This window comes from Gopherus flavomarginatus, chromosome 11, assembly GCF_025201925.1.
Source record: "Gopherus flavomarginatus isolate rGopFla2 chromosome 11, rGopFla2.mat.asm, whole genome shotgun sequence".
Taxonomy (NCBI): domain Eukaryota; kingdom Metazoa; phylum Chordata; order Testudines; family Testudinidae; genus Gopherus; species Gopherus flavomarginatus.
In genome coordinates, this window is record NC_066627.1 from 19,793,378 (window position 1) to 19,861,696 (window position 68,319).

General features: G+C 54.6%; 4 protein-coding genes across 6 annotated transcripts in view; 2 read left to right on the forward strand and 2 right to left on the reverse strand.

Moving 5' to 3' along the window:
* Positions 1–2,958: 2,958 nt before the first annotated feature.
* LOC127031278 (von Willebrand factor A domain-containing protein 5A-like) lies at positions 2,959–10,803 on the reverse strand. Its single transcript, XM_050918026.1, has 6 exons — positions 10,674–10,803; positions 10,226–10,434; positions 8,813–9,070; positions 7,942–8,078; positions 7,224–7,350; positions 2,959–6,753 (listed from the first exon to the last, which is right to left on the reverse strand). Exons 1-6 carry the CDS (start codon positions 10,718–10,720, stop codon positions 6,674–6,676), a joined length of 858 nt encoding a protein of 285 aa, XP_050773983.1. The 5' UTR covers positions 10,721–10,803; the 3' UTR covers positions 2,959–6,673.
* A 406-nt stretch (positions 10,804–11,209) lies between these two features.
* On the reverse strand, positions 11,210–20,826 carry LOC127031118 (von Willebrand factor A domain-containing protein 5A-like). 2 transcript variants are annotated; one of them, XM_050917886.1, is made up of 11 exons: positions 20,765–20,826; positions 18,303–18,364; positions 17,970–18,172; positions 15,629–15,851; positions 15,007–15,179; positions 14,406–14,520; positions 13,542–13,714; positions 13,352–13,440; positions 11,749–11,828; positions 11,510–11,624; positions 11,210–11,309 (listed from the first exon to the last, which is right to left on the reverse strand). In XM_050917886.1, the coding sequence occupies exons 2-11, from the start codon at positions 18,340–18,342 to the stop codon at positions 11,294–11,296; spliced, it is 1,227 nt and encodes a 408-aa protein (XP_050773843.1). In that variant the 5' UTR covers positions 18,343–18,364; positions 20,765–20,826; the 3' UTR covers positions 11,210–11,293. The 2 variants fall into 2 exon arrangements, with proteins under 2 accessions (XP_050773843.1, XP_050773842.1); XM_050917885.1 differs by lacking the exons at positions 11,210–11,309; positions 11,510–11,624 and adding an exon at positions 12,975–13,119 and having other exon boundaries at positions 11,745–11,828.
* Positions 20,827–47,424: 26,598 nt separating this feature from the next.
* Positions 47,425–63,706, forward strand: LOC127031114 (von Willebrand factor A domain-containing protein 5A-like). 2 transcript variants are annotated; one of them, XM_050917878.1, is made up of 10 exons: positions 47,425–47,520; positions 49,278–49,337; positions 49,491–49,693; positions 50,943–51,246; positions 55,602–55,774; positions 56,406–56,520; positions 61,957–62,045; positions 62,181–62,325; positions 62,922–63,001; positions 63,609–63,706. In XM_050917878.1, the coding sequence occupies exons 2-9, from the start codon at positions 49,301–49,303 to the stop codon at positions 62,972–62,974; spliced, it is 1,119 nt and encodes a 372-aa protein (XP_050773835.1). In that variant the 5' UTR covers positions 47,425–47,520; positions 49,278–49,300; the 3' UTR covers positions 62,975–63,001; positions 63,609–63,706. The 2 variants fall into 2 exon arrangements, with proteins under 2 accessions (XP_050773835.1, XP_050773834.1); XM_050917877.1 differs by lacking the exon at positions 63,609–63,706 and adding an exon at positions 61,683–61,855 and having other exon boundaries at positions 62,922–63,005.
* Positions 63,707–67,266: 3,560 nt separating this feature from the next.
* The window catches only part of LOC127031284 (von Willebrand factor A domain-containing protein 5A-like), a 4,659-nt gene continuing 3,606 nt past the window's right edge, over positions 67,267–68,319 (forward strand). The window contains exons 1-2 of the mRNA XM_050918033.1: positions 67,267–67,396; positions 67,747–67,955. Coding sequence (XP_050773990.1) covers positions 67,350–67,396; positions 67,747–67,955 — 256 coding nt within the window. The 5' untranslated portion in view covers positions 67,267–67,349. The remainder of the gene's footprint in view (positions 67,397–67,746; positions 67,956–68,319) is intronic.

The following is a 68,319-nucleotide window of genomic DNA, read 5'->3' on the forward strand; positions in this document are numbered from 1 at the left end:
GGGCACTAATCAAGTTAGACAGAGGATGGGACAGGTCTGTTTCTATGCAAACAAACCTGATGTGTAAAGTGCCAGGAGTCAAGCCGTTTGCTGCCAGGGCCTGGGACAGGTGATATGGCCCTTAACATTCCAGCAGGCTCCCAGGGAGCAAGGGAACATTAGCAGTGGGGAATGCAGTGAAACAGACACATGAACAAGCCTCAGTTTCCCATGCAGTCAGAAAAGGCAGCACTGCCCAGTGAGCAAAAGACAATTCTGGGTTTCCGGGCCAGAGTGACTGATGGGCATTGCTGTCCTGCCCACAGCCCACAGCCTTGCCCGTGTCGGTCCTAACCCACAGCCCCCTTCTCCCCCACCCCCTTCCATCCCAGGGCTCACATACGCTCACAGCTCTGCTGCTGCCCCTCAGTCCTGCCCTAAGTTCCTGTAAGCTGCACGGCCGCCTATTTAGCCATGTCCAGGGACTGGTTTTTAAAGGGTCGGTGGAGGTTCCCACCTCAGGGAACCTGCCCCACCTAGCCCGGTCATCACTCCCCCAGGCCCAACTCAGCCTGCGGCCCAGACCTGCTGCAGCCGGGGCGACAAGACCAGAGCAGCCCAGACCCAGGCACGGCCCTCCCTTGGACCAGACCCAGGCACAGCCGGGGCAGCCCTCCCCAAGCCCCACCTGCTGGGGACAGGGGAGGGGTGCTTATCGTGTAGCCCCAGCCCCAGAGCTCCCGTGGCAGTGAGAGATGCATCTTCCCCCCCCACAGTCCAGGTGCTGCTGCAGGGAGAGAGCACTGGGGGAGTCCTCTCTCACCGCCACAGCCCCGGAGCACCCTTCTGCACCTCAAACCCCTCATCCCTGGCCCACCCCAGAGCCTGCACCCCCAGAGCCTTCACCCCCTGCACCCAACCTTCTGCCCCAGCCCTGAGCCCCTCATCCCCCGCCCCACCCCAGAGCATCCTGAGCGTGCTGGTATTTCTGCTGAGTTCTGCGCTCCAGCAGCCCCTGGCTGGCCAGTCCCAGGCAGAACTGAGTGGTCTCCATGCATCACCCCCGCCCCCACCTTTGCAAACACAAAGACCAAGCACCTTTCTTTTCAAAGGGTGCACAGAAGGGAAATACACACACCCACACACACCGAGCAGCAGCCAAGGACACAGGGATGCACCTACACACTGAGCAGGTCTCGTTCCCTCCTGCCAAGGACCCCACACACATACACCAGATCCGATAGCCTCCAGCAGGGGGAACAGCCTCACATACTATCCAGGATCCCCAGGATCAGTGCTACATCCCAGCTTTGAAGCAGCCCCTTGCTGAACCCCCAGGGAATCCAACTCTCCCTTCAGAGGAGGCCACACAGCCTCACTGGCTCTTGGACTGACCCTCAGGGGCTCCAGCCCTCCTGCCTCCCCCCCGTGAGCTCCATGAGGTGAGGCCAGCGGAGCCAGACCCCAGGGAGAGCCACGGCCATTTGGCAGGGACCGAAGCGCCTCCCTCGTGATTTGCAGCGACACTCAAGCAGCGCATACGAAACAGCCGGGTTTATTAGACACTCGGACACAGCATTGGCACTTCGCACGTTGGCACAGAGAAATGAAAGTGAAAGCAGCGTGGGTTCGGGTCAGCCCAGCGCCCACTCCAGCTGGAGTAGCACCCTGTGTTCTGGCTGTGTCTGTCTGATCTCCATAGTCCATTCCCAGGAGAGAGAGATCCCAGAAGCCACCTCTTCCCCTCAGCTCCCAGCTCCCCAGTCCTTCCTTCTCCAGCTGGGGCCTTTGCTCTGCTTCACTGCTGAGACAGTGGGGGAGATCCAGTGGCAGCAGCCCTGGCATCAGGTGGCTGGGCACCTTGTTCACATGGGTTGGTTCTAGCCTGTTCCTTAATAACTCTTCATTCCCCCTGGGCAGGGAGGTCTCACCAATGCCTGTGTCTTCTAGCCTTTCCTGAAAACACAGAGTCCTTTGCCCCTGCTGGGCAACCACGCTACATATGGGGAAACTGAGGCACACAGCAGGGTCACAATAATAACACCCCAAAATCCCCCCTTCCTCCCATACACACACAGTTATATAGCATCAAAAACATTTACACTTCTATCTTCACAGTATAAATCAGACTTAACCGGGGCTGATGCTGCTATACATCAGGGCATGTGAGACCGGCTTTGTCTCCAGAGGTCAGTTTCTAACCTTGCTCTCGCTGGCATAAGTTTGGCAAAGGAGAAGAATTCATAATAACGACAGTTTGGAGCACCTGATGGGGATCCAGAGACCTTCACTGTGATCCCAGAGCTGCCCAGGCTTCCTTTGCGTCCTCAGCCCAATCCCTTCCACAAAAGTTTTCAAACTCAGGTGCCTCAAGGCAGCCAGGAAAAAATCCCTGGCCAGACATCTCAGGCCTGCCCAGCAAGCCTGAAAAAAACTAGCTAAAACCGAGACATTAAGGCAAAGGTTTCCAAACTGCCTAAGAGGTTTAGATGCCCAGGTTCTAGTCCTCTCTAGGGGAGTTAGGCCAGAGGAACAGGAAGCCACCTGCTAAACGATCGCTTTGAACAGCCCTGCAACAGTTTCACTAGGAGAGTTGCAGATTCCCAGCTGCTCTAAGGCCAGAAGGGAGCATTGCTATGTAGCCTCGTCTGTGCATGGCACATGACAGAGACCCCAGCAGGGAGATGACGGCTGGGCATGTGTTTGAGGCATCAGACAGGCCGTTGGAACTTAGAGCTCTGTTCCTGGCCTTGCTGCAGGCTCCCTGGCAGGGGCGGCTCTAGGGATTTTGCCGCCCCAGGCATATCAGGCAGGCTGCCTCCGGTAGTTTCCCTGCGGAGGGTCCGCTGGTCCCCCGGCTTGGTGGACCTGCCGCAAGCATGCCTGCGGGAGGTCCTCCAAAGCCATGGGACCAGTGGACCCTCCGCAGACACGCCTGCGGGAGGTCCACCAAAGCGCGGGACCAGCGGACCCTCCACAGGCAAACCGCCAGAGGCAGCCTGCCTGCCACCCTCAAGGCACCAGCAGAGCGTTCCCCATGACTTGCCACCCCAAGCACATGCTTGGCGTGCTGGGGCCTGGAGCCGCTCCTGCTCCCTGGGTGCCTCTGAGCGGGTCACTTAGGTTGAGGTTTTCAGACTAAATTTCATGGGAATTGTGTGTCCAAATCCCCTAGTCAGAACTGGAAAATCTCAACTTAAGCTCTGTGGGACAGATCCTCATCTGGTGTCCATCAGTCGTCGTGCCATTGGGGTCACTGGGCCAGATCCTCAGTTGACGTGATTTGGTTGTAGCTCCATTGGAATCACATCATCCCTGCTCAACTCTTACAGTGATCAGAAGCATTTACCTTCCTAGATAGACAGCGGTTGCAAAACCTGTCCCCGCTGAGATCAAAGGCCAAACTCCTATGGGCCCCCATCTCACTAGGACTGGCACCTACGTGCATTACCTGCTGGTGAATTAACAATACAAAGGCAAATCTGTGCGGGTGCCTGGCACCCTGCGAACCGATCCAACCAGCCCTTGGTGTGTAGCCGTTTGGACTGACAAATGGGAGAGAAGCGTTTGGAAGCGAACCGGTAATGAGCAAAGATGGAGAACAAGGCTGATGGTGGTGGAATTCTGGTTCCTTCATGTGGTCACCAGAGGGCAGCAATGGCTAAGGAATGAGATAGAAGCTGCATTACAGGTACTGGACAGGAGGAGATGACTGACTGGGCTCTCCTGGCCTTGATCAACGTGACCATCTCCTCTGCCCCTCCTGTGTAACACAGGCCTAGCAACACTAATCTCACTCTGGGCTGTATTAACGGGAGGGTCGTAGATAGGACACGGCAGGGAATTGTCCTGCTCCACTCGGCGCTGGTGAGGCCCCAGCTGCAGTTCTGGGCGCCGCATTTTAGGCAAGACGTGGATAAATTGGAGGAGTCTAGAGGAGAGCAGAAAAAGTGAGCAAAGGTTTAGAAAACCTGACCTAGGAAGAAAGATTAAAAAACAAACAAACCAGGGCCTGTTTAGTCTTGAGAACAGAAGACTTGGGGGTGACCTGATAGTCTGCAAATACCTTATGGCTGGTTCTAAAGAGGACGGGAATCAGTTGTTCCCCTTGTCCCCTGAAGGTAGGACAAGCCGTAATGAACTGAATCTGCAGCAAGGCAGATTGAGGCGACATATCAGGAAACACTTTCTAACTCTCAGGGGAGTGAAGCTCTGCAACAGGCTGCCCAGGGAGGTGGCGGAGTCCCTGTCACTGGAGGATTTTAAGAACAGGCCGGACAAACACCTCTCAGGCTAACCTAGGTTCCCCCTGCCCGACTCACCGCAAGAGGAGACGTGAACTAGCTATTTGATATGAGCCGTTTCTTGTTCAGAACCATTTCTGGGTCAGTAATTGACTCAGCACCGCCAGCACTCAGGGCCCTACGCTGCAGTGAAGGGGGGTGGGGCAGAGCCCAAATCCAGCTGAGACATGGGTCCGAGCCTTGTTGTTTCCAGAGTCTGTGCAGCGCAGTGTGGATGTATAAGCACAGCCATGAGAGCCAGGTCCAGCAAGCACACACACCCAGGCTTCCCATGCAGTGCAGACGCTCAAGCACTTGGAAGCCCCTTGTCTCCAAGCCTGGGTTTCTGATGCCATCCAGACATGCTGCTAGAGACAGGGCTCCAGAGAAGTTCCACGCCCTCGGGGCGGGTCACACAGACTAGGCCAGGCTGACTTTCCAGAACCGAGGAACTAAAGAAAGGCCTTTGGCTCTGAAAGGATGAGCAGGAACTCACACAGACCCATCACATAGCCAGGACCTTCTAGCCATGGGGCCTGCATCCTGGCAGAAGGGTGGGAAAGACTCTGGCCCACTAAGGCCCTGTAAGACTGAGGGTGACTCCTGCTCTACTCAGTGTGTTTACATCTGTTTAGTGTCTGTGACGCTTTTACCACAGGAGAAGCCAGGATTCCTGAGTCCCAGCCCCCCCGCTCGACCCCCGAGGCCATCTCTGACTCCAGGAACCAGAGCAGAACCCAGGAACGCCATGGGTCAGGCCCCTGTTCTAGTCCCTATCACCCAAAGCCAACCCAGGGCCAAGCGGAGCAGCTAGGAACCGGGGACCAGATGGGCACAGACAGAGCATTACATGTTGGACTGTTCAGACATTACTGGCTGTGCTACACCACGTGAGGCCACGGACGTGTGAGTACAGACAGTCGTATGACTTGATGGTGTTATTCTGCATTTGGATCTTCTCTCTCTCTCTCTAAAGGCTCAGGTATATAGACAGGGCCTGCCTCGGAGGCCACTGAAGTCAGCTGCTAACTGGGCTTTCCAAAGGAGCCTATGGGAACTAGGCAACCAGCTTCTGTCGATGGAGTTTATCTAAAGGCCACTGAAAAGACTCGGGCTGAAATTCTGCACTTGCTGGAGTGGAAGACAAAAGACCATTTGGTTTCATTGGAGCCAGGATGTCACCAATGGCATCTAAGTCCCACTGTTCACAATGGGTCGTGAGAATTAGGATCTCTGAGTTCCATCTGCCCCTTGGGGGGAATCTCAGCCAAAGGGCTGCGTTCCTTCCCAGTGCTGGCTCAAGGCAATCGATCAAACACCTGGTCTCCTGATCCTTCCCCAGAGCCTCCGTGCAATGAGGGGCACGGGGCGGCGATGGGATCTGGGGACTGTGCATTACATTGGCTGAGCTGCCTTCTCAGACACGGAAAGGCTGAACTAGGGACACGACCCAGCATAGAGGCACGTGGTGAGAGCAGTTCGAGGGGGGTCGACGCTGGTTAACGCGAAGAGGGAAAACTGTTTGCTGCTTTGCTATTTTCGGGCAGTTCCTTGATAAACGTAACACTTTCTCCCTGGGGAATTAAAGAGCTGAGCTCTTCCAGTGTTTGCTTGAGCCCCAGGACGTCCTGAGAAGAGCCTGCCACTGCGCAAGGTGGGCCGTCAGGATGGATGGCCAGGTTTTAAGCATTTCTTCCTTTGGTAGAGAATTCAGCAGCTGGTGAATGGGGACAGATTCAGAACACACAGCATCCTCTCTCTGATGCCCACTTCCACCTGTCAGCCTTTCCCACTGAATCTCAGCTGCCAACTGAACACTGTTCAGCTGGAAAACGTCAGACCAGCTCTGCTCTGGACATAGAGCAAATCAATAATGTGTGCAAATCCCTGAGCTACGGTTCACGTTCCGGACGGTCTATCAAAGAGATATCTGCCATTATGACCAAATGAAGTCGTGTTTGGACACGCCAAGATCCTGTCAGTCTGTCTGTCAAATAGCTGAACTCCATGTAGATGGGACTAGGTTTACACTCGATGGCTCATGTAGGGCGAGGTCAGTGCAGCCACCAATGGAGGGTCATTTGGAAAAAGCGAATAAATGTGCGACATTGACATGGGCGATCCAGAGGACTCCCCCACAAAATCCTGAGAGGAGGTGGCAGCTGTGAGCTGTGTGGGGGTTACTGAACACTGGGTCAGCATGGGGTGGAGCCAGGGGACAGCCATGGAGCCTCTTCAGCCAGCAGAAGCCAAATTGGTGGCAGTGGTGGGATCTCAGCGGGGGCTTAGCTCCGGGCTGGGCACAGGCCGGTCAGGTGGGTCTACACCCAGTGCCCCCTTCTGACCTTTGGGGCTTCCCAGCTGGAGTTAGGGTAGCTTAGGGGGTGGGAACGCGGATCCTGCAGGGGGGCTCAGAGCCTGAAGATGGCAGAGCCAACAGTGCATCCCAGCAGGGTGTTGGCAGCTTCCAGGCATTCGCTCAGCTGGGGCCCTGAAACAAGAAGGGGGCGTCAGGGGGGAAACATCAGCCAGGAAAAGGGGTGGGGGGAGGGAACGGACACCAGTCGAGGAATGGGGTAGCGAGGGCCGGGGAGGTTGGGGAGACACCAGCCTGGGAAGTGAGGAGGGGGACATTTCAGGTGGTTGTGGGGGGAAATAGGCTGGGAAATGGGGTAGTGAGAAACAGGGGTGGACCTAGGAACAAAGGGCAGAGAGCTCACAGAGTGTGGGGGACTGGCATGGGGGGGCAGGGCAGTAAAGGCACTGGGGGGCTGGGCAAGGAGACCCTGGACGGGTGCTGAGATCGGGACAGGGAGCCGCTGGGCATAGGGGCTCTTGAGGGCTGGGCTATGGGGCCCTGGGAGGCAGGGCTAGGGCTCTGGGCTGTGGGGTTTCCATGGGGCCCAGGGTTCTCCAGTTGAGGCCCTGGGCCCTGCCCCCAACCCCCCACTTCCATCTCACCTGCTTGGCCCCGCACCCAGCCCACAGCCTTGGCCTCCAGCAGCTCCCACTCGTCGCGCTGCCCCGCGGCCCGGCCATGCAGCCAGACCACGGCCAGCACCGTGGCCCAGACGTTGGGGGGCACGTCCTGGGGGGGGGGAAGAGAGAGAGAGAGAAAGAGCCTGAGACAGCACCTGCCCTGAGGACCCCTCCTGCCCCCCCGAGCGCTGCCCCCTCCCCCTGCCCTGTGGACCCCCCCCCCGATATCCCTGAGTGGTAACACCCCATCCCCCCACCCTGGGAACCCCACCAGCGCTGCCCCCATCCCCCTACCCTGGGAACCCCCCAATCCAGCGCTCCCTCCTCAGACTCAGAAGGTTCCCAGCTTTAGCACCGTGGACTCCCTACCCAGATATCCAGTGCCGTGCCCAGGGGATGGGAGACAGCCTCAGAGGGGGCCCAGCCTGGGCCTCCCCATGTCCCCTCCTCCTTCAGCCCTAGGACCTCTTGATCCAATGCTCCAACCCATTTGGGGGTTCTCAGCCCTCTGCTCTGGGCCCGTCTCACCCACTGGGCTCCAGCCAGGTTCAAGGGTCTTTTGTTCCAGTTGCCCTCAGACCTGCCCCCAGCCTGGGTCACCCCCAGTCTTACCTGGGAGCAAGCGAACAGGCTCAACTCATGGCACCTGAGCCCCATCTCTCCCCACCTCTCCTTTGTCCCTGTCCCCTCCTGCACTCACCTTACTGGGCATCCTCCCCCTGGCGTCGGTCTCGCTCACTCCCAGTGCAGCAGCCAGCCGGGAGTCCAGGTCCCACGAGCCATCAGCATTCTGAAGAGACACCAGCCTCAGCAGGAGATACTCCTCCGGTGCCCCCTCTAGGGAGAGATGTGGGGAGATGGGGCTGGGACATGGTTACACAACAGTGACATGGCCTGTCCAGGCTAAGGGACAGCCTACAACCTTAACTGTGCCCCTCCATGAGTGTCCTTAACCCTGCCCCATCCATGGGTGTCCTTTACCTGCTTCTCAGCACCGTTAAGCCCTTCGTAGGCACCCTGAACTCTGCCCCTTTCTGCACCCATGGGATGACAATTAGCTTTAGTTAGGCACCCAACTCCCTTGGGCCCCTGTGAATGTCCCGGCCCCTGCCATTAATCCCACAACTCCAGGGTGCTTCTCAAACACAATCTGATCCCAGGACCATCCCACACTACAATTTGTGATACAAACCTATGTCTGGGGAAACACACAGTCATCTAAGAGTATAGGGGAAATGGGATGTTACAGAGGCTAAACGATACTATAGCTATGCCTGTTCCAGCGTTGTGGGGCAGAGTTTTTTGCCTGTGAGTTTCCTCATTTTTTATTTATTTTGTTGCAAGATAATTTGCATCACGACACTTAAAAAAAAAAAAACAGCTGCGGATTTCCCCTTCCTCCAACATCACACTGCTGTTTTGCTCAGGAAGTTCCTTCACTTTCTATGTAGCTGTTAAACACTTGCCCACTCTGGGACTGTCAGGGCACGTCTGTCTCTGACCCGAGAAAGCGTCATCCTGGCGTTTGCTGCCCACCTTGAGTCCTGACTCCCAGCCCCTGCCCCCCTCACCTTCCTGGGGCGCGGTCTCCGGAGGGGCGCCGTGTTTGCAGGACTTGCTGCCCTCATGTCGGGAGCTCCTCCGGATGAACTCTGAGAGGCGATAGAGCCAGGACAGACACTTCGGAGGGGGGAGCTGCTTGTAGAAGTGGTGCACGTCCTCCACAGCCACCATCCTGGTGGAGCGTTGGTTGCCTTTGTCCAGGCGAATGACTCCTGCAAAGGTGTATGGTGCATTGTACTGCAAATGGCCTGACATCAAATCAAACCCTAGGGAGCAGATGGTCAGAGAGAGGGACAGACAGATGGACATGCAGACAGAGACAAGCTAAGGGATGGAAGCAAAATCCTCCCCCACCTGGCACCCAGAGCCAACACGCCAGTAGGACCCCTCCTCCCTGCCCCCCAGCTGGGACCCCCACACACACCCAGCCCCATCCTCCTCTCCCCTTAGCTCCCTCAGAGTCAGGATCCCCTCCCAGCCTCTGGGCTGGGACCGCCCCAGATTCAGCCCCTCCCTTGCAACTTCCCCCCAGCTGGGACCCCTCTTCCAACCCCAAGGGATGCGGTGGGCGGGGGATGCTGTGCCCCATGGATGAGGGCAGGACACTGGGGCACGAGAGGCCCCCACTAGCCAAGCCTGCTCATGCCAGCAATGCACCTGCCCCTCTGGTCCCTGCCTTTGTCTGGGTCGGCCTGCCTGTCTCATGGTGTCTGTTTGTCCGTCTCCATCTCCCCGTCTGGGTCTATTTATCTGATTCTCGGTCTCTGCCCCCATCTGTTTGGGTCTCCGGTTCTGGGTCCGTCCGTATGGCCACCTGTCCACCCCACAGGCCCCACTCTCCCAGCTTGGAATGGCCAGGCCCCGCAGGCTGCTCCCCTGTCTCACCTGCCCAGCGCCGGGGAGACTGGGGTCACCCTAGGGGGCAGTGTGGGGCCAGCAGAGCCACATGATAGCTGGGGCAAGGAGAGGGGCAAAGGGACATTAGCCTATATCCATGATGCCTCCCCAGGCATCCAGGTGCCCCCCCACCAACTGGGATTCCCCGTGCTGGGATCCCTCCTGGATTTCCTCTGCTAGTGGCAGGTTCCACCCTCACCCCACTCCACCCAGCCCCAGGTTCCCCCTCCCATCTGAGCCCTCCACCCACATGCTTCCCCCCCCGGCCCCAGGTTCCCCCTCCCACTCGAAGCCCCCACCCACATGCTGCCCCCCCGGCCCCAGGTTCCCCCTCCCACCCGAACCCCCCACCCACATGCTGCCCCCCCGGCCCCAGGTTCCCCCTCCCACCCGAACCCCCCACCCACATGCTGCCCCCCCGGCCCCAGGTTCCCCCTCCCACTCGAGCCCCCCACCCACATGCTGCCCCCCTGCCCCAGGTTCCCCCTCCCATCCGAGGGCCCCCCCAACCTTTCCAGGGTTACCTGGGAGCGGGATGTCCCATCTCACCAGCGGCCCCTGCACCGGCTGCCCCCGCTCTGTGTCCACCCCCACATAGGCCGTGAGGGAGCAGACGACCCCCGAGCTCAGGCTGGTCTCCAGCGCCCGGCGCCAGTCTCCCTCCAACCCGGTGTCCACGGCCTCCTCCAGCTCCAGCAGCAGCGACTTGGCTGCCAGCCGGTGAACGGGCAGCCTGTGCCAGGGACAGAGAGTCAGGGGGATGAGCCCCGGATGCCTGGGTTCCAGCTGTGCAGGAAGGGGAGCAGGGGCTAATGGGATAGTGTATTGCGGGGAGCCAGGACTCCTGGGTTCTAGTGGTTACAGCAGGGGGGCTGGGAGCCAGGACTTCTGCTTCCCTCTGTGAGCTGAGGCAGGTCCCTTCCCATTCCTGTCCTGTTGGGGGTGGGAATGGAGGGGGCAGGACCCAGATACCTGGGGGTAATGGGGGTCACAGGAGCGTTGCTGTCACCTGTCTCCATCCTGTGGCTGCAGGGGGAACTGCAGCGTCTCCTTGTAGGTCTGGTCCTGGATGCGGTACTGCAGGGTGACGCTCCCCATGGCAGTGTCTGGGGGCTGCAGGCAGAGAAAGGGGGTCAGAGGTGGAGTGCAAGGGGGGAGAAGATGCCCGGGGACCCCCCCAGACCCAGGTTACAGAACAAAAGGGGTAAATACACCTGATTAACAGCAGTTGAGGGGCTACCCAGTTAGCCTAATTGCCATCAGTAGGGTCCGGAGTTAATGATCCTGACGGAGATCAACTCAGTTGGAGTAGCACAGAGACCCCCAAGCCAAAGGCCATCGTTAGGGGTCAGAGTTATCACCCAGGAGGGGGTGGGAGGTTCCCGGCTCAGTCACTGACCCCGAGCCCTGGGGGTGTCCCAGAAGGGGGGGTTGCTCTCTCACCTGGGGCTGCCCGCGGAGCTGGGCGTAGATGAGGCACCGCTGCCCAGGGAAGATCACCTCAGGGCCCCGGCCCAGCAGCACCGCCTCCATCCCGGGGGGCAGATCCCAGCACAGCGAGATCTGAGTCACGGCCGGCTGCAGGGCCCGCTTCAGAGACTGCAGCGCCTGGGGGAGAGACCAGCACCCTGGGACCATGAGGCTTGGGTCTTATCTCTGGTCTAGGAGAGGAGTGGGGGCTGGGGAGTTAGAGCAGGGTCGGGGAGGATCCCAGACTCCTGGGTTCTCTCTCATCTCTAGGAGGGGAGTGGAGTCTGGAGGGTTAGCGAAGGAAGGGGATGGAGGAGCCCGGACTCCTGGGTTCTCACCTTGGGCTGCATGCGGTCCTGGCCCGTGATGAACTCGGCACTGCCCCTTGCTGCCCGGGCGATGCCTTTGACCAGAGCCTTGGAGGCCCCTTCCCCGATGCCGAAGGAGAAGCACCTGCAGGGGGGCAGAGTCCAAGGGAGTGAAAGCAGTTGAAAAGGGGGCAGAGTTGGGGTTCACTTGGGGGTTGCTGGGGGGCAGGGTTAGAAGAGCGCTGGGGGAGGGACAGGCTCCCTGTTACCTGTGGGCCCCCTGGTGACGCTGCACCTCAGCAATGACATCCTGGGCGTTCGACACCTCCCCGTCCGTGAACACGAACAGCTGGCAGGGGAGAGATGCTGTCAGAGCCGGGGATCCCAAATCCCCCGCAGACATGCCCTCCCCATGGGAATGTGGGCAGCCCTCAGAGAGCCTGCCTCACTGACCCCCCTCCCAGAGACCCCTGACCCCATGAGACTCCCTGCATAGGCCTCTTCCTTCTCTCCCAGAGCCCCCTCCGGGAGGGGGTCTGACAGATGAGGACCTCTGACTTTTTCCCCATCTCTAACTGTGACCCCAACCCCCACTTGTCACCTCTTCCCCAGCCCCTAGAGACACTAACCCCCCACAACAGCCGTGGGCATCTTTCTGGGAGCTCCCTCTTCAACCCCCCCACATGTGCCCTCCCTGCCCCATGGCTGCAGGGCATCCCCCATAGCTGGGTGCAACACCCAGAGCTGCCCCCCAGCTCTGTACAGAGATGCCCTGCCCCAACTCTTGCCCAACATGCCCTGCTTATACCGCCAGGGGCATCATCCCCCGTCCCACTCCGAACCCCCTCACTCCCAAAGCCCCCATCAGCTGCCCCCAGGGCTCCCAGCCCCTCTCCAAGTCCAGGAAGTTCAGGAACAGCCTCCTGAGGGCAGCAGGAGGCGTGAGCCATGGCAGGGAGGCCAGGTGCAGAGGGGCCTGCAATGGTGCACAGCCCATGGCGACAGCTGGGGGGCAAACACCCCCCAGCTGCGGACAGGGCACTAGGTGTAGGGGGGGCTCAGAGTTACTGCAGAGAATCCTTCCTAGGGGCTGGCTAGGGTCTCGCCCTCACGCTTGGGGCTCACTGACCCCCACATGTGGGGTGGGGGCTGGGGAAGGGACTTTCCTGCATCAGATGGGCGGAGACCCTGGGGGGATCGTCACCCTCAGCAGCCAGGGCCCTGGAGTAATGGGGGGGCTCTGTGACCCGACGTCTGTACCTCAGGGCTTGGGGGGTTGGTGACTCAGACTCAAGGGCTGGGCCTGTCAAGGGGCTGTCACGGGGGGAGCGAGGGGCTGGGGCCAGACAAGATCATCAGGATGGTCCCTTCTGGCCTCAAAGTCTCTGAGTTTATTCCCTCCCCAACCCCATTTCCTTCTGACATCCTCCAACCCTCCTCAGCTCCCTGAGCCCCTCTCCAGCTCCCTGGGACACCCTGCAGCTGCCCTCAGCACCTGGCGTGGGTGCCCATCCCGGCAGGGAATGCGGTAAATGGCTTGTAGCGGCGCCAAGATCTCAGTGCCCCCGAGGTCAGCCTGGAGCTGCTGGACGCGCTGCAGGGACTTGGCCATGGTCTGTTGGGTGTATGCTACGCTCCGCCTGCAGGGGGGCGCAAAGGGATCAGAGGCCAGGACAGCTGGAGCCAGGGACACCCAGACCCCAGCCAGCCCTGCCCCCAACCCACAGACACTCCGACTCCAGCCAGCGCTGCCCCCAACCCACAGACACCCTGACCCCAGCCTGCCCTGCCTCCAACCCACAGACACTCCGACCCCAGCCTGCCCTGCTCCCTAACCCAGCCAGCAAACACGCGCTCCCGCCGTGGACTCACGGGTAGAAGGACTCGAACTCAGACCCAAAGCCGTAGATGTTGAAATAACAGCCTAGGGGCAAACTTTTCAACAGCAGGACCAAGGTCTCCTGGGGACAGACAGATGGACGGAGTCACGCCCCCAGGCCCAGCCAGCCTGAGCTGCTCCCCTCCACAGGCCCATCTAGTCCGGCCTCCCACCTGGCCATACCTTGGCGCTGTCGATGCGCTGAGTGGAGCGGTCTTGGCCGTCCACGGGGCACTCCATGCTGCCAGAGCGATCCAGCAGGAAGATGAACTCCCCGGCTGAGCTCTGGCCCGGCACCGCCTCGGGCAGGCTGGGCAGAAGGGTCACCATCACGGCCGGGTCGCCCATCAGGGAGCCTGCGGGGAGATGGGGCCAGCCCCAAATGGAGCAGGCATGGGGTCGAGCCCTGTGAGCCTGCGAGAGCCCCCAGGCGCCCCCGACTGCCCCAGAGCCCCACCCATGTCCCTTCCCCCATAGATCCCCCACCATCCTCAGCCCCAGCCCCCCAGCGTCCCCCAACTATCCCAGAGCCCCACTCCCACTCCTCTGACCCTCTCCCAACTCTGCCCTCCCCATAGATCCCCCACCTTCCCCAGCCCCTCAGCGCCCCCTGACTGCCCCAGAGCCCCACTCCCACCCCTTTCCCTCCCCCCACACCGCCCTCTCCCCAGATCCCCAACCAACCCCAGCCCCCTAGCAACCCCATCTTCCTGAGTACCTCCCCCACTCCTCTGTCCCTCCCCCTGCCCTCCTCTTACGTCCCTCGCTCCCCCCAGCCCCTGCTCTCCCAAACCTGCAGTGAGTCCCAGTGTCCACCTGTTGACACCCCACCTTCCCATCTCCAGCTCCGCCAAGGCCCCCCATCCTGTCCCCCCAACCCTCACTTTCCCTGATTCCCCCAGCACCACTCTGAGAATCTAGCCCTAGCACCCCCCATTCCCCTTATTGCCCCATGCCCCCCCGATTCCCCATCACAGCCCAGCACACCCCTCTCCAACCCCATAGACACCCCTCTGCCCAGGGGCAGCACGGTGCAGGGGTCCCCACCTGGCTCCACTCCAGGCAGCCCGGCCTCCAGCACTGCAGTGGGTTTGTGCGGCTCTGCGTAAAACACCAGCAGCTCCACATCCCGGCCCCACGGGGGGGCCTCAGCTAGTGACACCTGGGGGGAGACAGACACTGTCACCTCCCCTCAGCTCCTGTGGGACTTGGCTCTTCCTGGAAGAAACTGCAAACTTCTGATTTTTGTTTGGCTAAATCTTTCCAATTTGGGGGTCACGTTTTCCCACCCCCCGCCCCATTTTCCCCACTGACAATCAAGGAGCGGGAAACTCCCAGAAAGTGAACAGAAGCACGGGCCCATCGAACGCCCAGGATTTCACCCCCACGGGCTGGTTTCAGCCCCGCAAGTTCTTCCCCAGAGAACTCGGGCAATTCCCCGGATTGACCCGCACACACACCTTCTGGGACCAACCTCCCTGCCCCGCCCCAGAGCTCCCACCCCCCTGCACACTGCCCCCAGGACCCGTGGCCAGATGGTCCCCAGGACCTGCCCCCCCCAGCCTCAGCCCAAATCCCCCAGCACTTCCCCGACACTGACCCTCCCAGCGGGGATGGCTGGGACCCAGGTGTCTGGGTGAGCCATTACCTGGGCGCTGGTCCAGTTCCCGGCCGTGTAGCTCAGGGGGGTAAGGGAGCAGTTGGAGAGCACGCGGTCGATGCCGTGAGGAGACTGCAGCGTTGCGCTCAGGTTCAGGGTATAGGGCAGCTCCCCCTGGGGGACTCGCGGGACCCCCTGGGTGACGTCCTCCCCGTCCCACCCTGCAGAGAGACATAGGGTGTGGGCCGGGGGCTGAGAGAGCGGGAGGGTCCTGGGGGTTGGCATAGCAGGGGAAGATGGGGGTATGGGATATTGGGAGGCATGGGAGGATATCTGGGAGCACCTGAAGGGCTGGGATAGCAGAGGATTTGGGGGTGGCTGGGGGGGTCACATACCCTGGAGCAGGGATTGTGGGGTTGGGGGGGCACTTACTGTGGGGCACATAGTAGTAGCCTAGGGGGTGTTATGGGGCTGAGGGTCCATGTGGGATACGTAGCAGGGGCTAGGGAGTCTCACGGGGGCTATGGGCTGTGGGGTCATTGACTGTGCGGTATGTAGTGGGGAGTTGCGGACTATGGGTCCCACTGTGGGGTGCAGGGAGAAGAGCAGGGGATCTGTGGGTCTCACTGTGGGGCAAGTGGGGGACACAAGGGGGATCTGTGGGTCTCACCATGAGGCGTGTAGCGGGGGCGCAGCATGGCTGGCAGCATGTAGCGGGCGGCTCCATCGGGCTCTAGCGGCAGCTCACAGACGTAGCGCAGGGTCAGTGCCGCCTCCTCCCCAGGGGGCAAGTTCCCCAGGGAGCAGCTGAAAACGTCACCCCCAGTCCCCTCCTGCTGCAGCAGGAACGAGCTCTGCCCCCCAGCCAGTGCATCCCCGTACAGCTCCTGCGCCTGCCGGAGAGACAGGGTCATCCTGAGATCCTACTGTCCCCAACAGCCTCCTGCCCCTGACAGCCCCCTGCCCTGCCCCTTGGCCAGTATGTTCCAATATAGCTCCTGGGCCTGCTGGACAGACAGGGTCACCCTGAGATCCCTCTGCCATCTCCCTGCCCTAACCCCCAGACAGTGCATCCCCGTACAGGTTACGCCTGGGGGAATTCTATACCACCGCTCAAGCTCAGAATTTGTGTCTGGCGCAGAATTCTTTTCCACCACAGAAAATACATTCTGGCCCAGAAGTGCTGCAGTTACCCCTGACTCCCCCAAGCCTTTGCACTGTTTCTCACAGGAGCAGGAAATACAGTTCTGCATTGAAATTTAAATGAATTATTACTCAAAGTTCTGTATGAATATGCCTACTTAAAGACACTGCTGACAGGTATTTTGAAATAAATTACCAAAATAATTGAAACTGATGTGATTATATTGTGTTATTTTGACAAATAAAATACGCAGATTTTGTAGAATTTTAAAATATTGTGCACTGAATTTTTTATTTTTTTGGAACAGAATTCCCCCAGGACTAACAGGTCCTGCGCCTGCCAGAGAGATGGGGTCACCCCAAGATCTCCCTGCTCCCCAAAATCCCCTTTCCCCCAGCCAGCACGTCCCCATACAGCTCCTGCGCTTGCCAGAGGAGACAGGGTCACCTCAAGATCCCCTTGCATCCCAAAATCCCCCCTGCCCATCGAGATCCTCCTGCCCCCTGTGTCACTTACAGGCCAGCTCAGATCACAGTCTCTGTAGCATTTGCTTGGGTGCGAATGTCAGAGAAGGAAGGTACTGGCTCACTCGTACAGGAGAACAGTTCCCAGCAACCCAGTGGTTTTGTTTTACCTGTGTGTTTCCTGGGACTTCCCTCCCTGTTCTCAGCCTCAGATCTAAAGACAGTTTGGGTGCCAAGAAGAGGAGATGTCTGATGTGCAAACTGCATGGAATCGAAGGAACTAAACCCATCCTGTGCCTGCAGCCTGGGCACTGCATGCAAAGAAACATGCTCACGTCACAGCATGGGTTGGCCATGGAAAACCTCCAGAGCCAGGCTGTGCTGGACACACTTGCTGGACGTCCCTGCGGGCAATAACCCTAAGCCGGGATTCTGTATCTCTGCACAGATAGCTTCTGCCAGGGGATTCCTGAGTGACGGGACAGAGCTCCTTAGAGCCCTTCTAGGGAACCCGGCAAGCTTTAGGGACCACTGGCAAATCTCTCCGCCTCTGCTCTCCCTTGCTCTGCAAACTGTGACTCACCTAGCCGATATTTTACCTGCCTGAACCTCTCCACAGCTCATTTCTTCCTCTTGGCTAACAAACCTTTCATTGTTTGCTAGAGAAGCTGGCTGCAGTGCTGTCCTTGGGGAGAGCCTGAGAGCCCACAGACCGGGGGAGAGCGACCCACCCTTTGGGATTGGAAGAAACCTGACGGGAGGTGAGCTGGGGTTTTACTACCCTCCTGCCCCAACGTCCAGCCTGGCCTAGAGATGGAGGGGCTGGCCGGGGCTCCGTGGGGAGACTGACAGTGTGAGACAGGAGTTCACATCGGGTGCTGGCCAGATGAAACCCCAGGATCAGGACATCCAGCAGGTAGGGGCATCTGCCCTGTTTTCTGATACTCGGCCTTGAGACTGGCACTCTCAGTTGTGAGCCACTCCAGACAGTGAGACACCCTGATATCCCACTGCTCTGCCCCCCGTACAGCTCCTGCGGGGAGAGAAGGGATCACCCCAACATCCCCCTCCCCTGACCCCCATACAGCTCCTGCAGGGAGAGAAGGGGTCACCCCAACATCCTCCTCCCCTGCCCCCCATACAGCTCCTGCAGGGAGACACGGGGTCACCCTGACATCCCCCTGCCCCTCGACATCCTCCTGCCCTGCCCCCTGTACAGCTCCTGCAGGGAGAGATAGGGTCACTCCAACATCCCCCCTACCCCCGACAGCCCCCTGCCCCCTGGCCAGCGCATCCCCATACAGCTCCTGTGCCTGCTGGACAGATGGGTCACCCCAAGATTCCCCCCCAGTCCCATCCACCACCCCCCTCTTTCCCCTCCCAGGATCTTTGCCCCCCAGTACCTGTTTCTTCTCGTGGAGCTGGGCCTGGATGCAGGTGCCCCCCAGACGGGCCTCGAAGGCGTAGACGGCCGCCTCGGGGTCCACGGGGAACACGAACACGGCCTCCACGGGCCCCTGCTCCTCATTCCTGTAGAGCAGCTCACAGCCCACGTCCGCCACGAAGCCTCGGATCAGCACCGTCACCGAGACGCTGCGCAAGGGCACTGCAGGGAACCGGGTCATCAGCCAGGGGGCCCCCATGGGTGCTTGGGGGGTGTCAGCTATGGGACCCCACAGACCCCCAAGGGCACCGGGCCCCAGGCAGCCCCAACCCTGACCCCAGCCCTGACTCACCTGGCTTGTTGGAGCCAGTCAGGAGACCGAACTGCGTCATTTCAACTCTGGAGTCGGGAGATCTGTGCAGGGGAAGCAGGGTGAGATACAGGGTTCCTATGAAAACTGACAGGCACAGGGTGCCCCCTCGCAGCAATGGCTCCGAGACCCCAGTGCCACCCCCCTGCTCAGCCAAGTCCTGTGGCAGGAAGTCCCACAGAGATCACAGTGATGGCTCCTCTAGGGGCCCCCCTCCCCACACACGGTGCCAGCCAGCGATGGGGAGTGAGTGGAGAAATGTAGAAGGTGGTGTATGGGGATGTATGGACAGGCAGACAGATGGAAGGAGGGAAGTGGGGATGGACAGAGCACATGGGGGGCTGAGGATGGATGGACAGACGGAAGGGTGGGGGTTCGGTCAGTGCGCAGGGGAGGGGCTAGTGGTTAGAGTGGGGGGAGGCTGGGAGCCAGAACTCCTGGGTTCTATCCCCAGCCCCTGGGGAGGGGGGTCCTGGAGCAGTGCCTGAGCTGCAGGGAACCCAGGTGGGTCACTAGGGGGTTGTTCACCCAGCTAGGATGTCACCCTGCAGAGAACAGAAGAGGTTTAGAGAGCAGCCGTTCCAAGTGGGGGGTGCTGCTATTTACCTTCACCTGGGGCTGCCATGAACCCCGCAGCCTGAGGCTGCAAAGTCCAGCCCTGGCCACAGCTGGGGGCTCCTGCTCCCTGTCCCAGAGCCAGCCGGCCTGGGCCTGGTGGGAGTGAAAGGCCAGCAGCAGGCTAGGTTCTCCAGCAGCAGGATGCTGAGGGGGTGAGGCACACCAGGGCTGCCATAACCAAGAGGGCTCCACAGACCGAAGTTCCCTCTAAGCTGCATGGCCATGCAGTTGGCTACCAAGGGCTGCGCAGGAGCTGCCACGGAAAGGTGCCTCTCCCTTGGCCCAGTCCCAAGCTGCTGCAGGGAGAGAGGGCTGGGGGGGAGACCTTTCTCCTCAGGGCAGTCTGCACCCCAAATCCCTCATCCTCAGCCCCACCCCAGAACCCACATCCCCAGCCAGAGCCCACATCTCATCCTGCACCTCAACTCTCTGCCCCAGCCCTGAGCCCCCTCCCTCCCTCCCTCAAACTCTTCATCCCTGGCCCCACCCCAGAGCCTGCACCCCCAGCCAGAGCCCACATCCCAACCCTCTGCCCCAGCCCTGGGCCCCCTCCCACACTCTGAACCCCTAGGCCCACCCCCACCACACATCACCTCCATATTGCTGCATATAACAAAATTCATTGCACACATGCAGGTAAAAAATTAGAGGGAACATTGCTCCAGACCCCAGTCTCGGAGCCTCATGTCATCTCGCCACCACTGGGCCAGCTGGAGAATTCCCAGTTCCAAGGTCAGACGGAAATGATGGGATCACCCAGGTAACCCATATGCCCGGGAGGGCCCAGAATGAACTCTTGGGGAAACTGAAGCCCAACCCCCTCCATCCCGCATCAAATGCTGGCTGCCATGGAGGATCCACCACAGCCCCGGGTGAGCTGTGCTAATGGTTAGTTACCCACTTGCAGAAACATGCGCCTTCCTTCCAGTGCAACCTCATCTGCTTGCCACCCCTAGCCCCGGGCCAATGCCAGAGCAGGGACTGCTACCTGCCACATCCCAACAGAGCAGGTATTCACAGCTGGGGGCCAGGCGCCTCTTCGCCTGCTCCAGGATAAGTGCCACAGACCAGGAAATGGCAGAGGCCCCGGGAAAGGCTCTGGTGGGGAAGGGAAGCTGGTTCTTTGTACCTGGGATTTAACCCTGACGCCTAGTTCCCAGGCTGGAGAAAGGGAGTCGGTGTGAAAGCTACAGCAATTCACTGGCTGCAGCTCTCGCTGCTGCAGCTGCTTCTGGCAGAGCGCCCGAGGCTGAGTCACTGTGCTGGGAGGTGCGGTCTGAGTGGGGAACAGGCCCCCAGCAGACCCCAGAGATCGTGGGGAGCAGGACCAACCCAGCCGGGTGCCACGGGGATGGGCAGCAGGAGATCCATGCAGGGAAAAGTACAAAAAGGAGCAGAAAGGTGGGAGAGTAGGTTGGAACCAGGAAGGTTTAGGAGTCACATCCCTCCAACCCCTGCCCCCCCAAAAAACCCTGTCCCTGCACACCGGGCCCCCACATCCAGGGAGGGGAGACTCTGCAGGAGCAAAGCCCCAAGTCAGGGGGATGGGCTGAGATCAGGGGCTGGGGGTGAGAGGGGATCCCAAGACACGGGAGGAGGACAGGACCCAGAGAGGATGGAAGGGGCCCCTAGACCCAGAGAAGGTGGGACCCGTGGACCCAGAGAGGATGGAGGGGACCATGGATCCAGAGAAGAGGTGACCCGTGGACCCAGAGAGGATGGAGGGGACCATGGACCCAGGGGACAGGATCAGGATGGGCCATGGACCCCAGGAGATGGTGCTCTGGGGGGCCCGATCCCACGGGCCCGATCTGCACCCCCGGTACCTTCCCTCTCGATCCCTGTGCAGCGAAGCCTTGAGTCAGCTGGAAGGGAAACTAGCTCCGCCTCCCGCCGCGGAGAATCTGCAAACTCCCCCCACCCTCAGCTACTGCAAACCAGGGGCCGTCTGCAAAGTTCCACCCACCCTCTGGGAGCCAGGGACCGTCTGCAAACCCTTCGCTCCACACAGCCCGCCATGTGCCGGTACAGAGCCACTCAGCCTTTCCAGACGGCTACACCCCCTTTCGGGAGTGTGGTGTGTCTGGCGTACCCCCAAATTTCACCTCACTTAAAACCACTTGCTTGCAGAATGAGACATAAAAATGCAAAGGTACTGCAGCACACTGTGACTCCCGAATGGCTGACCTGCTCCTTTCTAGCAGACAATTAAAAAATAAATCAGTTGGAATATAAATCTTGTACTGACATTTCAGTGTACAGGGTATGGAGCAGAATAAACAAGGCATTGGCTATATGAAATGTTCATTTGTACTGACTTCACTGGTGCTTTTTTTGTCGCCTGTTGTACAAAATTGGGCAAATCTCTAGATGAGTTGAGGTAACCCCTGGAAGATCCCTGTGTATCCGCAGTGGTAGATGTACCCCTGGTTGAGAATCACTGTGCTAGGGCACATCTCAAACTGCCCCCTTCCCCCCCACACACACACTGAATTGGGGCTAGAGGTGTCTCCAAACTGCCTCTCGCTCCTTCCTGACCCTTGCTGCCCTCTGGGAGCCATTTCACTGGCAGGCCTAAGGTGCATCCCAGCCGTGCTGCCTTCCCCAAGGAGGATGCGACCTGCCAGACACATGCATCCCAGGTGTAAGCAGAGTCAGGATGAGCGCTACCCTGACATCTGTTGGTGAATTGTTGGGAGTGTGGAAAGAATTTCAAGAATTTCAAAGAGTGTGGAAAGCGATCTTGAGCATTTGCATTGGCACCCACCCCCCACTTAGCATAAGCCCACAGCAGACTGGGATGGTTGTTTTAACAGCTCTGGGATCGCCAATTTCTTCATTATTGGGGTAGGAGGAAAAAAAAGTTTGTCACCCTGATTGTGTGAATGGGGAGCTGTGGGGCTGCTTTGTGACAGAGATGACTTAACCTCAGTTGGGTGGTACTTGCTAAACATGGGATATGGGTTCCAAAACCCCATGAATTGAGAGAAGTTGGGGATTGGTGTGTGTACATCTGGTGGCATGGTTCACCTTTGGGGGCTTGGAACACCAATTGCACATCCTCCTCTTTCCAGTGTTAAAGAGTAGAGCTAGTTTTGATTCCATTAGGAGTCTATCTAGAGACTGTGGAGCTGAATTCATGTTGGGCCAATAGTGCACCAGCACCAGGGCTCCTCTACTAAGAGCTGAAATCACTGAGCGCTGTGTTAACTTGGAGGGGGTGGAGCCTGAAGACCTATTGTTAAGCAGCTAGCAGAGGGGAACAGTTTGCAGCTAGCTGGAGCAGCCCATGGAACAGTGAGCGGAGTGAAGCGGTTTGCAGGGACAGCTGGAGGAGTGGTACAGCTGGTGTGGTGGAGTGGGTTGTGGTGAAGGCTGCAGCAGAACTCCATGGAGAGGTGGAGCAGTTGGCCCTGGTCCACGTAAGGTGCCCCTCAACATCCTGTGTGGACTCCCCCCCTTTCCACCCAGGCTGGGGGGGGTAAAACTCTGCAGATAAACTCTTGAATTCTGGGGTGGCACTGACCAGAGACTTTTGGGTTGTTGGACTTTGGGGTAATTGGACTTAAGACCCTAAGGGGAAAAGGACATTGCCAAATGTATTTGGAGGTGGGTTTTTGTCTATGGTTTGTGTTATAATCCTGTTTGTGGTGTTTCTCCAATGGGATGCTGCATTGTTTCCTTCCTTTATTAAAAGGATTTTGCTACACTCAGACTCTGTGCTTGCGAGAGGGGAAGCATTGCCTCCTAGAGGCACCCAGGAGGGTGTGATATGTAAGTGTCCCAGGTCACTGGGTGGGAGCTCCAGCCGGTTATGCATTGTGTTATTGAAACGGAACCCCTGGATACTGAACCCGGCCCTTGTTGCTGCCAACTCAGAGGGGCAGAAGGGTTACACAGGGAACCCCAAAGCCCAGCCCTGGGTGGGCAGCAAATCTGTTTGGTGACACTAAAAATCACAGTATTGATCCCCAGGCCACCCTGGCCTCATTACCCCTCAGCTGTCATTTGTCAGACACAAGGTGAAACAAAACTCTGAGGGTAAAACGGATTAGTATTTTTTATTTATTTATTTGTTGCTGTAACCCTTCTGCCCCTCTGAGTTGGCAGCAACAAGGGCCGGGTTCAGTATCCAGGGGTTCCGTTTCAGTAACACAATGCATAACCGGCTCGAGCCCCCACCCAGTGACCTGGGACACTCACATACCACACCCCCCTGGGCGCCTCTAGGAGGCAATACTTCCCCTCTCGCAAGCACGGAGTCTGAGTGTAGCAAAATCTTTTTAATAAAGGAAGGAATTAATGCGGCATCCCATTGGAGAAACACCACAAACAGGGTTATAACACAAACCATAAACAAAAGCCCACCTCCAAGTACGTTTGGCACTGTCCTTTTTCCCTTTAGGGTTTTACGTCCAATCACCCCAAAGTCCAACAACCCAAAAGTCTCTGGTCAATGCCACCCCAGAGTTCGAGAGTTTATCTGTAGAGGTCCCTCCCCCCAGCGTGGATAGAAAGGGGCACCTTACGTGGTCCGGGGCCAACTGCCCTGCCTCTCCGTGGGTTCTGCTTCCGCCTTCTCCACGAACTGCTCCGCTTTACCAGCCGCTCCACGCTGCTCCTCCAGCCGTCCTCAGAAACTGCTCCGCTCCACCAGCTGCTCTGCTCCATGAGCTGCTCCAGTTCTCTCTGCAAACTGCTCAGCTCCGCTCGCTCTGTGGGCCACTCCACCCACCCCACAGCTACTCTGCTCTGTCAGCCGCTCTGCTGCCACCAGCTGTCCCGTGATCCGTTCCAGCTGTCCCCACAAACTGCTCCACTCCGCCAGCAGCTCTGTTCCACAGTATAGCTTTGGGCTCCCCACTAGTTAGCACCATACTCAGTGCTCTCAGCTCAGTGATTTTAGCTTTTTAGTGATTTTCAGCTCTTAGTGATTCCAGCTCATAGTAGGGGAGCCCCAGTGCTAGTGCACCATTAGCCCAAAGTGATTTCAGCTCAGTAACCTGTATTTAGATTTTTAAGGGAATAAAAAAAACAACTCTGACATTCCACAGTGGAGAGAGAAGGAGGTGCAACTGGTGCTTCTGGCTCTACAAGGAGACCACACCACCAGGCATAAATACCTGTCCCCAACCTCTCTCAACTCTCTGGGTTTTGGAACCCATGTCCCATGTCTAGCCAGTACCACCCAACTGAGGGTGAGCAATTTGTCACCAAGCAGTCCCACAGCTTGGGAGTCTGGGATAGGGTGGGCGTGCCTATGCAAATATACTCTCTGAAATTCTTTCCACCAGATGTCAGTGTAGAGCTTATCCTGACTCTGCTTACATCCTCCCCCCAGCCAAGAATTTGTCGTCCCGACAAATCACATTCCCTACTATACCAACTTATTGGTCCCCTCCAAAAGGCATTAGATAGCCCACTTTAGCTTTCACAAACCTGTGTGCTAAATGTATAGGCTCCTCACTAATCACCCCAGGTGCATCGTAAGTTAATCGTTTCACTGGTCTTATTACCCTGTCTCGCCTATTGAGAATCTCTGTTGCTATGGTAGAGGGGACATCCTCTTGAGTGACAGATGGGGAGGTTTCCTGTGAGTTCCCCTCGGGTACTGGCATAGGCCCCTGCATTTCTAGTTCTAACAGTGGAGGGTCGCAGGTGCTCTGGACATCCTCCATCTGTATGTCACCACTGTCCAATAGTCTGTGTAAGTCATTACACGGGGGTCCCACCAGTGGCTCAGGGATGTCAGGAATGGGCCTAAATACTTCTGCCATAGGGTTTAGGGTGGAAGAGGATGTGCTCTCTTCTGATTCAGCGGATCGAGACTGAAATCTTGTCTTCATCCCAGGATACACAATGGTTGTGTCTTCCTCCTCAGACTCACTGTCAGATGTGCTGAGTAGGGGTAGGTTAGCTGCAGGAGGCCGGCTGTCCATGTTGGAAGGCGGCTTTGGTACAGCACCTTCGTTCTGCCCAGTTGCCCTGTTGTGGCCCATCTCATAAGGGCTGCCTACCAATTCTCCCACAGGAAGCAAAAGGTTTCTGTGCACGGTTTTGGTCTGCCCTGGACCCTCTTCAGGTTTGATCTTGTAGACCGGCAGGTCTCCTAGCTTTTCCATCACCAAGTAAGGTATTGCCTTCCACCTGTCAGCTATCTTGTGTTTGCCAGCAATACCCAAATTTCGCAGCAGGACTCTGTCCCCTGGCTGGAGCTCTTGCAGACGCACCCTAGCATCATATCGCTGTTTGTTGCGGTCTGCGTTCTTCCAAGCTGCAGAAGTAGCTAAGTGATAAGCATCCCGTAGCTTTTCTCGTAGTCGGGATACATATTGCTGATGGGTTTCATAGCTATCGCCATCCTCTGATACACCAAAGCACAAATCTATGGGTAGTCTTGGTTCTCGCCCAAACATCAAGAGATATGGGGTGACCCCCGTAGCATCGTTCTTTGTGGCATTGTAGGCGTGCACCAGAAATGCAACATGTTGGCTCCAGGTTGCCTTCTGCTCTGGCCGCAAAGTCCCTAACATATCCAATAGGGTTCGGTTGAACCTCTCTGGCTGAGGGTCACCTTGTGGGTGGTAAGGCGTTGTCCTCGACTTTTTAATACCTGCTATCCTCAGTACCTCCTTCAGAAGGTGACTCTCAAAATCTCGTCCCTGATCTGAGTGTATCCGGGCTGGGAATCCATAAACTGAGAAATATTTTTCCCACAGTACTGGAGCGACAGTAGTGGCCTTCTGATCACGTGTGGGGTATGCCTGTGCATATCGCGTATAGTGGTCGGTCACTACTAGAATGTTCCCAATATTCCTCTTGTCTACTTCTAAGGACAAGAAATCAATGCAAACCAGCTCCAGAGGTTTGTTGCTGGTGATGTTCTTCAGATATGCGGCCCTTGTGGGCAGAGTTTTCCTTTGAACACATCGAGCGCACGTTTCACATTTCCTGCAAACATCTTCAGCCATCCGGGGCCAATAGAATCCACTGCGAATAAGTTCCAGGGTCCTCTCCATCCCTAAATGTCCAAAGTCATCATGAAGGGCCTTCATGGCCAGGGCTCTGTACTCTTTTGGCAGCACTAGTTGATTCCGTCGCTTTTGTAGAGGGTCTGTGGTCACGCGGTGTAGCACTCCCTGAATCAGTTTCAGTTTGGTCCATTCTCTCAATAGTAGTTTACCCTCTGGGGTAGGTGGGACAACCGCAGCTGGGCCTCGCCCCTCTCTTTTGGCAAGTAGTGTATCACAAATGTCAACATCTTGCAGCTGGGCTTCCTGCCAGTCAGCTGCATTGAGCATGGGCAAGGGAGATTGGTCCAAAGCAATATAGTTCACTGAAGCAGAAGGCACGCATTCAGGGGGCAGGCCCAAAGCTTCAGCAACACATCCATGAAGGCTCTCAGGGGCCTCCGACTCTCGGCGACTCACACTGCAGATAGCTCTCACGCCATCCGTGGGTATCACAGCGACATCAGGTGCCTGCGGACGTCTGGACAAGGCATCTGCATCTACATTGCTCCTCCCTGATCGGTATTGAATGCTGAACTCATAGCTAGCCAAGGCGGCCACCCATCTCTGGCCTGTAGCATCCAATTTAGCACTTGTTAACACATAGGTCAGTGGGTTGTTGTCTGTCCACACCTGGAACTGAGCACCGTACAAGTAGTCTCGAAATTTCTCAGTGATGGCCCATTTCAAGGCCAAGAACTCCAGCTTGTGGATGGGGTAGCGAGTTTCACTGTCAGACAGTCCTCGGCTGGCAAAGGCTACCGGTTTGCGTTTGCCTTCCACTTCCTGATACAGTACTGCTCCCAGACCCTCCAAACTGGCATCAGTATGCAGGATAAACGGTTTGCTTGGGTCAGCAAAGACTAGGATGGGAGCATGAGTTAGGCAAGTAATGATTTCCCGAAAAGCCCTCTCACATCTTTCATCCCACCGCGGCCCAAATGGTTCGAAGGGGCCATAGTGTCTCTGCAAAGGAGGCCTTGGAGGCCTCCGCTTATTCTGGGTCTTAGATTTGTTCTTGTTGGACTGGTATCCCCTGGTAAGATCATTCAGAGGTTTTACAATCGTAGCATAGTTCTTCACAAATCTGCGGTAGTAACCACTAAATCCAAGAAACGTCTTGAGTTCTCTGTAGTTAATGGGACGTGGCCAGGTAGTGAGTGCTTCTATTTTATCGGGGTCAGTACTCACACCCTCTTGGGACACGATGTGACCTACATACTTCACTGAGGTTTGGCAGAACTGGCATTTATCAATTGAAAGCTTCAAACCGTATGCCTCCAACCTATCGAGCACTTTAAGAAGTCTTTCTTCATGTTCCTCCAGGGTTCTTCCAAACACAATCAGGTCATCCAAGTAAACTAACACCTGCAGTAAATTCATGTCTCCCACGACTTTTTCCATAAGTCGTTGAAATGTGGCAGGGGCCCCAGAAATCCCTTGTGGCATGCGTTCGAACTGGTAGAACCCTAACGGGCAGATGAAGGCTGTCTTCTCCTTATCCTCTTCTCCCAGAGGGATCTGGTAGTATCCACTCCGAAGATCCAACACAGAGAACCACTGACTACCCAGCAAACAGTCCAAGGCATCTTGTACTCGAGGCATGGTGTATTGATCAACTGTAGTGCGCCTGTTTAGGGTGCGGTAGTCAATACACATCCGGATTTTTCCACTCTTCTTACGAACGACCACAATGGGTGAGGCATAGGGGCTTCGTGACTCTGTGATGATATCATTCGCGATCAGCTCTTGAAGATGATGGCGCACGTCTTCCATCTCAGAGAGGGCAATCCTCCTAGACCTCTCCCTGAAGGGTCGGGGATCTTGTAGCCTGATATGGTGTTCCACTCCCTTTGCACATCCCACGTCCCACTCATGTAGTGAGAACACCTTGGATCTCTCGCAAAGCTTCTTCCTCAGGCGATCCTTCCACTCCTCAGACAGCGGTGAGTCCCCGAAGTCAAACTTCGCAGGATCTATCATTGGAACTTCAGCTTCACACTGGGGTCTCACAACGCTTTCAGGCTCAAAGATGTCTGCAATCTTCTGCCCTGGTTTTACAAACACATCACGGCGTGTTTCATTAGCAACCAGTATCGTCACCTCCTCCTGGGCTTCAACAGGTAGGGTTATGACTCCACTGAGAACCAGCACTCCTTCTGGGAGCCCTCCCTTGGTTGGCTGCTCTACCACAGCTAATGTTCCCTTACTGCCTTTTACGCAAGTACTCCTTACAATCACCTCCTTTTCTGACATGGCAGGCACCACTAAAGGGACTGGGCCCGCATACCTCAGTGCTCCTACTGACAAATCAGGCATCACTTTTCTTGTGTCCTCAATTTTTCTGTAAGCCGCGGCACAGTGTGTGTGTATCACCAAGGTGTTCAAATATTGGTCTCCTGCTTGCTGTCTGCAGTAATCGGCCAGTATCCTAAAGAGGCTGGAGTTGGTCCCTATCAGCACAGACACATCAGAGGTCCCTTTCGGGTCAGGGCATATTAAGGCAGCGGTGTCTACCTCTTGCCTTACCCCAGCAACCTCCTCTGGGAATTCCAGATGCACTATGACATACCCTTGATAGGGGTATTCATCCATGCTGAGGCCACACAGACCAATGCCAGTCAGTGGCTGTATGGGCAGGTGCCTAAGCATCTGTTGGTAGAATGACTGAAATATAATAGTCACTTGAGATCCAGTGTCAAGCACGGCTTTACACTCCGCCCCTTCAATCCTCACCATGACCTCTGCTCGAGGCCCTATCAGTCCTGCAGGGATCCCAGCTGGATGGTCTCTTCTGGAGGAATCTTCAAATCCTCTAGGCCTAGGTGGTCTCTGTCCCCGGACCTTCTGACAGCTACTGGATCTCTTCCAACTAATCCTCAGCTTTTCATACACTAAAGAGGGGTTCTCTTCCTTATGGCAGTTAGCAGCACTGTGCCCATCCTGACCACACCGGTAGCAAAAGAATTGTCCTTTCCCCATTCGGCAAGGTGGGACGGTGACTCTAGATACTGACTTCTCTATCGTCACAGTCTGAGGCTCCTTATTCCTGGAAATCTTAGCTTGGTCAATGATGCTTTGCAGCTCAGCTATCCGTTCTGTCAGGACTTGCATTTGTTTGGCAAGTTCCTCTGTGGTGCTCACCATCAGTACACTGGCCATTGGCAGTGGTGTCGTGCTGGCTGGTTCCAATGTTTGGGCTTCCCAACACTCGCTGGCTGCCTGCCTTTCTTCTTCTTCCCTGACCTCCTTTATCAGCTGGGAGTAACTTGGGGGATGTCCCTGCCGTTCTCTTAGTCGGAGGTGAAGTAGGATCGGGTTCTGATACTGAGTCCCTCTTAAAACTTGAGCCAGTCTGGTCTGATCCATCTGCTCAGCAGTCACTGCTCCCCTCATAACAGCTCTCTGAAGTAGTCTCTCCAGCCTCTGTATATAGGCTGAAATTTTCTCATCCCTTTGCTGTTGGGAATTAATGAATTTACAGTAACTGTCCTCAGGGCCCTCTACGCTCCCAAAGGTATTATCAAGGGCCTCTAGGCAGTCCTTCACACTGACCTCAGGGTCAATGAGCTTCAGGGTGCGAATTACATCTAATGCTGGGCCACTAAGGCTCTCTATTAGACATCGTCGCTTTTCTACATCGGGTACGGCCCAATCCCGCAGCATTTCAGTAGTATGCTCCGACCAGAGTTCAAACTCCTCTTCCCCATCAAATAACCTTAACTTACAACAAGAGTTCGACGTAGCATAGGCCAACACAATCTTTTCCAATATATGCCCCAGTGCGTTTGCCCAATCGTAGGCTGAATCCGCTGCCCCTGAGCTAGAGGCTGCAGGACTGGAGCCCAACAAACCCGACATATTAGCCATTATACAAACAGTAGTTTCCTCAAAATGTAAACACAATTATTTCCCATTACAGTGGAACACTCAACAGGTGCTTGCGAGGGGTACTGACCCAGGGATCCCGGACGAGCCCCCAAAAATGTAACCCTTCTGCCCCTCTGAGTTGGCAGCAACAAGGGCCGGGTTCAGTATCCAGGGGTTCCGTTTCAGTAACACAATGCATAACCGGCTCGAGCCCCCACCCAGTGACCTGGGACACTCACATACCACACCCCCCTGGGCGCCTCTAGGAGGCAATACTTCCCCTCTCGCAAGCACGGAGTCTGAGTGTAGCAAAATCTTTTTAATAAAGGAAGGAATTAATGCGGCATCCCATTGGAGAAACACCACAAACAGGGTTATAACACAAACCATAAACAAAAGCCCACCTCCAAGTACGTTTGGCACTGTCCTTTTTCCCTTTAGGGTTTTAAGTCCAATCACCCCAAAGTCCAACAACCCAAAAGTCTCTGGTCAATGCCACCCCAGAGTTCGAGAGTTTATCTGTAGAGGTCCCTCCCCCCAGCGTGGATAGAAAGGGGCACCTTACGTGGTCCGGGGCCAACTGCCCTGCCTCTCCGTGGGTTCTGCTTCCGCCTTCTCCACGAACTGCTCCGCTTTACCAGCCGCTCCACGCTGCTCCTCCAGCCGTCCTCAGAAACTGCTCCGCTCCACCAGCTGCTCTGCTCCATGAGCTGCTCCAGTTCTCTCTGCAAACTGCTCAGCTCCGCTCGCTCTGTGGGCTGCTCCACCCATCCCACAGCTACTCCGCTCTGTCAGCCCGCTCTGCTGCCACCAGCTGTCCCGTGATCCGCTCCAGCTGTCCCCACAAACTGCTCCACTCCGCCAGCAGCTCTGTTCCACAGTATAGCTTTGGGCTCCCCACTAGTTAGCACCATACTCAGTGCTCTCAGCTCAGTGATTTTCAGCTCTTAGTGATTCCAGCTCATAGTAGGGGAGCCCCAGTGCTAGTGCACCATTAGCCCAAAGTGATTTCAGCTCAGTAACCTGTATTTAGATTCTTAAGGGAATAAAAAAAACAACTCTGACATTCCACAGTGGAGAGAGGAGGAGGTGCAACTGGTGCTTCTGGCTCCACAAGGCAACTGCACCACCAGGCATAAATACCTGTCCCCAACCTCTCTCAACTCTCTGGGTTTTGGAACCCATGTCCCATGTCTAGCCAGTACCACCCAACTGAGGGTGAGCAATTTGTCACCAAGCAGTCCCACAGCTTGGGAGTCTGAGATAGGGTGGGCGTGCCTATGCAAATACACTCTCTGAAATTCTTTCCACCAGATGTCAGTGTAGAGCTTATCCTGACTCTGCTTACATTGCTATTTCTGACACATTTCATTTCAGACTCTTTGGCACGTGCTCCCTTCCCTTCCCCCTTCCGACCCCCAGTAAGACTCACCATCCCTTTAGGACTCATGATCCAACTCTTGAAGCAATGGGCTCAGACTGTCTGCAAACTCAGGCAGCGTTGATCACACTCGGGGCAACTCCCCGCTCTTACAGCTCAGCTAGCTGGGAATAGCAGGGGCCCATGGAAAGCCCAGGAGCTGCAAGCAGGCAGGGGCTGCAGGAACATATTCTGCAGTCACTCCCGGGGCCAAGGGAGGCATGTTTGGGGCTATGGAGTGGAGTCTGTGGTTACTACCTGCCTGGGAGGAGAGAGTCTAAGCTGGCAAATCCAGAGTGGGGAGACAGAAAGGCCCTGGGGAAAGCTGTGGGGGAATGAGCTGCGGGTGTCCCCCTGGAGCTGCAGTGCAGAAGAGCACACTGACTGCTGAACTGCGGGTGTCGCCCGGGAAGCTGCCGTAGGGAATGGCTAAGAGGAGCCATTCAGCCAGCTAGTGAGCAAGTGACACTGGAGCCTGGTGCCCCAGAGCTCCCTGGGGAGCGGGAGAGCAGGAACCCGTCCCCTGACTAGTGAGTTATTGATCCAGAGTGAAACAGCTCCGGTTGGAGCCTCCCTGGGTTAGCCCAGAGCTCTGGGTTCAGGTACTGCAGCCAGGTGAGAGGCCCATGCTCCCGGCCTCTCTCCCCAGCCAGCAGGGCGGGGAGCTGAACCGGGGCAAGTGCTCAAACCCCTGGGGTACAAGCCATAAGGAGACAGCTGGAGCTCAGAGCACAGCCACTGGATCCGGCATTGTGATAGCAGCTTGGAGCCTCCCCCTTGGGCTGGACATGGGGCTGAGAGCCTGGGCACCTACCGGAGGTGCAGGGCCTGGGGCAGAAATGGAGGTGCTATAGGGACCCTGACAGGGAGCTTATAGGGCTCAGCAGCAGCTGAGCGGGGTTTGGGTAATGCCAGGGGAGCCTGAACATGGGACATCAGAGCTGGAAGTGGGAGTTGGGCACCTCTGTCTGAACGGTAAGATCCTGTGCCGGCCCCAGGCAGAGTTAAAGGCATTTGGGGGCAATGCTCTGTGTTTCCTGGCTGAATGGGTTTGCATTTCTTTTCAGTGTCACAGGGACAGGGAGTCTCTGGAGTTTGCAAGACGGGCTGTGGGGATCCTGGCACCAGCCATGGGATATTTCTCACCCCACAGGGACAGGCACCGCCCCTCACCTTGAACTTCACCTTCACGGAGCTTTCTGCCTGGCGACCTACAAAGAGCCTGGATTTTCCCTGCCCCCTCCCAGCTCCTGGGCTCAGAAGTGGGGGTTTGGCCCACCCCTAGATGCCGCTTCTCTGTCCCATTACAATACTACTGTGTCCTCGCTCCATGAAGGGTGGAGGTTCCCAAGCTTCAGGGGGGCTGGACATCCAGTTCCCAGGTATCTGAATAGGAATCATACATCCAAATGGCCAAGGTGCTTTGGAGATCTCAGCCAGAGATTATTTTCCAAGCATCAAGTTACCCTGCGCTGCCCCTCAGGTGAGCAGGGGCAGATTTTCTGGGCCTGGCTGCTCATTCTCCTGGTGGAGCAGAGACCACTGAAGGGTTGTCAGGGATCCTCATAGATCTACATCTAAAACGTCCTGCTAAACCCTGCCCTGCATCTGCCACCTGCACCACACATGCTCCCTGCTCTCTGGAGCTCCTTCTGGCCCCAGCCAGCCGCCCCAGTGTCTCGGTCCAGCTGCTCTGCCCCACCAGAAAGCCAGAGCTGGGGGCTTGGCTACACTCGAAACTTCAAAGCGCTGCCACGGAAGCGCTGCCGCAGCAGTGTTTTGAAGTGCAAGTGTAGTCGCAGCGCCAGCACTGGGAGAGAGCTCTCCTAGCGCTGCACGTACTCCACCTCCTCATAGGGATTAGCTTGCAGCGCTGGGAGCCGCACTCCCAGAGCTGCGGCACTGTTTACACTGGCGCTTTACAGTGTTGTACCTTGCAGCGCTCGGGGGGGGTGTTTTTTTCACACCCCTGAGCGAGAAAGTTGCAGCGCTGTAAAGTGCCTGTGTAGCCAAGGCCTACGAGCGCTAATCCACCCGCTCAGGGTTGGTGGTCCCTGACCCTGCTGGGAACTCAGTGCTGTGGGCAGCCATGGAAAGCGCGGAGCCCCGGGACCCCAGCCAAAGCCAGGCAGACAGACAAAGCACTGAGACAAACTTAGGGAAATCGCTTGTGACCGGATCCCTGGGGTGCACCCTGGGACTGTGGGACCTCTGTGCTCCCTTCACTCACTAATCTGGGTTGTCCCTCACAATCCTTTACTGTTGACAAGCAGCAAACCCCTCCAGGTGCTGTTATCACTCAGCACAACTGCATGTGCAGCCCCATACCCAGCTAGATTGCATGAATGCCCCCAGAGCCACTCACGAATCACACAGAGAAAGGCACCAGCCAGATCCCCACAGCTACCAGCCTAGTACCTCAGGAATATACCGCCTTGCACTGCTCAAGACCTTTCCTTGAGCAATGCAAATTTATTAATTGGTTCACCACTTCATCAATGGAAAGTGGACACACACCAGCCTTTGTAACCGGAGCAGATTTACCAACCACTTCAGGCAAACTCCCTGCTAAGGACAAACATTAGAATAAGTTTATTGATTACAAGAGATGGATTTTAAGTGATCATAAGTGATAGGCAAAAAGTTAGAGCAGTTACCAAAATAAAATAAAATATAAGCGCCCAGTCTAAACTCTCAACCCTATTAGACTGGGCAACACCTAGATTTAAGCAGTTTTTCTTACCCCACTGGATATTGCAGGTTGGTTACAGCATTCTATAAACAGGCTTTTCCCTCTTAGTCTGGGAACCAGTCTCTTCAGCTCCAGCATTCTCGATGCCGTAAGTGTAGATGGAGGAGAAGAGAAAGGACAAAGCATGGGACCACTGTGTTCTGTGTTATACCCTTAGTCCATGTGCTTGGAGAGCACAAGTCCAGGCATGTCTGGTGGGAACTGCTAAGTCCCCAGGCAAGATTGAGCAATTCCCCTGGTGTGGCCTTGTGCAAGTGAGTCATTGTATTGTAGCTCCCTTGCTGGACAATGGCTATTGATGGTTGTTTCACACTTGCCCACCCAGATGTTGATTATCTCCCTGGTTGCTGTCTTTGGGAAGCTAGTATCTGGGCACTTCCCAAACCCATTGCATGTTTTAGTGACAACCATTGTGACATTCTGTACCTCGCAGGAACACCCTACACCCCCAGGGTCATCCTTATAATATGATTGTGTGGTATCCAATGCAAAGTTTGTCATCTCGAGTGTCTTCGGAAGGCTCATGATGCACTGAGCATTGTTGTAATAGCGATGTTATAGTAATGTTTACAGGTTGTAATTTCATGTATATAGTTATGAGGCTGAAAATGTATCTTCATGGCTTAAAACACGCCCAGGCAAAACTCTCCAAGAGCAGAAGGGCAGTTCACACCTCATCAGAGCATGTATGGGGCAAACCCAGCCCAGCCTCACAGGAACAAAGGACACTGGCCTAGGCAGCAACAAAGGATCTGTTGGACTCTCAAGTGAGTCAACCCCCTTCCTCTGGTCAGTTTGGGACTATGATGAGGTAATGCTCACCTGACCCTGAAGAGGGGTGTAAAGGCAAGAGGAAAGAAAGAACATGATAAAAGGGAGAGACATTTCCCATGCTCTTCCTCTCTCTTCCACCTACACCTACAGACATCACTGTGATGGGTTCGGTCACACAGATCCCCTTGGGACTGTCACCTGACATGCTGGCATTACCTCTGAGACCGTTTTCCCTGCCAGCTTGGGATTCCAGAACCCTGCCTTGTTGAGTCAGACACACTAGCCTGCTGCAACACAAACTCAGAATCTGAACCACATCGCCAAAAGCTGCAAGCTTTAACTGAAAACCACACAGCAGGTACTCCTGCCTCCAGCACCCAGATACCCAGCTCCCAATGGGATCCAAACCCCAAATAAATCTGTTTTACTCTGTATAAAGCTTATACAGGGTAAGCTCATAAATTGTTCACCCTCTATAACACTGATAGAGAGATAGGCACAGCTGTTTGCTCTCCCAGGTATTAATCACTTAGTCTAGGCTCAATAATAAACAAAAGTGATTTTTTTAAGAATAAAAAGTAGAATTTAAGTGGTTTCAAGTAATGACAGAACAAAGTAAGTTATCAAGCAAAACAAAACACACAAGTCTAAGCCTAATACATTAAGAAACTGAATACAGGTAAATCCCACCCTCAGAGATGTTCCAATAAGCTTCTTTCACAGACTAGACTCCCTCTTAGTCTCGGCCCAATCCTCCCCCCGATACAGTTCCTGTTAGCCCCAGCTCGGGTGGTAACTAGGGGCTTTCTCTCTTCCACCCCCTTTTATGGCTTTGGCATAAGGCAGGAATCTTTTGTCTCTCTGGGTCCCCACCCCTCCTTCTAAATGGAAAAGCAGCAGGTTTAAGATGGATTCCAGTACCAGGTGACATGGTCATATGTCACTGTAAGATCTCCTTCTTCATTACCTAGGAGCTGTCTGACACAGTATACAGGAAGGCTTTCCGGTAAACAAACCCGTTCACAGTTCATTGATTCTGAAGCACCTTTAATGGCTTCCACTTAATATGTTTACATCAGTAATAAAAGTTTATATCCTATTTTCCTAACTCCAGACATAGAAATAATACATGCAAACAAATAGGATGCACACACTCAGTAGATCATAAGCTTTGTAATGATACCTTAGAAGAGCCCTTTTGTATGAAGCATATTCCAGTTACATTATATCCACACTCATAAGCATACTCTTAAGCATATTGCCATAGAACGTTATGGAGTGCAACATGACATAAAAGGGAAAGACATTTGCCATGCCCTTCCTCTCTCTCTTCCACCTTCATCTACAGACATCACCACCAAGTGACTGAAGCACTGATCAAAGGGGAGAGCCTGGCTGAAGAGCAACCAGCCAGCCTGTGGTGAGAAGCACCTAAGTTTGTAAGGGCACTGAAAGTGTTAAGATCAGCTTAGAATGTATTTTGCTTTTATTTCATTTGACCAGATCTGACTAGTTGTGCTTTAACTTATAATCACTTAAAATCTAGCTTTCATAGTTAACACATCTGTTCATTTAATCTACCTGAAGCAGTATGTTTGGTTTGAAGTGTGTTAGAGTCTCCCCTTGGGATAACAAGCCTGGTACATATCAATTTCTTTGTTAAATTGCAAGCTTATGAGTTCATCAGTGTCCAGCAGGCATAATGGGATACTGCAAGACGGAGATTCCTAGGGTTGTGTCTGGGACTGGAGATATTGGCTAGTATCATTCAGTTGCACAATCCAAGGAGCAGCTTACATGCCAGAGGCGTGAACAGCCCGGGAGTGGGGATTCTCCCAGCGTAGCAGGGTAAGGCTGGCTCCCAGAGTCAAGGATTGGAGTGACCTAGCAGATCACCAGCCCAGATAACACCAGAGGAATGTCACAACCAAGCAACACAATTCTCATAACTTCATACAAATAACCTATTTAGTTGGAACAGTGGGTATCAGCAGATCATAATCTTTCCCATGACATCTTACGTGGCCTATTTTATATGCAATATCACAACTATATACAAATGATGAATATGAGGGTTACAGGGCACTTCCCCGGGTGTAGAGTGTAGCACTATTTTATTGCAGTGAGGAACTCACAGAGACGGCCCCTACCCCCAGCACCAAGGGTCTGTCTACACAACGACCTTCCTGCTATATGAGTTACGGTGTCAATTCAAACTGATTTGGTTACACCAGGGGTCGGCAACCTTTCAGAAGTGGCGTGCTGAGTTTTCATTTATTCACTCTAATTTAAGGTTTCACATGCCAGTCATACATTTTAACGTTTTTAGAAGGTCTCTTTCTATAAGTCTATAATATATAACTAAACTATTGTTGTATGTAAAGTAAATAAGGTTTTTAAAATGTTTAAGAAGCTTCATTTAAAATTAAATTAAAATGCAGAGGCCCCTGGACTGGTGGCCAGGACCCAGGCAGTGTGAGTGCCACTGAAAATCAGCTCGCGTGCCGCCCTCCGCACACGTGCCATATGTTCCCTACCCCTGGGTTACACTTATACAAACCAACTGGATGCTCTAAATTTGGTTTAAGAACAGCTTGTATTGGTTGAGCTTAAGTCATTTGGGAAGAGGTTTAAGCTAAACTGAAATGAGGCATCCTTAACCCAAAATAAAGGTGACCACGAGGGTTTGCATCAGCTCAATTAGATGGATTTACAAACCGGTTTGAGATAAACAGGTGCAACTCTTCCACACAGAAACTCAGGGTGAGGAGTCCAGGCTCCTGACAAAGAGCGTCTTGCTTGCAATTCTCCGCAGAGCCTGCTTTAGCTCCTTGTTTTGCAGGCCGTAGATGAAGGGGTTCAGGACTGGCGGCAGCACAGAATACAACACAAGCTGCGGAGAAGACATGGACCATGGACGCATGTAAGAGAACATGGCAGTGCAGGTAAATAAAGAAAACACAACCAGGTGCAGCAGGTAGGTTGCTTTACATCTTCCCAGCATGGAGGGGAGTCTCAGCACAGCGACCAAGATATGAAAGTAGGTAATAAACATAAAAACAAAGCAGAACACGTCTACTATCGACCCAAGAGTGGGCATCAAAACTTCATTAGGCCACATCTCAGTGCAAGAAATCTTCTGCAGCTGTGGGATAGAGATGATTCTACACCAGGGTGGCCGGGTAAATGACTAGAAACATCATAAAGTGCAGAATCTGCAGCTCCCAGAGGTCAGAGAATCCCAGGAGAAGGAATTTGGTCAGGGTGGTTCTGCTGGGTATTTGTTGCCTTGGCTGCCCAGTGCTGAGGGAAGGACATAGAGAGCAAACAGAGAAAGAGGAGTCAAAGGCAGAAAACAGAGCAGAGAAGATACTGGGTGTTTACAAAGTAAGAATGAGAGCTCATGTTTAGCACCATGCCCAGTGCCCAGTGTGTCCATGTGTCTGTTCTTAGGCCACTTGTCTGGCTGTCTCTAGCAAATACTCGTGTGGACACGGTGGAGCTGTAGAGGAAACACTCAGCCATTCCGTCGAATTTTGCATTTGACTTGCTGTTCCGTGGAAAGTCCATTGTCTGGGCAGCGTTGATGACACTTATAAAGTTGTGAGGGAACTGATCTCCTGGAGTCAGAGGATTGGCCTCCTCTGCCCCGGCCCGCTAGCTCACTGTGCTGGGACGTGTGACTTCCTGCACCTTACATGAGGCCTCCCCTCCCTCAGAGCACCCCAGTCCTGTCCAGAGCTTTGTCACAGATTCACTCCGGTCTCGGGCTGGTACATATTGCCAAGCTGGGAGCTCTTCATGCCCTGTGAGGAAGCTGACCTCTGCCCCGCTAGGGCAAGAGATGAACTCTCCTGTCAACCTCGCTGTGGCCACCAAGATCCGGGTTTCTGGCAGTGCCAGGCACCGGAGTGGCATCTACACTGCAGCTGTGCCGCCAGCATGTCTTGTGTAGACAGCTCTCTCTCTCTCTCTCTCTCAAACGCTGGCATTGTATTAGCAGTTCAAGGCCAAAAACAGAGCAACTTGAGAGCTCCTCTGCGTCTCACACTCCTCCGGCCCAGACAGAAACAGACTCCAACCCATCGCTCTGCCCAGATGAGCTCTCTGGTAGTCACTGTGTGGCTCTGTGGGAAGGGGGTTTATCCGGCTCTGTTCTCCAAGGGCTCTCGGCAGCTTGCTCCCCGGAGCCCTGCACAGAGACGCAGAGGCAGAAATTAACATCTCTCCTCCAGGAGCTTTCTGCATGTTCCCCAAGGTTGAGACAGCAGTGCCTAGTGGGGAGAGCTGCAGGCTGGAGCCCAGGAACTGCTGAGTCCTACGCCCGGCCCGTGGAGAGAACAGGTGTGCGAGCCATTCTGTGTGCCCTGTAGCTTTCTGTCTCTATTCTGCACACTGCATTCGGCAGCGCGGCTCCCGGCCTGGGGCCACAGACTTGTGCCAGCAGGGCTTGGGCCAGCCCCATAGCTATGCAGACAGCTCAGACCGGGGCTCAGTCTCTGGCTCCCCACCCCTCCCCAGGTTGGCACGACCTGTGCAGGGAAGCCTGGGGGAGGCAGGCCCCACTTTCCCAATGAGCGCAGCTGGCCAGCCCTTGGTCTTGCTGAGAGGGTCCGGGTGGAGGGGGCATTCTGCAGGTGCTGTAATTCCCATGCCCCAGGACAGAGGTGAAAAGAGGCACCGCTGGGCCACTGCTCCCTGGGGCTGGGTTTGGCCCTGGGGACCTAGAGGGAAAAGTGGCTGCTCCAGCCTTTCTCTCCTGAGCCAGCCAGCCTGCTCCGAACTGCCAGAGCATTTGCTACCTCAACGCCCTCCAGCGTCTGGTGGGGGCTCAGCCCCGGAGCTATTGGTTCTCTGGGGACATCTGCCCAGGGCCTTCCAGGGTGTCAGGCTTCTGCATGGTGTGCCAGGCACACGTCCCAGCCCAGGGATTCAGGGGCTCCCAGCAACCCCAGCGAGCGGGGAACCCGGTAGGAAACACAACCCGCTCGAGCCCCACACAACTGTGACTATCTCCAGAGGGCACCAGCTGGGGACTGACTAGAAAACAGCTCTCCAGAGCAGGCCCCAGAGCCCTGTGCCCCAGGTCCACTGGATGCCAGCTGGCAGAGGGCATAAGGATATCGAAATCCCCTGGGTCTGGTGCTTACAGCCGACTTCACCTGCAGGGGGCATGGAAGGTCTCCGCAAAGACATAAACACTGGTGTACATTCCTGGGGTAGGGTCCTTTGGTTAGATCAGCTTTTCCCAAACTGTGTTAGTGCGGAACACCAGTGTTCTGCAGATGTGAATAGGTTTTCCGTGAAAGACTCTCGCCCTTGATTTTTGTACTACTTTATACACGCTTTCCAGTTAGAAATTGTTACTTCAAGTTATTTTAAATTTTTATTTTTGCTTTGTTTTATAAAACAAAATATATTTGAGCATAAATAACGCAATTTTTTACTTGAAAACCAAACAACTATAAAAAAATATTATAAGTGTTCCGTAATAGGCTAAAAAGTGTTCCGTGGCCAAAAAAAGTTTGGGAAATGCTGGGTTAGACCGTTGGTGCACGTGGAAAAGAGCTGTTCTGTGCACTAACCATGCCCTGCACGAGCCAGGCCGTGTGAACCTCTGGGTGTGACTCCCCCTGCTCCTGTGTGCAGACCTACACGTGTCGGAGAGCGAGGGAGATGCCCCCAGCCCAGAGGCCTTGCAGGCTAGACTTTGAGGGGGGACCTAACCCCAATGAGGGGACCACACTGGGGAGAAGGTGTAACAATGCTGCCTTTGGTGGGACACAACTGAGAGCATCAATTCAAGACAAATATCTTAGAGCAGGGCAGTTACAGCACAAGGCTGGGTTTCCTTTACCATCAAGGCAAACCAAACCAGCCACACAGAAAGGACTTCAGTTTCATCCCACTAGCTAACCAGAAGTCATACAAGCAATTCCCTTAGACACTCCAGTTTCCCAGTATCACTGCCAATTCCACTCCTTATGGGGATGAACGGTTATGAAAACCAATACCCCAGTGTAACAGAGTGCTCGCTTAAGAGGCACTGAACCAGCCCCTGTTAACTCAGAACCTGCTGCACCCCCTGCCCACACCAGCCTTACACTCCCTGCCGTGCCCAGACCCAGTGTAAGTGGGGGAATGGTCCCGCTATTGTGAGGAACTTTCCTGGCTTCTGCACTACCCCGATGAAGTGAGCTAGAGAAAGGATCTGAGTCCTCACTCCCACTTCCTTTACCCAGAGGCCTCCCTGCCCTTGAGGACTCCCCTTCCACTCTTCTGTCTGGCAGAGTCCTCGTAACTCCAACAAGGCTGGGCCCAGGATTCCTGGGGGAGGCTCAATCCCCAACCCTGCTGTGGTCACCCAGGACAGGAGCTAGGGTGTCCCCACTCCGGGGTACTCTCTTGGCACTGCACACCTCCCTGACCCACTGATCACATCATACAATTTAAAGCAAATATAAGTTATTTAATTAACAATTAATTTAAGAAAAAGAATAAGGAAAAATGGGAAAGGTTAAAGGAAAACATATCACCCCACTCTGTGGCAGGGAACATCACAAACAGTGTATCTGGACATCAGGGCACTTCACAGTCTGTTCCTTGTAAGTCCCAGGCCTCCTTCTCAGGCCCTGGCTGTGCTGCAGGGATGCTGCGGGTTTGTTGGTGTCACTAGGCATAAATCTAGGTAGCTCGGGAGGGTGGACGATCATGAGTGCCGATGAAGCCCTCCTGCTCAGGCCTCAGTGAACCATTGTTCCTCCATGTTAAACACTTTGTGTAACCTAGTGTAACCTAATGTACTAATAGCTGCAAAAATGTAGTTTTAGCAGTTAGTTTTCGGTTGTAACAGCCAGTTCTCTGCTGTGATACATTGAAGCTAGACTAAAGCACGCTCAAGGCCATTTTAAGATACTTTATACATGTCTCAGCAGCGGAGGGGGGGAGGAAAGGGGAAGACAAAAGATTGAATGAGAAAAGATACTGCAGCTGGATGGAAAAGGAGGGAGGAGGGAGAGATCAGCTAGTCAGCAAGAAAAAGTTTTGTAGTAAACAGCTGGGATATAAAAGGAAGAAACTGCTTTTTTTAGGTGTGCAGGATCTGAGATTGTTATTTCTCCCTTGCACCTTATTTGAGCTCAAATAAACTTGTGTTTTGCTTCTCCACCCTGGTGTGTTCATTGGCGCTACGCACTCTGGGCAATGAACCACTGTTGCTTGCCTCGGGCATCCTCTGTGTCGGCAACAGGTTGGACACTTGCTCTGGTGGTGGCCACGCACTCTCAGGCTCTGGGTGGCAGGACCCTTCTCCCCAGCGTCACCCCCGCCCTGTCAGGGTTACGATCCCCCTCCAAGCCTGGCCTGCAGGGCCTCTTGGCTGAGGCATCTCTCTGTGCTGGGCCCACTGCCCAGGGTCCCCTTCACTTTCCCCAGCTGCTCACCATACCCGGCTCTGGATTGCTCCAGCCCCAGCTCCACACTGCCTCAGCACGGCTGCTGCTGCTGCTGCTGCTGCTGCTCTGCCTTCAGCTCCCTGGGCTGCTTTTCTGGCTCCAGTTGCTACAGCTCTGCTCCCAGGGCAGGTCTGCTCTGCAGGATGCTTCTGTGACTCTGCTGCCAGCTCTCACCTGCTTCCTGGGCCCCTTGTCTGGCCCCTCTGGCTCTGGTTGCTGCAGCTCTGCTCGCTGCAGCTCTGCTCCCAGGGCTGTGCTCTGGCTTTTTGGGCTGCAGCTCTGCTCCCATCAGCTTAGCTTGGGCCCCTGCTCTCTCTTTAGCTCAGCCCCACTCCATCTGACTCAGACAATTCCAGCTCACAGGGAGGATGGGACCCTCCTGACTCCTTGATTCGCCTGCCTGCCTACCCTGTCAATCAGGCTGATCTGGAGCATTGGCCTCTCCACATTGTTCCTGGAGACTGTCAGCTTCAGGCTCCTGATTTCCCATCAGCTCCTCCCTTTTTAGTGCTGGGAGCTAGCAACCAAATACCCCACTGAAAGTTAGTAAGGGGGCAACAGTCCCCTTACACTAGCATAGCTCCTATCAAGGGGAATGGCTAGAGCTGGCAGGGTGCGGCTCATTAAAGGAGCCTGAGAGCAATCACCTGTGAACCTGCTGACGGGAAGGCCTATAAAGCCAGCAGGAAGGAAGTAGGGAGGGGGAACAGGAGAGTGAGGACTTGTTGCTCTCAGCTGCTGTAAGAGCAGGCTGTTCCCTAAGGGGCTACCTGACTGGCATTGAATTGTATATAGCTGTATGTGGTGGTGGGAAAATAGTGGGAAATAAAAGGGTACTGGTGTGTGAAAGAGTGGTCTCCAGTGAATTTGTACCACTGGCAACGAAGCACTTGTCTACACCTGGTAAAAGAAAAATGGTTCTCCCAATCCTAAAGGACCAAGCCCCAGGTCAATATATGTCAGATTTTGCCAACAAATCACGCTGCTGCTAATCCTTTAGAATTTAAAATCTAAAGGCTTATTCATAAAAAGAAAGAAATGTAAATGAGAGTTAAAATTGGTTAAATGGAATCAATTACATAAAGTAATGGCAAAGTTCTTGGTTCAGGCTTGTAGCAGTGCCGTAACAAGGGCAAGGTGAAGCAGTTGCCTTGGGCGCGCAAAGCGGAGGGGTACAGCTGTACCTCCCAAGTGGGGCAGAGAAGGTTCAAAAAAAAAAGCGCTATTGGTGGCAATTCAGTGGCAGGTCCCTCAGTCCCTCTCGGAGGGAAGGATCTGCAGCTGAATTGTCACCGCAGCTTCATTCATTCTTTGGCGGCAAGTTGGCGGCAAGTTGGCAGCAGGTCCTTCCCTCCGAGACGGACAGAGGGACCTGCTGCTGAAGAGCCTGGAGCCAGCCCTTGCCTTGGGTGCAAAAATTCCTTCTTACAGCTTTGGTTCAGAGTGTCAGTTTGTAGCAAAGTTCCTCCAGAGATAAGAAGCAGGATTGAAGACAAGATGGAGAAGATACAGCTGCCTTTTATAGTCTCTTGCCATATGGCCTCTGCTTTTGTCCCAAAGACAAGCTGTCCAGCACATGGCATGGAAAAACCTCCGAGTTCTGTCCATAGGCATGTCCCCCGCCGCCTCGCTGAGTTACAAGGTGTATCTGCCTTCTCTCAATGGGTCAGTTGTATAGCTGATGGCCCTTAATGGGCCATCAAGCAGGCTAGGCAGTGCTGATGCCAAATGGTCTGGAGTGTCACCCAGAAGCATGGCACAAGTTTACAGTATAGAGCCAATGTTTCATAACTTCAACCACAAAAATGATACAGCAGCAAAGAATCCTGTGGCACCTTATAGACTAACAGACGTTTTGGAGCATGAGCTTTCGTGGGTGAATACCCACTTCTTCAGATGCATGTGGTGGAAATATCCAGGGGCAGGTATATATATGCTAGCAAGCAAGCTAGAGAAATGATACACATATCTGAAAAATGATACACATATACAGATAGTATAATCATCACCAGCAAATCATAACCTCTCCTAGACACCTTATTTGACCTCCTTTGTCCAAGATTCGGCGCCATTACAGGACCTTGGTTGCAACAATGACCTATACTATCACAGTTCATATTAATAACATCACAGAAGGGTCCTGCCACCCAGGGCCGGTGGAACGACTAGGCGACCTAGGGCGCCAGGATTTGGGGGACGGCATTTTGGGTCCCTCAGCGGCATTTTGGCAGTGACACTTCACGACAGCCACCCCGATTTTCAGCGGCATTTCGGCGGCAGGATCTTTGGTCGCCATTGCCTTCGGCAGCATTTCGGCAGCGACTCCTCCCAGAACCGCCCCTCTCCTGTCCTCTTCCGTCCTTGGCACTGCCTGGGGCAGCAAAAAAGCTGGCGCTGCTCCTGCTGCCACCCAGAGCCTGAGGGCGCGTTGGCACTGCCAGAGCCTGTCCGACTCCCAGGGTCACCACAGCGCAGCCAGTGGCTGAGACGTGGGAGGAGTAGGCTGTGAACATCACTCACATCCCAGAGACAGCTGGTTGTGGTGTAGCATCTGGACAGGCACCACCCCCACAATTCTGTCCTTCCACCATCACCCTCTCTCTAGGTCCCCCCACCATCCCCATCCCTATCCCCTCAGCATCCTCAACTACCCCAGAGTCTCACCTCCACCCCTGCTTCTCACCCCACAACTCTTTCCCCTAGATCCTCCACTGCCCCCAATCTCTAGCCCCCTAGTGCCTTCCGTTCCATTCCATGTTCTTCCCCATGCCCCCCAAATCTGCTGGGTACCCCACTGCCTAGCTCCTCCCAGGCACCCCACCCTCCAACCCCAGTCCCTGCTCCCCACACCCCAATGCCCACTCCCTGATCTTGTCCCCAGTCCCCTTCACACACACTATCCCCCGCTCCTTCACTGCCAACCCCTAGTTCCCACCCCACAGACTCCACCTTACCCAAGGGAAGCAGGGTACAGGACTCCCCACCCCCACCTGGCTCTGATTCAGGCAGTCCAGCCTCCAGCACCATGCTGGGTTAGTGCAGCTCCGTGTAATACACCAGAAGCTCCATGTCCCGGTCCCATGAGGGGGCCTTGGCCAGAGACACCTGGGGGACGACAGACACACAGTCCCCTCTCTTCAGCTCCTGGGGGCAGGGTCCCACTGGCTCTTGTACCCGGCTCAATGCCCCTCCATTGAGCCGGAGGGGAGGGGGTGACCCAGGAACGTGGGCTGCACCACCCCTGGGAACTGTGGCTGGGCCCCCCGAGTTAGGTGGGAGGGAGAGAGGGAAAAACACCTGGGGACAGGGCCAGCTCCAGGCACCAGCCGACCAAGCATGTGCTTGAGGCGGCACCTTATAAGAGGAGGCCAATCTTGGTTCGGCAGGGCAGCATTCGGGGTTTTGTTTGTTTGTTTGTTTTGGGGTTGTTTGGTTTGGCGAGGCGGTGCTCGGCGGGGTTGGTTTTGGTTCAGCGGAGCAGCACTGGTTTTTTTTGTTGTTTTTTGTTCAGCGGGGCGGTGCTCTGGGGGGTTGGTTTTGGTTCAGCGGAGCAGCACTGGGTTTTTTTGTTGTTTTTTGTTCAGCGGGGCGGTGCTCTGGGGGGTTGGTTTTGGTTCAGTGGAGCAGCACTGGGTTTTTTGTTGTTTTTTGTTCAGCAGGGCGGTGCTTAGGGGGGTTGGTTTTGGTTCAGCTGGGCAGCACTGGGTTTTTTTGGTTGTTTTTGGTTCGGCAGGGCGGTGCTCGGGGGGGTTGGTTTTGGTTCGGCAGGGCGGTGCTCGGGTGGGGTTGTTTTTGGTTTGACGGGTGGCGCTTTTATTTTTTTTTGGTTGGGGCGGCAAAAAATTTAGAGCTGGCCCTGCCTGGGGAAAACACTGCCCCCCCTGCTTCCCAGCCCCAGCTTGGTAGCTGCTGCGCAAGGAGAGAGACAGCTCTCCCCAAACTAGTGGGGCCACATCTTTGCTATCTGGTGTAGTTCTGGCTCTGCAGAGTTCGCCCATTGACTCTTAAGCAGGAAGCAGCACTAGGTTTGGTGGGGATGCTGCTAGGTGTTCTGTAGGATAAAGACCTTATCTGCAAGCTCTTTGAAGCAGGGATCTGTCTGCAAACTCCAAGCCGTGTGTCCATGTGCTCCAGGGCTTCTCAAAACTCCAGGAGTCCACTGTGAGTTTTTCAGCTGGTGACACACACAGTGTGAAACCAGGAGAACTGTGCCTGTCTCTACAGGGCTCTGTTGAACTTTAACAGCTTGGATCCTAAACACCCATTGAAAATACCCATAACCAACCACGTGATGTTTTATTTCCCTTCCTATTTTCAGTGTTGTCACTTGTTTGTTTGTGGTTTCACTTTGCTGTTTGTGCTGCTTTATTACTTACTTTTACTGTTCCAGGTGTATGATGTGTTAATCAAATTTAAAGTGGACGTCCCAGAGAAATTGCATACGCCTGAGTGAATGCCTTTTCCGCTCCTTTCCAGTATCAGAACATAGTGTATTAATATTTGCAATGAGAGCATGACTATTTCGAGTTGACTCAGATTTGTTGAGCATCTTAGAGCTGCGCTATGTATGCAGATAATATGCATGCAAGAGAGAGAGTTAACTATTATTAGGGTTTTTTTATATTGCACTTTTATCCAACAATAGTTAGCTACCAGTACAAACAACATTAGGAAAGATCATTTAGTTGGGGGTGATCCTGCTTTGAGCAGGGGGTTGGACTAGAGACCTCCTGAGGTCTCTTCCAACCCTGATATTCTACAATTCTATGGCTAAGTGGTCCACCAAGATCCTCAGCAATTTTCAAGTGGTCTGTGGGAAAAAAAAGGTTGAGAACCACTGCCCTAGAAACTTGCCCATTGCCCCCTGGCTTTTGTTATCAGTTGCTGTTTACTCCAGTGTTTCTGCCTTGAACTGTATGTAGTCGCCAGCGGGGCAAGGAGGCATCAGGTGTGGCGAGAGCACCCCGAAGGGGGGACACCCCAGCCCTGCCCTAAGTCACCAAGCTCCTGGGCCCAGCCTGTTGGGGCTTCGAGGACTCGGCCCAGCCGGAGGGAGGGGAGCCCTGGGGCGCACCCAGGCCTCCGGGCACAGGGAGGTGGAGCGAGGACTCGGGGTTCAGTAGCCGACTCCGCCGGTGCAGACGCCAGGAAGGTTCCCCACGACAGCGGGACCATCCCAGGGCCCCTGGGTGAGTAGCTGCAGGCGGGGAGTTTGCAGACGCTCCCTGGCTGGGGCTAGCCCGGAAAAGTGACTTTCGATTTCACTTCTCCAGCTTCTGCGCCACAGTCCGGGCTAGTGAAGGTAACGGGGCCCCCGGGAGCCCAAGAGCCCCTGCCGTCCAGGGCCCCCAGCCGGGGAGAGAACCCAGGAGTCCTGGAGCCCAGCCCCACCCCCACCCCCGGGGATAGGACCCCACGAGTCCTGCCCCCGCCTCCCAGCCGGGTTACAAGTGTGCGTGCTGCCCCTGTAACACAGCCGGGGAGGGGCTTGTCTCTCCCACCCCCAGCACTGCGCAGGGTGGAGGTAGGGGGGGTTGGAGTCACGGCCTGGCCCAGGCCCCCGTTCCCCCCCCCCCCCGCACTGGCCGGGCCCGGGCGTCCCGGGGACTCGCCCTCAGCAGAGCGGGGTCTCTGACCCGGGCGGGCAGGTCCGGCTTTGCCCAGCAGGGGGCAACGCGGCGCTGGGGCCGGGGTCGGATCGGAGCCAGTGCAGGAAATTCAGCAACTTGGTGGGTTAGCGCTGCCCCCGACTTCTGTCCATCCTCAACCTCCCCCCACTGTGCAACCCCCCCTTCCGTCTGTCTCTCCAGCCTCAACCCCCCCGCACTGTCCGACCCCCCTTCAGTCTGTCTGTCCATCCTCACCCCCACACACACTGTCCAACCCCCCCTTCCGTCCGTCTGTCCAGCCTCACCCCCCGCACTCTGCAACCCCCCATCTGTCCATCCTCACCCCCCACACACACGCTGTCCAACCCCCCTTCTGTCCATCTGTCCATCCTCACCCCCCCACACGCTGTCCAACCCCCCTTCTGTCCATCTGTCCAGCCTCACCCCCCGCACTGTGCAACCCCCCATCTGTCCATCCTCACCCCCCCACATGCTGTCCAATCCCCCTTCTGTCCATCCTCACCCCCCACACACACTGTCCAACCCCCCCTTCCGTCCATCTGTCCAGCCTCACCCCCCCCACACGCTGTCCAACCCCCCTTCTGTCCATCTGTCCATCCTCACCCCCCCGCACTATCCGACACCCCCCCTCCCTTCAGTCAGCGGCGTATTATCGCCTAGGCCAACAAATTTGCAGGGGTAACAAATTTGCTCACGCCCCCTCCCCGACTCCACCCCTTCCCCAAATCCCCGGCCGGCCCCTCCCCTAGGCGCACCGCGCTTCCCCCCTTCCACCTCCCTGACAGACTTGCCAGGCAAAAGCGCTGGCAGGGAGAAGTGAGTAGCAGCGCGCTTGGGGGATAGCGGAGGTGACTTGGGGCCAGCAGGTGCGGGGAGTAACTCTTCTGGGGGGGTCAGGGAACCGCTCCCCACCCAGCTCACAATCACGCCACCTCCACCATCCTCTGAACGTGCCACATCTCCCCCTCCCTCCCAGGCTTGCCACAGGGGAGCAGAGGCGAGCTGGCGCCGGGGGGGGGGGGGGCAAATTTGTTAATCTGCCACTGTCTTCTGTCCATCCTCACCCCCCCACGCACTGTCCGGCCCCCCCTTCTGTTCATCCTCACCCACACACACTGTCCAGCCCCCCCTCCGTCCGTCTGTCCATCCATCCCCATTACCTCCTCCATGCACACATTTCTCCAGCCAGCTCCCAGCTGTGCCCTGGTCCCTGCCTGCACCTGCTTTTTGGAGGCTGGCGCTGTGTGCAGGAAAGGGAGCCCGGTGGGCCCGAGAGAGAGGCCCATGAGCCGGCGGGACTCCCTGCCACAGGACCTGGCTGAGCAGGGGGATGGGGATGGGGTCTCAGAGCCGTTGCGGGGGACACTCTCTGTGCCCATCAGTTTCCACAGGAACCCTGTATCTCACCACACACCCTTCCCCTGCACAGATCCCCAACCGCAGACCGAGAAGATGAGCTGTGGCCTCCTGAACAGTTCCAATGAGCCAGGTGAGTCAGGGCGGGGGGTGGTGTCCCATGGCTGATGCCCCACTCCCCTGGAGCCCATAGGAGGTGTTGTGGGGGGGCCCATGGCTGACATCCCCCTTCCCCGGCACCCATGGGGGTCAGAGGAGTCCCTGGCTGATGTCCGTCTCCCCCTAGTGCCCCTGCGCAGCGGCTCGGTGACAGTGCTGATCCGAGGCTTCGTGGCGGACGTGAGCTGTGAGCTGCTCTACAGGAATGAGGAGCAGGGGCCCGTGGAGGCTATGTTCGTGTTCCCCGTGGACCCCGAGGCTGCCGTCTACGCCTTCGAGGCCCGCCTGGGGAGCACCTGCATCCAGGCCCAGCTCCGCGAGAAGCAACAGGTACCAGGGGGCATGGGTCCCATGGGGGAGAGAAGGTACCAAGGGGGCAGGGTATGGGTACGTACTGGCTTGGGGGCAGGGCAGGGGGATCTCGGGGTGACCCCATCTCTCCCGGTAGGTGCAAGAGCTGTACAGAGACCCACTGGCCGGGGGGCAGGGCAGGGGAATGTTGGGGGAATGGGGAATCTCAGGGTGACCCCTTGTCTCTCAGCACACACAGGAGCTGTATGGGGACACCCTGGCAAGGGGATCTCGTGGGATAAGGAGATCTCAGCTTGACCCTGTCTCTCCAGGAGGTGCAGGAGCTGTTACTTCTGGGGGAATTAGGCACCAGAAAAATTAAAATTCTGTGTACAATATTTTAAAATTCTGCATTTTTTTTGTCAAAATAACACAGTATAATCACTCCAGTTTCCATTATTTTGTTAATTTATTTCAAAATAATGTCAGCAAGTTTGTCTGTAACAACACAAACCAAAACAAAAGATTCTAGTAAATTTTTCCATGAATAGATTCCTTTCTAAGCCTATTCACACAGAACTTGGTGTAAGAATTTATTGAAACTACAATATAGAACGGTATTTCCCGCCCCCCCTCAGAAGCAGCACAAAGGCTTCGGGGCGTCAGGAGTAACGAAGGAGCTGAGAGAGAGGGAAGAAGTCTGGAGTGAACCTTGAAGAATATTAGGGGTGGGTGGGAGAAGTATGGAACAGGTGTTTTGTGGGGGAGGGATTGTTAGGGAGTTGGGGAGCCTCTGCCGTGCAGACCCTGGCTCACCCCAAGCCTCTCCCATTCAGTCAGGCACATCTGCCCCTGTCTCCACACCCCCCATCGGTCTCTGCAGCCTCCTCCCTCATACCTATGTGTCCCTGCAGCTCCCTTCCCCTGTTCCCACATGGCTCTGCAGCCCCCTTCCCATTCAGTCCTTGGCTCAATGGTGTCACCGCACTAGCTCCTGAGCCCACAGCCCAGTCTCTCCCCCTACCAGCCCTTCTGAACCCCATCCTGTGATCCTCCCCGCTCCTCCAATGCTACAGCAGCTTCTGGTGGGTGAAGGTGGAACAACAGCACTTCTTGGGCAGAATGTATTTTCGGCGGGGGGGATTCTGTGCCAGGTGTGAATTCTCTGCATACGCAGTGGTGCAGAATTCCCCCAGAAGTAACCTGTACGAGGATGTGCTGTCTGGGGGACAGGGCAGGGGGATCTCAGGGGCCGGCGGAACTCAGGGTGACGATGTCTCTCCGGCAGGCACAGCAGCTGTACGGGGATGCGCTGGCCGGGGGGCAGAGCTCTTTCCTGCTGCAGCAGGAGGGGACCAAGGGCGACGTGTTCAGCTGCTCCCTGGGGAACCTGCCCCCTGGGGAGGAGGCGGCGCTGACCCTGCGCTACGTCTGTGAGCTGCCGCTAGAGCCCGATGGAGCCGCCCGCTACATGCTGCCAGCCGTGCTGCGCCCCCGCTACACGCCCCATGGTGAGACCCACAGATACTCCTGCCACATTAGCCTGCCTGGTGAGACTCATAGTCCCCAACACCGCCACTGCACACCCTACAGTGAGTTACCCCACTGTCTGTAACCCCCCCCCAAAGTCCCTTAGCCCCTGCTACGTACCCCACAGGGAAAGACCCACATGGACCCCCATAGGCCATTACTATGTGCCCCATGTTAAGCCCCCCCCCCAGCCCTGCAGTCTACGCCCCAGGGTATGTGACCTCCCCCTAGGCCCTCTCCTGATCTCCCAGCATCCCCCCATGCCCTTCAATAGGCCTTTCCCCCCATAGAATCATAGGACTGGAAGGGACCTCACAAGGTCATCTAATCCAGTCCCCTGCACTCGTGGCAGGATTAATTATCTAGACCATTTCTGACAGGTGTTTGTCTAACCTGCTCTTAGAAATCGCCAATGATGGAGATTGCACAAGCTCCCTAGGCAATTTATTCCAGTGCTTAACCACCCGGATAGGAAGCTTTTCCTAATGTTCATTCTAAACCTCCCCTGCTGCAATTTAAGCCCATTGCTTCTTGTCCTATCATCAGAGGTTAAGAAAAACATTTTTTTTCCTTCTCCTTGTAACAACTTTATCCATACTTGAAAACTGTTATCATGTCACCTCTCAGTCTTCCCTTCCACAGGCTAAACAAACCCAGTGTTTTCAATCTTCCCTCATAGGTCCTGTTTTCTAGACCCTTAATCATTTTTGTTGCTCTTCTCTGGACTCTCTCCAATTTGTCCACATCCTTCCTCCAATGTGGCACCCAAAACTGTACACAATACTTCAGTTGAGGCCTAATCAGTGCAGAGTGGAGCGGAAGAATTACTTCTTGTGTCTTGTTTACAACATTCCTGCTAATACAGCCCAGAATGATTTTCGCATTTTTTGCAGAAGTGGTACACTGTTGACTCATATTTACCTTGTGATTCACTGTGACTCCCATATCCTTTTCCACAGTACTCCTTCCTAGGCAGTCATTTCCCATTTCACATGTGTGCAACTGATTGTTCCTTCCTAAGTGGAGTACTTTGCATTTGTCCTTCAGACCATTTCTCCAGTTTGTCCAGATCATTTTGAATGTTAATCCAATCCTCCAAAGCACTTGCAGCGCCTCCCGGCTTGGTATCGTCCTCAAACTTTATAAGTGTACTCTCTATGCCATTATCTAAATCATTGATGAAGATATTGAACAGAACTGGACCCAGAACTGGTCCCTGCGGGACCCCACTTGTTATACCCTTCCAGCATGACTGTGTATGACCGGTTGGATCACAGAAACCTTCTTGGGAGCTACCACCCGAAGTGCCAAGTCTACTTTTACCCCTGCTTTTCCTGCCAGCTCAGGACTCCAGCACCCTGTCTTACTGAGCCAGACACTTCCGTTGCCCCAACAAAGACCCAGGTTCTGAATTACTTGCCCCAAAGCTGCTGGTTAACCTGAAAGTAGCTAACAAAAGTGGCTTGTCTTTAGCATTGGATGCCCAACTCCCAATGGGGTCTAAACCCAAATAAATCCGTTTTACCCTGTATAAAGCTTATGCAGGTAAACTCATAAATTGTTCACCCTCTGAACTGAATACAGATAATCTCAGCCTCAGAGATGCTTCAGTAAGCTTTTTCCTCAGACTGGACACCTTCCAGGCCTGGGCACAATTCTTTCCCCAGTACAACTCTTGTTCCAGCTCAGGTGGTAGCCAGGGGATTCTTCATGATGGCTCCTCTTCCCTCTTTGTTCTGTTCCACCCTTTATATATTTTTTGCATAAGACAGGAATTCTTTTGTCTCTCTCTGGGTTCCCACCCCTTCCTTCTCAATGAAAAAACACCAGGTAAAAGATGGATTCCAGTTCAGGTGACATGATCACTGCAAGACTTCAAGCCTTCATTCCTCCCAGCCTGACTCGCAGGAAGGCCTGCCTACAAACAGCCATCCAGTCAATTGCCCTGGTTAATGAGAGTCATCAAGATTCCAAACCACCATTAATGGCCCACACGTTTCATAATTACAATAGGTCCTCAGAGTTATATTTTATATTTCTAGTTTCAAATACAAACGTGATACATTTATACAAATAGAATAATCACACTCGGTAAGTAATAAGCTTTCTAATGATACCTTACAAGAGACCTTTTCCATGAAGCATATTCCAGTTATATTACATTCACTCATTAGCATATTTTTATAAAATGATATAGGCTGTAACGTCACACTGTGAACCACTGATAACTACTCTCTGGGAACAGTTTTCCAACCAGTTTTGCACCCACCTTATAGTAGCTCCATCTAGGTTGCGTGTCCCTAGTTTGTTTAAGAGAAGGCATGGGAGACAGTATCAAAAGCCTTACTAACGTCAAGATATACCACATCTACTGCTTCCCCCCATCCACAAGGCTTGTTACCCTGTCAAAGAAGACTATCAGGTTGGTTTGACAGGACTGGTTTTTGACAAATCCATGGTGACTGTTACTTATCACATTATTATCTTTTAGGTGTTCGCAAATTGAGTGTGTAATTATTTGTTCCGTTATCTTTCCAGGTACAGAAATTAAGTTGACTGGTCTGTAATTTCCCAGGTTGTCCTTGTTTTCCCTTTTATAAACAGACACTGTATTTGCCCTTTTCATCTCTCTCATCTTCCATGACTTTGCAAAGATAATTGCTAATGGCTCAGGTATCTCCTCAGTCAGCTCCTGGAGTATTCTAGGATGCATTTCATCAGGCCCTGAGGACTTGAAGACATCTAATTGGTCTAAGTCATTTTTAACTTGTTCTTTCCCTATTTTAGTCTCTTCTGATCCTACCTCGTTTTGACTGGCGTTCACTGTGTTAGACATCCAGTCACCACCAATCTCCTTGGTGAAAACCAAAACAAAGAAGTCATTAAGCACCTCTGCCATTTCCGCATTTTCTATTATTTCCCGCCCCCCAATGAGTAATGGGCCTACCCTGTCCTTCATCTTCCTCTTGTTTCTAATGTATTTGTAGAATATTTTCTTGTTACTCTTTATGTCTCTGGCTGGTTTGATCTCGTTTTGTGCCTTGGTCTTTCTAATTTTGTCCCTACATACTTGTGTTATGTGTTTATTTTCATCCTTTGTGATTATACTGAGTTTCCACTTTTTGTTGGACTCATTTGATTTTTAGATCACTGACGATCTCCTGGTTACTCCAGGGTGGGCTCTTACCACACTTCCTATCTTTCCTCTTGTTTTCTTAATACTGTGTCCTTGAAAAACTGCCAACTGTCTCCAGTTATTTTTCCCTTTAGACTCGCTTCCCATGGGATCTTACCTGCCAACTCCCTGAGTTTGCTAAAGTTGCCTTCCTGAAGTCAACTGTCTTTATTTTGCTGTTCTTCCTCCTACCATTCCTTAGAATCATGAACTCTACCATTTCGTGATCACGTTCATCCCAGCTGCCTTCCACTTTCAGATTCTCAACTAGTTCCTCCCTATTTGTCAAAATCAAATCCAGAACAGCCTCTCCCCTGGTAGCTTTCTCCACCTTCTGAAGTAAAAAATTGTCTCCACTACATTCCACAAACTTTTTATCTAATCTGTGCCCTGCTGTGTTTTCCCAACAGATGTCTGGGTAGTTGAAGTCCCCCATCACCGCCCAGTCCTGTGCTTTCAATGATTTTGTTAGTTGTTAGCTGTTTAAAAAAGGCCTCATCCACCTCTTCTTCCTGGTTAGGTTGGCTGTAGTAGACCCCTGCCATGGCGTCACCCTTGTTTTTTACCTCTTTTATCCTTACCCAGAGACTTTCAACAAGTCGGTCTCCTAGTTCCATCTAAATCTTAGTCCAATCATACACCTTTTTAATATATAAGGCAACACCTCCTACCTTTTCCCCTGCTTGTCCTTCGTGAGCAAGTTGTACCCTTCTGTCCCAATATTCCAGTCATGTGTATTATCCCACCAAGTCTTTGTGATGCCAACTATGTCATAGTTGTGTTTCTTTACTAGCATTTTGAGGTCTTCCTGCTTATTCTCCCGTACTTCTCACCTTCGTATACAGACAGCTAAGATACTGATTTGATTTCCCCCTCACCCCCCACCAGTTCTGTCTTGTCTCTCCTTTATCTCTCCCATAACAGCCCATGCTCCCCCCAAATTCCAAACCTTCTCCCAGGTCTCCATGTTCTTGACTTACCTGTGGGCTTTGGTCACCTGCCCCCTTCAAACCTAGTTTCAAGCCCTCCTCACTAGGTTAGCCAGTCTGTAGCCAAACATGCTCTTCCCCTTCCTCGCTAGCTGGGCCCCATCTCAGCTTAGCAGTTCTTCCTGGAACAGCATCTCGTGGTCAAGAAAGCCAAAGCCCTTCTGGTGACACCATCTTCACAGCCAGGTATTCACCTCCAGGATGCATCTGTCTCTGCCTGGGCCCTATGCTCACCACGTCTCTCTTTCTGCAGGGTGGGACGGAGAGGACGTCACCCAAGGGGTCCCACGAGTTCCCCAAGGGGAGCTGCCCTACACCCTGAGCCTGAGCGCCACGCTGCAGTCACCCCACGGCATCGACCGCGTGCTCTCCAACTGCTCCCTCACCCCGCTGAGCTACACATCTGGGAACCGGACCAGCGCCCAGGTAATGGCTCACCCAGACACTTGAGTCCCCACTATCCCCACCGGGAGGGTCAGTATGGGTGAGTGACTCTGAGCAGGGGGGTGATGGGGACTCTGGGCTGTGGGGTGGGTGCCAAGGAACTGGGCGTGGGTCCTAGGTGAGCATATATAAGGATGGGAGCTCTGGGGCAGGGCACGAGGTGGGTCCCAGAGACACATGGGGGGGGCGGAGGGGGGCCAGGAAAAGGGTTGAACGACACCAATGGATCCAGGGAACTGCCCACGTTCTCTGGGGAAAATCTCAAGGGGCTGAGACCCGCCTGTGGGAGTGAAATCCTGGACATTCGAGGGGTCCTGGTTCCCTTTGCTTTGTGGGAGTTTCCTTCTCCTTGATTTTGAATGAAAGAAAAAGGGGGGGCGGGAAAATATCACCCCCAAATTGGAAAGATTTAGCCAAGCAAAGTCAGAATTTTCCCAGTGTTTTCTGCAAGAAGAGCCAAGTCCCTGTGTTGCCTTTGGGGTGTTTTTCCCTTCCTCCCTCCCTCCTAACCCGGAGTTGCTCCCTCCCCCCAGCTGCATGGGGGGCACTGAGCTGGGAACCCTGCCCCCCCCCCAGGAGCCGAGGGGAGGTGACAGTGTCTGTCTCCCCCCAGGTGTCTCTGGCCGAGGCCCCCCCGTGGGACCGGGACGTGGAGCTGCTAGTGTATTACGCGGAGCCGCACAAACCCAGCGCAATGCTGGAGATCGGGTTGCCCGGAGCAGAGCCAGGTGTGGGGGGTCCTGCACCCTGCTACCCCTAGCTGGAGGGGTGGGAATGAGGGGGTCCATGGGGTGGGGATGTGGGGGAGAGGGTGTTCTTGGGGGCCTGGCGCAATGACGGGGTGGTAGGGGAATGGAGGAGTCCTAGGGGTGATGGGGGTGCATGCTCAGAGAGGTGCTGGGGGAATCTGGGGGCGAGGTTAAAAAGGTCATAGAGCAAATTTTAAACTAAGGGCTGAGGGGAAGCCGACAGGTGCGGAGGAGCATGTGATTCGGACAGAGGGAGGATCTGCTGATGGAGACTCTCTATATCCTAGTACGGAGGAGAGGATAGAAGATGATGATAAAATACAGATAGGATCTGATCAGAAAGTCAAATGAAAGAAAGTCTCATTCAATTACATCATGTAATGGCAGACAGCTAAAGTGCTTAGCTGTCTGCCATTAAAGTGCTTAGATACCAGTCCTAGAATTCTAAATAATAAGATGGGTGAACTAGGGTGCCATGTATTTAATGAGGATATTGATATAAAAGGCATCACAATAACTTGGTGGAATGAGGATAATCAGTGGGACACAGTAACACCAGGGTACAAAATATATCAGAAGGACAGAACAGGTGGTGCTGGTGGGGGAGTGGCACTATATGTGAAACAAAGAATAGACTCAAATGAAGTAAAAATCGTAAATGAACCAAATTGCACCAGAGAATTTCTGTGGATAGTAATTCCATGCTCAGATAAAAAGAATATAGTAATAGGGAGATACTACTGACCGCCTGACCAGGATGGTGATAGTGACTGTGAAATGCTCAGGGAGATTAGAGGCTCTTAAAATAGAGAGAATCAGTAATACTGGGGGATTTCAACTATCCCCATATTGACTGGTACATGTCACCTCAGGGTGGGATGCAGAGATAGTTTTTTGACACCTTAAATGACTAATCCTGGAACCCACAAGAGGAGAGGCAGTTCTTTATTAGTCCTTAGTGGAGCACAGGATCTGGTCCAAGAAGTGACCATAGCTGGGCTGCTTGGTAATAGTGAGCATAATATAATTAAATGTAACATCCCTGTGGCCAGGAAGACACCCCAACAGCCCACCATAATTTCAGAAATGGGGAACTACACAAAACTGAGGAATTTATACAGAAATTAAAAGGTACAGCGCCAAAAGTGATATCTCTGCAAGCTGCATGGAAACTTTGTAAAGACACCATAATAGAGGCTCAACTTATCGTATACCTCACATTAAAAAACATAGCAAACCAAAAAAATGCCACCATGGCTAAACAACAAAGTAAAATAAGCAGCGAGAGGTAAAAGGCATCCTTTAAAAAGTAGAAGTTAAGTCCTACTGAGGGAAAAAGAAAGGAGCATAAACGCTGGCAAGTGAAATGTAAAAATACACTTAGGAAGGCCAAAAACGAATTTGAAGAACAGCTAGCCAAAGACACAGAAAGTAATAGCAAAAATGTTTTTAAGTGCATCAGAAGCAGGAAGCCTGTTAAACAACCAGTGGGGCCACTGGACGATCAAGATGCTGAAGGAGCACTCAAGGAGGATAAACTAAAGGAATTTGCATTGGTCTTCACAGCTGAGGATGTGAGGGAGAGTCCCAAACATGAGTCATTCTCATTAGGGGACAAGTCTGAGGAACGGTCCCAGATTGAGGTTTCATTAGAGGAGCTTTTGGAACAAATCGATGAACTAAACAGTAAGAGTGACCAGGACCAAATGAGATTCACCCAAGAGTTTTGAAGGAACTCAGATATGAAATTGCAGAACTACTAACTGTGATATGTAACCTGTCATTTAAATCAACTTTTGCGGCAAATGACTGGAGAATAGCTAATGTGACACCAATTTTTAGAAAGGGCTCCAGAGGTGAGCCTGTCAATTACAGGCCAGTAAGCCTGACTTCAATACCGGGCAAACGGGTTGAAACTATAGTAAAGAACGGAATTGTCAGACACAAAGATGAAGATGATTTGTTGGGGAAGAGTCAACATGGTTTTGAGAGGGTCAGCAAGCATGTGGACAAGAGTGATCCAACGAATATAGTGTACTTGGACTTTCAGAAAGCCTTTGACAAGGACCTTCACCAAAGGCTCGTAAGCAAAGTAAGCTGTCATGGGAGAAGAGGGAACAAAGGGTAGGAATAAATGGTCAGTTCTCAGAATGGAGTGGGGGTAAATAGTGGTGGGACCAGGGCTGTTCAACATATTCATAAATGAGGTGGAGAAAGGGTAAACAGTGAAGTGGCAAAATTTGCAGAAGATACAAAACTACAAAACTACTCAAGATAGCTAAGCCCAAAGCAGACTGTGGAGAGTTACAAAGGGACCTCACAAAACTGAGTGACTGAGCAACAAAGTGGCAGATGAAATTTACTGTTGATAAGTGCATAGTGATGCACACTGGTAAACGTAATCCCAACTATACATATAAAATGACGAGGTCTAAATTAGCTGTAACCACTGAAGAAAGATTTTGGAGTCATTGTGGCTAGTTCTCTGAAAACATTACTCCTGCTGGCATTCTGCACCAAAACGTTAAAAATTCTGCTCCAAAAATATAAAAATTCCATGCATGTTTTAAATTTCTGCAAATGTTATATGTCAAATGTAGAGGCTCCAGCCTGGCAGTAGGGCGCACTGGCCACTGGCTGCACAAAGGTGGGAGATCACTGTGCAGTGCCCCCCCCCCCGGGGACACGGACTCAGCGCTGAGGCTGCACCCAACCCTGACAGTGCAAGGACCGGGCCTGCCCCAGAAACACCCCAAGGCTCTGCCCTTGTGTGCCAGGCGCACCAAGTGTAGGGCAGGCAGTCTCAGTAAGGCAGGATCCAAGTGTGCAGGGGCTTAGTGTTGGGGGATGCAGGTATGGGTTGAGAGGGTTCTGTGTGGGGCAGTCTGGGTGCAGGCAGCTCAGTGGGGGATCTGCAGACAAGGGGATCTGAATGCACAGGAGCTTGTTCAGAGGTTCTGGGTGCAATGGTAATGGGAGTCTGCAGGGGGCTTCCAGGTTAAGGTGGTTGGGGCTCAGCAGGGTGGACTCAGTTTGGGGGGTAGAGCTCGTCTGGGGGTCGAGGTGTGGGTGGCTCAGTGGGGTGGGGATCTAGATGCAGCTGGTTGAGGCTCTGTGGAGTTGGGATCTGAGTGCAGATGGCTCATTGGGGTGGTCCAGGTGCAGCGGGAGTGGGGCTCATCAGGGTAGGTTATGATATGAGTGCGGGAGGGTGAGGCTCGGCGGGAGAGTCTGGGTATGAGGGTGTCTGGATGCACATGGGTTGGACAGATGGGGAAGCAGCTCTCTGTACAGGGATCCCTCCCCCTTTGATGACAAACGATGGGTGCAGGAAGTGGTGGTGGGGTCGAGGGGAGATTACAGAGCTTCCTGCAGCTGGGGGAGAAATCTGGGGGTGGTTCTCCCCAACCCAGCCGGGACTAGCAGCTGAACCCTGCAGAGGGTAGGAGCCACTACCTGGGTCTTTCCCAGTCCTGCCCCCTGTCCCACAGTGATTTACCTCTCCACTGGCGGCCCTGGGCACCTGAAACATACGGCTGGGAGGATCACATGACCACTCTTGTGGCTTCCCTTTGCTTCCCCATCAGAAAGTCATTTTTTTTGCAGGAAAGCGAGGAAATCGGCACTGGACATAAATTCTGCGCATGCGCAGTGGTGCCAAATTCCCCCAGGAGTAAAACATCCACTGAAAGTGCGGTGGGTGGCAATCCAAAAAACAAACCGAATGTTAGGAATCCTTAGGAAAGGGATAGATAATAAGACAGAAAATATCATATCACCTCTAGATAAGCAGTTCTCAAACTGTAGCAAGCCAGGGTTCTCCATTTTGATTTAAAAAATTTTAAGGACCCCCTGCTTTGCCCCTTGCTGGTCAGTGGGAGCTGCAGAGCCAGGACTCAGGCGGGGACAATGAGCAGAGCCTCACAGGCCGCCCGGGCCCCTAGGGGCCACAGGGAGCTGACAACCACTTCCATGTTCAAGGGGGGAGGGGGAGGAGTTGGTCAGCGGGACCCATGAACACCGTGGAGCTCCCTCACAGACCCCCAGGGGTCCGTGGACCCCAGTTTGAGAAACACTGCTCTAGGTAAATCCAGGGTTCGCTCTCATAGTGAACACTGCCTGCAGATGTGGTCGCCCCATCTCAAAAAAGATGTATTGGAATCGGAAAAGGTTCAGAAAAGGGCACCGAAAATGATGAGGGGTATGGAACAGCTGCCATTTGAGGAGAGATTAATAAGACTGGGACATTTCAGCCTGGAAAAGAGACGACTAAGGGGGGATATGGTCGAGATCTTTAAAATTATGACTAGTGTGGAGAAAGTAAATAAGTGTTACTTACTCCTCTTAAACACAAGAACCAGAGGTCACCAAATGAAACTAATAGGCAGGGGATTGAAAACAAACAAAAGTAAGTATTTCTTCACACATTGCACAGTCAACCAGTGGAACATCCTTGAGGATGTAGGGAAGGCCAAGACTGTAACAGGGTTCACAAATGAGCTAGATAAATTCATGGTCCAGCAACAGCTATTAGCCAGGATGTATAGGAAGGTGTCCCTAGCCTCTGTGTGCCAGAAGCTGGGAATGGGCAACAGGATGGATCACTTGACGATTCCCTGTTCTGTTCCCTCTGAAGCACCTGGCATTGGCCACTGTTGGCAGACAGGATACTGGGCTAGATGGACCTTTGGTTTGACCCAGTCTGGCCACTCTTATAATTATGGGTGGGTGTTGAAGGAGCTGGGGATGAAGTGTGTGCAGTGGCTGTGGAGACCAGAGTGGGGGGTCTCGGCAGAGCTGGGGGTGGGAGGGTGGGGTGCCTGGGAACAGGTAGACACTGAATGCACTGCAGGTTTGGGGATATAGGGGGTGGAAGGGCAGGTGCTGGCGGGGTGATCATTGGGGGCAGTGTAAAATCTAGGGGAAAGGTGTGGGGGAGGGACAGGGGTGGCGGTAGGGCTCTGGGGCAGTTGGGGGATGCTGAGGGGATGGTGGTTGTGGGGATCTAGGGAGAGAGTGATATGGGGGGAGGGACAGAGGGATGGGGCTCTGGAGCAGTCAGGGGGGCCTGGGGCTCTCGCAGGCTCACAGGGCTCGACTCCATGCCTGCTCCATTTGGGGCTGGCCCCATCTCCCCACAGGCTCCCTAATGGGTGACCCGGCCGTGATGGTGACCCTGCTGCCCAGCCTGCCCGAGGCGGTGCTGGGCCAGAGCTCAGCCGGGGAGTTCATCTTCCTGCTGGATCGCTCTGGCAGCATGGAGTGCCCCATGGACAGCCGAGACCGCTCGCCTCAGCGCATCGACAGCGCCAAGGTATGGCCAGGCGGGAGGCCGCGCTTGATGGGCCTGTGGAGGGGAGCAGCTCAGGCTGGTTGGGCCCATGGGGGTGACTCCATCTGTTTGTCTGTCCCCAGGAGACCCTGGTCCTGCTCTTAAAGAGTTTGCCCCTGGGCTGTTATTTCAACATCTACAGCTTTGGGTCTCAGTTCGAGTCCTTCTACCCGTGAGTTCCAGGGGGGCCAAGTGCTGCTGGCTGGGTTGGGGCAGGGCGGGCTGGGGTTGGGGGCAGGGCGGGCTGGGGTCCAGATGTCCCTGTCTCCAGCTGTCCTGGCCCCTGAGCCGTTGGCTCTCCCCGCAGGCAGAGCGTGGCATACACCCAACAGACCATGGCCAAGTCCCTGCAGCGCGTCCAGCAGCTCCAGGCCGATCTGGGGGGCACCGAGATCTTGGCGCCGCTACAAGCCATTTACCGCAGCCCCTGCCAGGACGGGCACCCGCGCCAGGTATCGGGCAGCTGCAGGGCATACCGGGGGCTCGAAGAGGGGCTGGGACTGGGGGGAGCTGATGAAGGTCGTTTGGAGAGGGGCTAGGTGGGGGTAGCTCTTGGCGGCTTGGGTGGGGGGGCTCAGACTAGGACTGGGGCCGGGGGACCAGTGCTCCTGGGTGTGGGAGCAGGCCGTGGTAGGCTGGGGGGGTATCTCTGTATAGAGCTGGGGGGCAGCACTGGATGCTGCGCCCAGTTCTGGGGGCATCTTGTAGCCAGGGGGCAGAGAGGGCACATGATGGGGGGCAGAAGGGAGCTCCCAGAAAGGTGCCCATAGCAGTCAGGCAGGTTAGTTTCTCCAGGGGCCAGGGAAGAGGTAACAGTTGAGGTCACAGTTAGAGTCAAGGGTCCTTGTCTGTCAGCCCCCACCCCGCCCTCCGGGGAGGCTTCTGGGAGGTAGAGATGAGTACCGGGGGGCGTGTCTCATGGGGCAGGGGGTCTCTGGGATGGGGGTCAGTTGAGCAGGCTCTTTGAGGGCTGCCCCCGTTCCGGGGGGGAGGGCATCTCCAGGGGGATTTAGGGTCCCCAGCTCTGACAGCGCCTCTCCCCCGCCAGCTGTTTGTGTTCACGGACGGGGAGGTGGGGAACACCCAGGAGGTCATCACTGAGGTGCAGCGTCACCGGGGGTCCCACAGGTAATAGGGGCACCTGCCCCCCAGCATTCCTCTCACCCGGCCGCTAAGCACCCTCTGAGCCCTGCCCCCTAACCCTGCCTCCTGGCGACTCCCCACCCTTCCCCCTAGCATCCCCACAACCTTACTGTCATGTTGTACCAGCCCGAGTGTGCGGCGGCCCTGCAGCGGGTCTGTGATATGTGCGCTGGCGCTAATCAATCGTAACCTGTCACACAGTGTCATGCCTGCCGGCCTGGGGACTGTCTGCCCCACAGCACCCCTCAACCCAGCCCCCAGCCCTGCCAGCCTGGGGACCCCCAGCACCCCCAAACCCTGCCTCCCAATATCTCCCCAAAGCTGCCCCCTGCCCTGCTGACCTGGAGACCCTCCAGCAACCCCAAACTCTCTCCCTCCAGCCCTGCCAGCATGGAGAACCTCTACCCCTATCATCTCCCCAACCCTGCCCCCCAGCCCTGCCAGCAGAGAAACCCCCAACTCCAGCATCTGCCCATCCCTTCACCTCACCCTGCCCCCCAGTCCTACTCACCGCTCTCCAGCTGCCCCCCAGCTCTGCCCCTGCACATCCTGTCTCTAACCACCCCCACCCCCTGACTCTGCCTTCCTGCAGATGCTTCTCCTTTGGCATCGGGGAAGGGGCCTCCATGGCTCTGGTCAAAGGCATCGCCCGGGCAGCAGGGGGCAGCGCCGAGTTCATCACGGGCCAGGACCGCATGCAGCCCAAGGTGAGAACCCAGGAATCCAGGCTCCTCCGGCTCTAAGCCACCGGACCCCACTCCCCTTCCAGAGCTGGGAGAGACCCCAGGAGTCCTGACTCCCAGCCCCCCGGCTCTAACCCACCCGTCCCCATGCCTCCCCTCCCCCCCATGCCAGGGTAGGACCATGGTGTCCTGGCCCCACCCTGAGTGTTCCGATCTCTCCCCCAGGCGCTGCAGTCTCTGAAGCGGGCCCTGCAGCCAGCTGTGACGAGGATCTCACTGAGCTGGGATCTGCCTCCCGGGATGGAGGCAGCACTGCTGGGCCGGGGCCCTGAGGTGATCTTCTCTGGGCAGCGGTGCCTCATCTACGCCCAGCTCCGTGGGCAGCCCCAGGTGAGAGAGCGACAGACAGACAGACAGACAGACAGACAGACAGACAGACAGACAGACACACACACACACACACACACACACACACACACACACACACACACACACACACACACACACACACACACACACACACACACACACACACACACACACACACACACACACACACACACAGTGACTAATCCAGGAACCTCCCACCCCCTCCTGGGCGGTAACTCTGAAAGAAGCAGTGAGAGGTAAAAAGGCATCTTTTAAAACGTGGAAGTTAAATCCTAGTGAGGAAAATAGAAAGAAGCATAAACTCTGGTATAATTAGGACGGTCAGAAAAGAATGTGAAGAACAGCTTGCCAAAGACTCAAAAAGTAACAGCAAAAAATGTTAAGAACTTCAGAAGCAGGAAGCCTGTTAAACAACCAGAAGGGCCACTGAACGATGGAGGTGCTAAAGGAGCACTCAAGGACGATAAGGCCATTGCGGAGAAACTAAATTCATTATTTGCATCGGTCTTCACAGCTGAGGATGGGTCAGGGGGGAGGGATTCCCAAACTGAGCCATTCTGTTTAGATGACAAATCTGAGGAACCGTCCCAGATTGAGGTGTCATTCGAGGAGGTTTTGGAACAAATTGATAAACTAAACATGACTGGAGGATAGCTAATGTGACACCAAATTTTAAAAATGGCTCCAGAGGCGATCCCGGCACTTACAGGCCAATACACCTGACTTCAGTACCGGGAAAACCAGTTGAAATTATAGTAAAGAACAGAATTGGCAGGCGCATAGGTGAACAGAATTTGCTAGGGAAGAGTAAACATGGTTTTTGTAAAGGGAAATCATGCCTCACCAATCTACTCAAATTCTTGGAGGGGGTCAAGAAGCATGCGGACAAGGGTGATCCAGTGGCTATAGTGTACTTGGACTTTCAGAAAACCTTTGACAAGGTCCCTCACCAAAGGCTCTTAAGCAAAGTAAGCTGTCGTGGGATAAGAGGAAAGGTTCTCTCATGGATCAGTAACTTGTTAAAAGATAGGAAACGAAGAGCAGGAATAAATGGTCAGTTTTCAGAATGGATAGAGGTAAATAGTGGTGTCCCCCCGGGGTCTGTATTGGGAGTAGGGCTATTCAACGTATTCATAAAGGATCTGGAAAAAGGGGTAAACAGTGAGGTGGCAAAATTTGCAGATGATACAAAATTACTCAAGATAGTTAAGTCCCAGGCAGACTGCAAAGAGCTTCAAAAGGGCCTCACAACATAGGCGGGGAGTTATGTGGGCCTGTGGTGCCCGTGCTCCACCAATATTCAGGAACATGGTCATGGTTCCAGCAATGTTTGGGCTTATATTTAAACAGAACCATCCTGTCCATGGGATGGGACGGTGCAGCCGTCCTGGGCCCCACACTTCAGGGGGACGCGGGATCCAGGGCAGCCTGGAGGCATAACAGAGGGCCTGGCATTGGCAGCAGCAAGGGGCATGGTGCCAGCAGCAGCAAGTGACCCAGCCCTGACATGCCCTGCTCTGCCCATCCCAACTCCACCTCTTTCCCCAAGCTCCCGCCCTGCCACTTTCCGGCTTCTGCCTCCTCCCCCAAGCGATGTGGGAGCCAGCGGGGCAGAGCACAGCGGGGCGGGCTGGGTCCGGTCGCTTGCTGCTGCCGTCACCAGGCCCCCTGCTAATCCCCAGGCCGTCCTGGACCCCATATTCCCCTGAGGCGCAGGGCTCGGGGCAGTTGCCCTGGTCAGTCCTATGGACTGGACAGCTCTGCTTGGACCCATTCTGAGCACCACCAAAAATTATACAAACCTGGGTGACTGGGCAAAAAAATTGCAGATGAAATTCAATGTTGATAAATGCAAAGTAATGCACATTGGAAAACATAATCCCAACCCCATATATAAAATGATGGGGTCTAAATTAGCTTTAACCACTCAAGAAAGAGACCTTGGAGTCATTGTGGCTAGTTCTCTGAAATCATCCACTCAATGTGCAGTGGTGTCAAAAAAGCAAACAGAATGTTGTTAATTATAAGAAAAGTATAGATAATAAGACAGAATATATCATACGTTTTGCCTCTATATAAGTCCATGGTACATCCACATCTTGAATACGGTTTGCAGAGCTAGTCACCCCAACTCAAAGAACTTATATTGGAATTGGAAGTTTCAGAAAAAGGCAACAAAAACGTTGAGGGGTATGGAACACCTGCCATATGAGGAGAGATTACTAAAACTGGGACTTTTCAGCTTGGAAAAGAGACAGCTAAGGGGGGGATATGATTGAGGTCTATAAAATCACGAATGGTGTGGAGAAAGTGAATAGGGAAGTGTTATGTAATCCTTCTCATAACACAGGAACTAGGGGTCAACAAATGAAATTAGTAGGCAGCAGGTTTAAACTGTTGGAAGGCAGGATACTGCGCTAGGTGGACCTTTGGTCTCACCCCGTATGGCTGCTCTTATGTTCTTGATGATGGCCATTGGGCTGCAGGTCTCTTTGCTACCCCAACCTCATTGATCTCAGTGGGGATTGTTGACTCCGAGCCCTAATGATGGACATTTTGCTGGAGGTCTCTGTGCCACCCCAGCCCCATTGATTTCAGTGAGGAATGTTAACTCTGACCCCTAATGATGGAAGTTGGGCTGGGGGGGTCTCTGCACTAGCCTGGCTGCGCTGATCTCAGGGCAAGTCTACGCTATATATTTACTTTGGCAGAGCTGCGCCACTGTAGCACGTCTGGTGAAGACGCTCTAAGCCAATGGGAGAAACTCTCCCACCAACATGGCCCTGTCTCCATGAGGGCCTAAGGTCTGTGTAACTACATCGCTCAGGGAGCTGGAGCTCAGGGGTGTGGATTTTTCACACCTCTGAGCGATGTAGTTCTACTGAAGCATTGTGGTGTAGATGAGACCTCCATGGGGATCGATAACTCTGTTTCCTACCAGTGACCACTGGGCTGGAGGTCTCTGTGCTACCCCAGCCCTATCGATCTCAAAGGGGGTTGTTATCTCCTGACCCTACTGATGGCCGTTGGGCTGACTAGGCAGCCCCCTAACTGCTGTGAATTGGGCGTATTTACCCCCTTTGTTCTGTAACCTGGGTCTGGGGGGGTCCCCAGGCATCTTCTCCCCGCTCGCACTCCACCTCTGATCCTCTTTCTCTGCCTGCAGCTCCCAGACACTGCCATGGGGGGCATCACCCTGCAGTACTGCATCCAGGACCAGACTTACAAGGAGACGCTGCAGTTCCCCCTGCAGCCACAGGATGGAGACAGGTGACAGCAATGCTCCTTTGGCTCCCAGTACCCCCAGGTATCTAGGTCCTGTGCCCCCATCCCCACCCCCAACAGGACAGGAATGGGAGGGGACCTACCTCAGTTCACTGAGGGAAGCAGAAGTCCTGGCTCCCAGCTTCCCTGCTGTAACCACTATACCCCACTACCTTCCCAGAGCTGGGGCTAGAACCCAGAAGTCCTGGCACCCAGCGCCCCCCCCTCATGACCACTAGACCCCACTCCCCTCCCAGAGCCACGATAGAACCCAAGAGTCTTGGCTCCCCACTCCCCCAATACACTATCCCACTAGCCACTACTCCCCTCCCCACAGTGGCTGGAACCCAGGCATCCGGGGCTCATCCCCCTGACTCTCTGTCCCTGGCACAGGCTGCCCGTTCACCGCCTGGCAGCCAAGTCGCTGCTGCTGGAGCTGGAGGGAGCCATGGACACCGGGTCGGAGGGGGCCCGGCGCCGGGTGCTGGAGACCAGCCTGAACTCGGGGGTCATCTGCTCCCTCACAGCCTACGTGGGGGTGGACACAGAGCGGGGGCAGCCGGTGCATGGGCCGCTGGTGAGACGGGACATCCCGCTGACAGGTATCCTGGAGGGGTCGGGGATCCCGGCACTGGGGGGGGTGATCAGCATCATGGGGGGCTCAGATGGGAGGGGGACCCAACCTGGCACTGTGGAGGGAACCTGGAGCCAGGGGGAGGGAAGGGAGAGGGAATTGTGGGAAGGGTCCCAGAACAGGGGGATTCCAGTGTGAGAGGAGGGACCCAGAAGCATTGGAGGGAGGGCATCATGGCTATGGGCTAATGTCCCTTTGCTCTTCTCCCTGCCCCAGCTCCCATGGGGCTGTGCTGCCTCCTCCTTGCCCCCCAGGGTGATCTCAGTGCCCCCATCCCCAGGGCAGGGGGAGAGCAGTGGGCACTAGCTGGGTTGGACGGGCCCGTGGGGCCT

Bases quoted from the DNA above. Each gene is read 5' to 3' on its own strand.
- LOC127031278 (XM_050918026.1), bottom strand. From the start codon at position 10,720: ATGGAGACAGGTGACAGCAACGCTCCTGTGACCCCCATTACCCCCAG. The intron at 8,079-8,812 runs GTGAGGGGGGCA...ATCTCTCCCTAG, and splicing joins GGAGACCGCGCCCCAGGAAG to AGGGGGCACCGGAGGAGTAT. The intron at 6,754-7,223 runs GTGAGATGGAAG...TTCTTGTTTCAG, and splicing joins CTGGGTGCGGGGCCAAGCAG to GGCCCCAGCTGAGCGAATGC.
- LOC127031118 (XM_050917885.1), bottom strand. From the start codon at position 18,342: ATGACGCAGTTCGGTCTCCTGACTGGCTCCAACAAGCCAG. The intron at 15,852-17,969 runs GTACTGGGGGGC...TCTCTCCGGCAG, and splicing joins AGCTCCACGAGAAGAAACAG to GCGCAGGAGCTGTACGGGGA. The intron at 13,715-14,405 runs GTGGGGACCCCT...ATCTCCCCGCAG, and splicing joins GCTGCCTGGAGTGGAGCCAG to GCTCCCTGATGGGCGACCCG.
- LOC127031114 (XM_050917877.1), top strand. From the start codon at position 49,301: ATGAGCTGTGGCCTCCTGAACAGTTCCAATGAGCCAG. The intron at 55,775-56,405 runs GTAATGGCTCAC...GTCTCCCCCCAG, and splicing joins GGAACCGGACCAGCGCCCAG to GTGTCTCTGGCCGAGGCCCC. The intron at 62,326-62,921 runs GTATCGGGCAGC...CTCCCCCGCCAG, and splicing joins AGGACGGGCACCCGCGCCAG to CTGTTTGTGTTCACGGACGG.